At 37.2% G+C, this 72089-nt stretch overlaps 5 protein-coding genes, 1 non-coding gene and 2 pseudogenes across 6 annotated transcripts; 1 reads left to right on the forward strand and 7 right to left on the reverse strand.

Moving 5' to 3' along the window:
* Positions 1–14775: 14775 nt before the first annotated feature.
* LOC107624649 (uncharacterized) lies at positions 14776–53042 on the reverse strand. Its single transcript, XM_088489251.1, has 5 exons — positions 53014–53042; positions 52806–52872; positions 16024–16113; positions 15508–15909; positions 14776–14793 (listed from the first exon to the last, which is right to left on the reverse strand). Exons 1-5 carry the CDS (start codon positions 53040–53042, stop codon positions 14776–14778), a joined length of 606 nt encoding a protein of 201 aa, XP_088345377.1.
* LOC148555471 (uncharacterized) lies at positions 16476–18806 on the reverse strand (annotated as a pseudogene).
* LOC148555472 (uncharacterized) lies at positions 26102–26743 on the reverse strand (annotated as a pseudogene).
* Positions 30300–31088, reverse strand: LOC148555473 (uncharacterized). The gene has a single exon (XM_088490106.1). It carries the CDS (start codon positions 31086–31088, stop codon positions 30300–30302), a length of 789 nt encoding a protein of 262 aa, XP_088346232.1.
* LOC148555474 (small nucleolar RNA R71) lies at positions 38993–39096 on the reverse strand. The gene has a single exon (XR_015886465.1). It is a non-coding gene; the product is annotated as a small nucleolar RNA R71 (small nucleolar RNA).
* LOC148555475 (uncharacterized) lies at positions 48892–52601 on the reverse strand. Its single transcript, XM_088489680.1, has 5 exons — positions 51891–52601; positions 50843–51269; positions 50617–50695; positions 49469–50240; positions 48892–48912 (listed from the first exon to the last, which is right to left on the reverse strand). Exons 1-5 carry the CDS (start codon positions 52599–52601, stop codon positions 48892–48894), a joined length of 2010 nt encoding a protein of 669 aa, XP_088345806.1.
* A 5193-nt stretch (positions 53043–58235) lies between the features above and the next one.
* On the reverse strand, positions 58236–61509 carry LOC107648321 (uncharacterized). The gene is made up of 7 exons (XM_088490658.1): positions 61408–61509; positions 60913–60933; positions 60527–60577; positions 60186–60314; positions 59566–59750; positions 58857–58927; positions 58236–58540 (listed from the first exon to the last, which is right to left on the reverse strand). Exons 1-7 carry the CDS (start codon positions 61507–61509, stop codon positions 58236–58238), a joined length of 864 nt encoding a protein of 287 aa, XP_088346784.1.
* Positions 61510–64228: 2719 nt separating this feature from the next.
* On the forward strand, positions 64229–65583 carry LOC148555476 (uncharacterized). Its single transcript, XM_088490659.1, has 3 exons — positions 64229–64730; positions 64772–65014; positions 65123–65583. Exons 1-3 carry the CDS (start codon positions 64229–64231, stop codon positions 65581–65583), a joined length of 1206 nt encoding a protein of 401 aa, XP_088346785.1.
* Positions 65584–72089: the final 6506 nt, after the last annotated feature.

Raw genomic sequence — 72089 nt, forward strand, 5'->3', positions numbered from 1 at the left:
GCAGAGTAGTCTAGGGACATTTGAGCTCTTTCTGTAAGCCCATAGTAGAAGATGTCTAACTGTACCCACTCTGAAAACATTTCAGAGGGGCATTTCCTTAGCATCCCTCTGTACCTCTCCCAGGCATTATAAAGGGATTCATGATCCTCTTGTTTAAAGCCTTGGATGTCCAGCCTCAGCTGTGTCATCTTTTTTGGAGGGTAAAATTGATTCAGGAATTTGTTTGATAGCTGTCTCCATGTTTTTATGCTTGCTGTGGGTTAGTTATTTAACCACCTTTTAGCTTGATCTTTTACAGCAAATGGAAACAGTAATAATCTGTAGACATCCTGATCCACTTCTTTATCACGTACTGTGTCAATAATTTGTAGGAACTGTGCCAGAAACTCAGTAGGTTCTTCCTGTGGAAGACCGGAATACTGGCAATTTTGCTGCACCATGATAATGAGCTGAGGATTTAGCTCAAAATTGCTTGCTTTGATTGGAGGTATACAGATGCTACTCCCATATGCAGCTGTAATGGGGTTAGCATATGACTCCAGAGTCCTTCTGGACTGTTCATTTCCACTTATGTCCATGATGGAGAAAAGGGAATTGATATGGATTGCAATTAAATTATATTTTTAAATTATATTTTATTTTATTTTTTTCATTAAAAGTAACCGAAAAAATAAAACAAAATAAATGGAAGATAAAATAAAACTTTCGAAAATTAGAAGAAAATAAAAGCAAATTGAAAACTAAATTAATTAATTGATTAAAAAGATTTTGGAAATTAGCAATCAAAAAGATATGATTGAAAATTATTTTAAAAAGATATGATTGAGATGATATGATTGCAATTTATTAAAAAAAAAGATATGATTGAAAAGATATGATTGAAGAAATTAAAAAGATTTGATTTTTGAAAAAGATTTGGAAAGATCAATTTCTAAAATTAAAATTTTGACTTGACTAAAAAAAATAATATGATTTTGAAAATCTTTGACTAATTTAATGCAAAATTTCAAAATTTATGAGTAAAATAAGGAAAAGATATTTTTTAATTTTTGAATTTTAATGAGAAAAGAGGAAAACAACAAAATGACACTAAACTTAGAAATTTTAGATCAAAACAAAGAGAACAAACAAGAAAACTTTGAATGTCAAGATGAACACCAAGAACACTTTGAAGATCAAGATGAACACCAAGAACAAATTTTTGAAAAATTTTTAAGTAAAAAAAAGCACAAGGGACACCAAACTTAAAATTTTTAGAAAATCAAACACAAATTTTCGAAAATTCAAAGGAAAACACAACGAAGACACCAAACTTAGAATTTTTAAAGATCAAGAAAGAACTAAGAACATGCAAATTCGAAAAATTAAAAGAAAATAAAAGCATGCAATTGACACCAAACTTAAAATATGAGACTAACTAAAAAAAGACTCAAATTTAGTGACTCTAAACCAACAAAAATAAATTATTCCTAATCTAAGCAACAAGAAAAACCGTCAGTTGTCCAAACTCAAAAAATCCCCGGCAACGGCGCCAAAAACTTGGTGCACGAAATCACAATCACACTTTTGCAATTCTGCACAACTAACCAGCAAGTGCACTGGGTCGTCCAAGTAATACCTTACGTGAGTAAGGGTCGATCCCACGGAGATTGTCAGCTTGAAGCAAGCTATGGTTATCTTGTAACTCTTAGTCAGGATATCAATAACTCTTAGATTTAATTGTAAAAAGTAAAAGAACATGAAATAAATACTTGTTATGTAGTAACGGAGAACAGGTTGAGGTTTTGGAGATGCTCTGTCTTCTGAATTTCTGCTTTCCTACTGTCTTCTTCTTCATGCACGTAAGGTTCCTTCCATGGCAAGCTGTATGTTGGTGGATCACCGTTGTCAATGGCTACCATCCGTCCTCTCAGTGAAAATGGTCCAAATGCGCTGTCACCGCACGGCTAATCATCTGTCGGTTCTTACTCATGCTGGAATAGGATCCATTGATCCTTTTGCGTCTGTCACTACGCCCAGCACTTGTGAGTTTGAAGCTCGTCACAGTCATCCTATCCCAGATCCTACTCAGAATACCACAGACAAGGTTTAGACGTTCCATATCTCAAGAATGCTGTCAATTGATTCTAGCTTATACCACGAAGACTCTGATCTGAACCAGGAGGCTAAGAGATAAGCACTCAGTCTAAGGTAGAACGGAGGTGGCTGTCAGGCACGCGTTCATAGGTTGAGAATGGTGATGAGTATCACAGATCATCACATTCATCAAGTTGAAGTACGAGTGAATATCTTAGAATGGAAGCAAGCGTGATTGAATGGAAAATAGTAGTAATTGCATTAATTCATCAAAACACAGCAGAGCTCCTCACCCCCAACCATGGGGTTTAGAGACTCATGCCGTAGAAGATACAATATGAAACGTGTAGAGTGTCATGAGGTACAAGATGAATCACTAAAAGTAATTTTTATAATAAACTAGTGACCTAGGGTTACAGAAAATGAGTAAGCTAGAATAGTTAGTGTAGAAATCCACTTCCGGGGCCCACTTGGTGTGTGCTTGGGCTGAGCATTGAAGCTTTCACATGTAGAGACCTTTCTTGGAGTTAAACGCCAGCATTTGTGCCAGTTTGGGCGTTTAACTCCAGCTTTCATGCCAGTTCTGGCGTTTTGACGCCAGAATTTCTATGCTGACTTGGAACGCCAGTTTAGGCCATCAAATCTCGGACAAAGTATGGACTATTATATATTACTAGAAAGCCCAGGATGTCTACTTTCCAACACAATTGAGAGTGCACCAATTGGGCTTCTGTAGCTCCAGAAAATCCACTTCGAGTTCAGGGAGGTCAGAATCCAACAGCATCTGTAGTCCTTTTTCAGCCTCTGAATCAGATTTTTGCTCAGGTCCCTCAATTTCAGCCAGAAAATACCTGAAATCACAGAAAAACACACAAACTCATAGTAAAGTCCAGAAATGTGATTTTTGAATAATAACTAATAAAAATATAATAAAAACTAACTAAAATATACTAAAAACATACTAAAAATAATGCCAAAAAGCGTATAAATTATCCGCTCATCACACACATAGACTTAAGCAATGAAATCTTAAAGAAAGAATTGAAAATTCCTAAGCTACTATGGATGCATGTTCTATTTCATACATGATCTTCCTTATTTTAGGCTTGAAAGAAAGAAAAGGAAAAGAAACTCCACCACCTTTTACTCATGGGAATGCTCATGCTCTCTCTCTTGTTTGTCCTCTTTGTGTCCACTTGCACTTCCCTGTATCCGTGTCATTCTGGCTCTTTTCCAATCTTCCAGTGCCTTCCTTACTGATTTGTGACTCTTTTCTGCTCTTTCTTTTTCCTCTCGTGCTAATTCATCCTTTACTTCTTCATATCTTGTGATCCCAGGGTGCAATATAGGCAGTTGTCCGACTAAGTATCCAAGCCTGGCTTGAGTGTTCATATGATATCCAGTCTCACTCATATAAACTCTTTCTGAGAATGCTCTGTATTCATCGAAAAGATCTGCTTGTTCTCTTTGTTTCTGATGCATCTCATGAATGTGCGCACCTTGATGTGCTTGGATGTTGATTAGCTTTTGGATTGCTTCTTGTTGTTGATCTTGCTTTTGGTTCAACCTGTGGAAGGATTCACCCACTGTCTCCCTTGTTCCAGTTGTTGCTCCATCAATTGCTTTTGCCACTCTCCTTGTTGATTCATCCATCTAGAGAATGATTCTTCTTGGCGATCCATCATTTGTAGTTGAAGCTCCTTCTGTGCTCCTTGATTCTCCAAGTATTGCCTAGACAAACCATCAATGGCTTCTTGTAATTGGTGCATGTTTAAAGTGGCTGGGACTTGCTCCTCTGGGTTTTGTCCTTCTACAGCTTGATGGGCTGCCCTCTTTCTTAGTCTTCGTTGAGGTAGGGGAGATGCAACAGAATGCATCCGTCGAACAGTAAGTGGGATGCCAACTTTTATCCACTCGGGGTCTCCATCTTCGAACACCACCCCAGCCCTGTCGAACAGACGAAAAATGGTGCTTGGGTAGCCTAACCTTCCTCCAGAATCACTTTTCTCAGCTAACTTCCGAATGCCTTGAGCTATGAGTTCGTGAACCTTGATCTCTCCCCCTTTGAGTATACATTGCACCACTGTTGCTCTCTTAAGGTTCACCTCTGAGTTGTTTCCGGCAGGGAGGATGGATCTCCTTACAATTTTGAACCACCCCTTTGCTTCAGGAGTGAGATCCCCTCTCTTAATGAATTTGGGCTTCCTATGGGAATCTCGTACCCAATCCGCTCCTTGTATGCAGATATCTTTCACAATCTGGTCATAATTGGGACTGCTATCTATTCTGGATTGATAGCTCTCTTCTGCAAATAGTATGGTTCGTAGCTTTAAAACCCTCATGATGTTCATGGGATTAAAATCCACCGTTACCCCTCTTACAAAGCTTATATAGGATTCATCTGCCCTATCATACCTGACTGCGTTTGCATAAAACTCTCTCACAAGAGTTGCGTTTACTTTTGTGACCGGATCAATGAGGAGCTCCCATCTTCTCTTTTCCACCTTCTCTGTGATTTCGAGGCACTCAGTTTTCTTGACTTGAAAGCCTAGCTCATATATGATCTCTTTATTAGCCATCCACCCAAATTGTAATGCATGGTGAAAGGTTCTAAATTTCTTCTCATCAAAAGGGCGTTGCTCCATAGGCTCCTTCTCTTTTCTTCTTTTAGAGTTCGACGATGCCATGAGTGACCTTTGATTTTAAATTTGTAGAAGTATGGATGATTGCAGCTTAAAAGATGTAGCTATGAGAGTGTGTGAAAAAGCTTTTGATGGAGGAAGACGTTTTGAGGGTGTTTTTCGAAAGTAAGAAATGTGAGGAGAGGGTTCTGGAATGTGGGACGGTACGGAATGAGAAGGCCACTTTTATGGAAGGGTAATGACTAAGTGGAAGGTGTGGATCAATCTTTATGGGTTAAGGATGGACGGTTGGGGTTTGGCATGAGATGGGCACAAGGATCATCACTTTGTATGAACTGATTGGTTCGGTCTCCAAGGATATCTTTCTTCCAATGTTGCATGGCAATGCTTCCCAATGTACTCCTTTTGAAGACATGTGTATAGTCCCCCTTTTGTAAAGTGGTCGAACCCCCTTCTCAATTTGTCTCATCAATTCTGTTCAGTCCTTCCTTCATTTCCTACACAAGACAAAGGAAAGCAAAAGTTAGCATTGAATTTTTGGTGGCAAAAGTTAAAGAGTGGACTGGCTACTTTTTAGATTTTTGTTTTTAAACATCTAAATGCTATCCATGAACACAAATCAACTGACCTAATTAGTGTTCATGTATGCAACATTGGTGACACCAAACTTAGTTTGTGACTATGTAGTGTAAAAAGAGTTGATTAAGGCTCTAAGATTAACACGATATGAATTGTGTTTATGTCCTCTTAGTGTGCCTTGAACACCAAACTTGTTGTTCACTATATGTTGCATACAAGGGTTCATCTAAGTGTTTGTCAAAGTTGATTTGGAATTCATGAACCTTGCTTTACTAACTACTTTAAACATCCTAAAAAAACTGAAAGGATATAAAACATGGGTTGCCTCCCATGAAGCGCTTCTTTAGCGTCATTAACTTGACGTTTAGCCTTTGTCAAGGTGGTTGGTAATACTTCAAATCTTCCCCTCTCACAGTGAATCTATCTCCGTTGGCTTCATTAAGAATCTCCACATGTTCCAAGGAAAGAATTCTGCTGATGGTGTACACTTGAGGTAGCTGAGATGGAATGGTAGGGAGATGAGGTGGAATAGCTGGGAAATGAGCAGAGATTACTTCATCCCCTGGAGAGAAATCCTCTGTAGGGATCTTCTTGTTCTTCCATCCCCTTGGCGCCTTCTTCCTTGTTTTTTTTAATGCTATCCTGCTCCTTGTGGCCTCTTTTTCCAAGGAAATTTTGTTGCTGGTCTCATATGACTCTGGTGGGTTTAACTCCTCTTGGGCTTCCCTTAGCTGTTGTGCCTTCTGACTGTATTGTTTGTCAACCAAAGGGAATCCCAGGTGTATTGTTTGTGCTTCAGTGCTTGTTTCTTCCACTAGTACCTTACTGTGATCCTCTATTGATTCCTTATTTTCTTGATCTGCTTCTTGTGAGGGTTTGAAGACATTGAAGGTAAGTTGTTCATCATGTATCCTCAGTATTAGCTCTCCTCGCTCCACATCTATAAGTGCTCTGGCTGTGGCTAGGAATGGTCTTCCCAATATGATTGGATGGAGGTGACTCTCTTCCATCTCCAAGATAACAAAGTCTGTAGGAAGGAAGTAGTTCCTAACCTTCACCAACACGTTTTCAACTACTCCTATTGCTTGTTTTTTAGTTTTGTCAGCCAACTTGATGATTACATCCGTGGGCGTTAGCTCATTGATCTGAAGCTTCTTCATGAGGGATAAAGGCATCAAGTTGATGCTTGCTCCCAGGTCACAGAGTCCCTTATCAATCCTTGTTTCTCCTATAGCACAAGGGATGTGAAAACTCCCTGGGTCCTTCCTTTTTGTAGGCAACTCTGTTTGAATGAGAGCACTGCGCTCCTTATTCATCACTATTGTTTGCCCTCCCTTTAGTGAATTTTTCTTGGTCAGCAGCTCTTTCATACACTTAATGTATGAGGGCATTTGTTGAAGAGCCTTGATGAATGGTATGTTTACATGGAGAGATGCAAACATGTCGAGGAACTTTGAGTACACTTTCCTTTCTACACCTCCCTTGAGTCTTTGGGGAAAAGGTGCATATGGGTTCAGAATCTCCTTCTCCCTTAACTCCTCCTTCTGTGTGGGGTTGGTTTCTTGGTCACTCTCTTCTTGCTTCTTTACTGGAATATCTTGAGAATGTTCTAATGGTTTGTTTTGTTCTTCCACACTCCCCTCATCACTTATAGTGACCATCTTGCATTCTTCCCATCTTACTTTCTTTGCTTCACCTCTTGGGTTTTTCTCCGTGTCACTTGGGAAGCTATCAGTAGGCTTGGGAATCTGCTGAGAGAGATATCCACTTGAGACTCCAGCCTCTTGATGGTGTCTCCTTGGTTTTTGATATTAGCTCGCACCTCATCCTTGAACACTCTATTGTCTTGGACTTCCTTGCATATACCTTCAAGTAGAGTCTCAATTCTGGAGAGTCTATCTTCAGATGGTGATGGTGGGTTGAGGTTGGAGGGGTGAAAAGGGCCATTTTGGTTTTGATATAGGTGTTGATATGATCTCTGTGTGGAATATTGGTGAGTTGCATTGTTGTTGGGGTTGTGACATCTTTGATCTTGGCCTTGATCTTGTTGATTTCCCTACCCAAAGTTTGGGTGGTTCTTTCAATCAGGATTATAAGTTTTGGAGTATGGATCATGGGCCTGCCTAGGTGAGTTCCCAATATAGTTGGCTTGTTTCCGGTCACTCTTTTCCTCTGTATTTATTACTTCTTGAGCTACTGATGAGGTGGTGACTACTGCAACTTGGTTCTTTTCCATCTTCTTGGTAAGGTCAGCCAGCTGCTTGGTGATCATCTTGTTTTGAGCCAGCAATGCATCCATGTGGTTCAGCTCCATCACTCCTCGAGTGTTGCTCCTTTTAGAAGAATAGAAGTAGTCATTCTCAGCTACAATCTCGATGACATCTATGGCTTCTTCAATGGCCTTCTTCTTGTTTAGAGATCCCCTGGATGAGTGGTCTACTGCCTTCTTTGATTCATAAGAAAGACCCTCATAGAAGACGTGTAGTTGCACCCATTCATTGAACATGTCTGGCAGGCACCTTCTTGTTAAGTCCTTAAACCTCTCCCATGCCTCATAGAGAGTTTCACCATCTTGTTGCCTGAAGGTCTGTACCTCAGATCTCAACCTGTTGATTCTTTGAGGAGGGTAGAATCTCGCCAAGAATTTATTCACCACATCTTCCCACATTGTTAAAATCTCCTTCGGGAAAGATTCCAGCCATTTAAATGCTTTATCCCTGAGTGAAAAGGGGAACAAAAGTAGTCTATAGGTGTCAGGATGAATACCATTAGACTTCACAGTATCACATATCCTTAGGAAGGTGGTTAGATGTTGATTGGGGTCTTCTTGGGCACTTCCTCCGAATGCACAGTTGTTCTGAACGAGAGTGATGAGCTGGGGCTTTAGTTCAAAGTTATTGGCATGTATGGTTGCCTTTTGGATGCTACTTCCATAATTTCCTGGGTTTGGATTGATGTAAGAGCCTAGAACTCTTCTCTCTTGCCCAGCATGATTTACTGGGCCTTCTCTGGCATGGTTGTGAGCTTCTTCTTCTTGGTGGTTCTCCATATTCTCCTCCATGTCTGTTTCAAAATACTCTTTCTCTTTCTCAGCACCAACTCTCTTCCATCTTGCTTCCCTCCTTAATCTAAGGAAGGTCCTCTCAGGTTCAGAATCAAAGGAAGTTGAAGCCCCGCTTCTTCTACCTGTCATACAACCAACAAAGCAAAAAGCAAGAAAGGAAATGAATGAAGAAATTACTCTTGTTAGAATGGCTGTTAGTGTGAGTGGTGCAATGTATCAAACAGTTAGTGGGTTAGTGAACTAAATTGTAAACAACTAAGAAGAAAAAAAAGACACAACAAACGGGCCAGGGAAAAAGGGAAGAAAATAGCTAAAACTGAAAGTAAATCACTCAGATGGAATTAAACAAAACAAAAGAAAATTGCTCAATCTAGTTATCTTCCAACTTAATCATTGTCGATACAAAATCAATCCCCGGCAACGGCGCCATAAACTTGATGCACGAAAACTTGTCTCTCAACAAATTTTCCTTCGGCAAGTATACCGAATAGTCGTCAAGTAAAAACTCACAATAGAGTGAGGTCAAATCCCACAGGGATTGATTGGTCAAGCAACTTTAATTAGAGGAATGTTCTAGTTGAGCTGAGCAGAAATTGAGTTGAGAAATTGCAGAAAATTAAATGGCGGGAAAGCGAATAACAAAAAATGTAAGTGCTGGAAATAAATGGCGGAATGTAAATTGCAGAAAGTAAATTGCAGAATCTTAAATGGGGATTTGGGGAGATAAGCATAAAAGTAAATGGCAGAAGGTAAAGAGAATGGGTAAGATCAGAAATGGGGGATTCATTGGGCTTAGGAGATGTTGCATTCTCCGGATCAAGTTCATTCTCATCTCTTCCTCAATCAATGCATTCATTGATCTCTTTGGCAATCTTAAGTGATTGGATCCCAATTCCTTGGCAACCCAATCTCTCTAAGCTTGAACAATTGCCCAGTTCCTTGATTTAATTGCTCATGGGAAGAGATGAAGTATGGTAATTAATTATACCACATGTATTTCCAAATCAAAGTGTTGGTAGGATTATATGTCACTATATCCATCCAAACCCCAATTTGGTCCAACATGAGAAAGCAATTCTAGCATGATCTCCTCATTCCTTTTCCAAGGCTCAGAGGAGATCCAATTATGGAGAGTTTCTTTTCCAAGACAACTAACCAATTGATTTAAGATCGAAAGCTTTCTAGTAAATGAAGAGAAAAGAAAGAAGAAGAAGAATGAAAACTATAATTGATCCATCAAATTACAATAGAGCTCCCTAACCCAATGAAGAAGGGTTTAGTTGTTCATAGCTCTAGAAATGGAAGATGATAGAGAAGAGTGCATTCTGAAATTAAACTAGAAGTTACAGAGAAAGCAAAATATACAAAGAAGTTCCCCAAAATTATAATCCTCTTTTTAATTCAAAACTATCCCTATATATACTACTCTTCTGATCTTCTAGTTAGCTCTTCAAGTCTTGGATATGGGCCCTTGATCTTTAGTTGAAGCAGTTACAGTCTTCAGTGGGCTCAGCTTTGCTTGCAGAAAGAATGTGAGTTAGGCATGGTAGGACGTTAGTTAGGACGTTAGTGGCGTTAACGTTAAGTGTGAACTTGGGTTCGAAAGCGTTAGTGACGATAACTTTGTCACTAACGTTCCAAACCAGTTGATCCACGTTAACTTCAACGTTAGTGGTACTAACGTGACCACTAACGTAGCCTCTTAGCCCTTCGCAAGCGTTATTGGCACTTACTTTTACCAATAACGCTGCTCCTTGTCCCTCTTTCCCACGTTAATGATCCACGTTAGTGTAACTAACATGGCCCTTAACGTGGGCATGCCAAAACTCAAGGGCATTAGTGACACTTACCTTTGTCATAATGCTTCAAATGCCCCTTTCTTCCATGTTAGTGCTTCACGTTAATAGCATTAACGTGACCACTAACGTGGGTGTTCTTGCCATCTCCAACGTTAGTGACAAATGTTAGTGTCACTAACGTTGGCATATCATCCCATGCTCCACATTACCATTCACGTTAGTGGTCTTAATGTGACCACTAACGTAGGCAATCTTGGCCTGATCCAGCGTTAGTGACAAAGGTGAGTGTCACTAACGTTGGCGATCTCTTCTTATTCCACGTTAGAGTTCACGTTAATTAGATTAACGTGACTCTTAACGTGGCTATGTGTGGCCTTTTGGAATGTTAGTGGTGTTTACTTTTACCACTAACGTTGGAACTTTTTTTCCTTCCACGTTAGTTCCCACGTTAATGTAACTAACGTAGCAACTAACGTGGGTTATGATGGCTTTCGAAGGCGTTATTGGTGGTAACTTTACCACTAACGTTGCAAGCTTGCTCCCATTCCACGTTAGTGGTCACGTTAGTGGGACTAACGTGGCTGCTAACATGGCTCTTCTTTGCTTCCTTTGTCCTGAAATCAAACAAATAAGGTTGATGACCGGATAATTTATACGCTTTTTGGCATTGTTTTTAGTATGTTTTTAGTATATTTTAGTTAGTTTTTATTATGTTTTTATTAGTTTTTAAATAAAAATCACTCTTCTAGACTTTACTATGAGTTTGTGTATTTTTCTGTGATTTCAGGTATTTTCTGGCTGAAATTGAGGGTCCTGAGCAAAAATCTGATTCAGAGGCTGAAAAAGGACTGCAGATGCTATTGGATTCTGACCTCCCTACATTCAAAGTGGATTTTCTGGAGCTACAAAAACCCAATTGGCAAGCTCTCAATTTCGTTGAAAAGTAGACATCCTGGGCTTTTCAGCAATATATAATAGTCTATACTTTGCCTGAGATTTGATGGCCCAAACAGGGGTTCCAAGTCAGCTTAAGAATTCTGGCGTCAAAACGCCAGAACTGGCACAAAAGCTGGAGTTAAACGCCCAAACTGGTACAAAAGCTGGCGTTTAACTCCAAGAAAAGTCTCTACACATGGAAGCTTCAATGCTCAGCCCAAGCACACACCAAGTGGGCCCGAAAGAAGATTTCTGCATTAATTACTTATTTCTATAAACCCTAGGCTACTAGTTCTCCATAAATAGGACCTTTTACTATTGTATTAGAGCAATCTCTGGACGTTTAGTCCTTAGATCATGGGGCTAGCCTCACCGCCATCCCTAGACCTTGTTCTTATGTATTTTCAACGGTGGAGTTTCTACTCACCATAGATTAAGGTGTGGAGCTCTGCTGTTCTTCATGAATTAATACAAGTACTATTGTTTTTCTATTCAACTCAAGTCTATTTCTTCTCCAAGATATTCATTCGCACCCAAGAACATGATGAATGTGATGATTATGTGACACTCATCACCATTCTCACCTATGAACGCGTGCCTGACAACCACTTCCGTTCTACATGCAAACAAGCTTGAATGCGTATCTCTTGGGTTTCTAATCTGAGATTGGAACCTTCGTGGTATAGGCTAGAATTATTGGCGGCCATTCCTGAGATCCAGAACACCTAAACCTTGTCTGTGGTATTCTGAGTAGGATCTGGGAAGGGATGACTGTGACGAGATTCAAACTCGCGAGTGTTGGGCGTGTGACAGACGCAAAAGGATCAATAGATCCTATTCCAACATGATCGAGAACCGACAGATGATTAGCCGTGTGGTGACAGCGTGCGTAGAACATTTTCACTGAGAGGACGGGAAATAGCCATTGTTGATGATCACAATTTCGTGCACCAAAGGTGCATCAAAGCTTTGTTTCAAGTCATGAGTTAATGCATCATCCATTTTATCATTCAATTCATGCATAATTCTCATGAAATCATGTAAAGTTCACAATGTTAGCTTGAATCAAGATGTAAGTGTATATTCACCCAAAACTTGGTTATTTACTGAGAAAATGCATGAAACTACCCTAAAATAGTAAAGAAAAAGATTAGTGAAACTGGCCAAGATGCCCTGGCATCAGCGCACGAGTGGATGACGCGTACGCGTGACCTTGGGAATCATAGAGACAACAATTCATTCACATAATTTTAGGTTTTAGATATAGTTTTCTAGAGAGAGAGGCTCTCTCCTCTCTCTAGGTTTTAGGGTTCTTAGGTTTAATTCTTCCCAATTTCATATTTCTATCTTAGTTTAATTAGTTTCTCTTCTACTTTTATTTGTCTTAGCATTCTAGTCTATTTAATTCCACTGTTGACTACTTTATGTTGCCAATTTATTTTATGAAATCTCATGTTAGATTTGATCTTCCATTTAATGCAATTTGAGGTATTTCATATTTATTGCTCCTTCTATTATTTGTTAGTCATTGATGTGTGAAATTGGTTGTTTGGAATTAATATTCCTTGCTAGTTTTCTATGTTTTTATGTTATGCCTTACAAGTGTTTGATAAAATGCTTGATTGGATTTTAGTGTAGATTTCTCTTCTTTTGGCTTTGGTTGAGTAATTGGAGACTCTTGAGTTATCAAACTCCTTTGTTGATTGATAATTGAAATTTGCTAGTTGATTTGGATCCCTCTAAAGCTAGTCTTTCCTTAGGAATTGACTAGGACTTGAGGAATCAAATTGATTTATCCACTTGACTTTCCTTCATAGTTAGAGGTTAACTAAGTGGGAGTAATGGACAATTCTCATCAAAATTGATAAGGATAACTAGGATATGACTTCTAATTTTCATACCTTGCCAAGAGTTTTCTTAGTTATTAATTTAATTTCTTGCCATTTTATTTCCTTGTTCCTTATTTCAAAAACCCAAAAAGATACTTTTCCACAACAATAATAAACTACACTTCCCTGTAATTCCTTGAGAGACGACCCGAGGTTTAAATACTTCGGTTTATTTTATTTTGGTTGCTTTAGTGACAAACAAATTTTTGTATGAAAGGATTCTTTGTTAGTTTAGACACTATACTAGCAACGAGAATTTATTGTGAATTCTTTACCATCAAAAAATTCGTTCATCAATGCACGTCGGGGGACAGTCCAATGGTTTAGCAAACTGGACTTGTCGGGTTGGCTGTATAACCGACAGATGAGCTCATTAGCCATAAGACAGGCATGCATCATGTGCATATTACTTGAATTACTTTTTTGTGCTCTAACTGGGTTTGCCTAAGTGCATTTACTATGTTAAGTGTATATTTGCTACCTGTAGTACTTGTAACCTTCTTGTGTTTGCTTTTATCTGTTTATTTGTCTGTGAAATGCTGACGGAGATGGAGGTATAGAGGAATGGCAGTATAGGACTTAGATTTAAGATTAAGTTAAGTTAGGTTTAGATACTCTTAGAAAACCACCTTTTATGGCTTCTGTTTAATACTTTAAGCTCTATAATCTGAGTGTCGGCATTCTAGGATTGCCTCTGGTATTCTCAGGACCTTATATATTATGTGTGTGGCACCTTTATCATACTGAGAACATCTAGTTCTCACCCCATACTATGTTGTTGTTTTTCAGATGCAGGTTGAGAGGCACCTCGTTAGGCGTCTTGACTCCTAAAGCGAAGTCGTTATCAGGTTATTTTGGTTGTATAGTGATGTATATATATGTACTTAGCTTTCTCTCTGCATAACTTATTCCTTTTGATCCTCTTAGAGGCTTATAGAGACGCAAGATTTTATTTATGCACACCTGGGTTTTGGATATGTATATACACTACAAAAAAAGGCCTATGGTCACGGTAAAAAACCTTGACCATAGCTAGTAAAAGGGTGACCATAGATCTATGGTCACAGTTTTGGACCTATGGTCACGGTTTTTTACCGTGGCCTATTTTCTTGTGGCCATAGGTCTATGGTCACGGTTTCAATTTTCAAAATCTGACAGTTTAGGCCACGTTTTTTTACCATGACCATAGGTTAATCTATAGTCATGCGTAAAAATCGTGACCATAGCCTCTATGGTCACCCCTCTTTAAAACTGTGACCATAGCCTTATCTATGGTTACGGTTTTCACCGTGACCATAGCCTCTATGGTCACCCCACCTCAAAACCGTGACCATAGCCTTATCTATGGTCACCCCACCTCAAAACCGTTACCATAGCATTATCTATGGTCACGGTAAAAAACCGTGACCATAGGTTATCTATGGTCACCCCTCCTTAAAACCGTGACCATAGGTTATCTATGGTCACCTTATTTTAAAAACGGTGACTATAGCCTGTTGTTGTTTATGGGATTTATTTTTTTAAAATTATAATCACATCCCAAAATGATGATAATCACAAAATAAATCTAAAAATAAGAAACACAAGAAATCTAAATCATAAAAGTTTCATTATAAGATAGATATGTTTAATTTTTACTCTTAATAACACAAATCAAAATAGATTGTACTTTATCCAATTATATGTAATACCTCAAAAAGTACAGAACACATCAAAATATTACATTTACATAACTAAGGTCATTGTAAGATTCATCCCATGTCATATATGTATGGAACATATTTTCTTCATCACATCATGTCTTCCTGCTAGCAAAATAAATAAACATGTTAGAATAGAGCAAAAATGCTTTTCATGATGCAGTACATATGCAGCAAACTAAGGCTATAAGATAAACTATGCTTATTTAGTTTCTTGCTTTTGGATCTTTGCAAGTTATACTTGCTGCAGTAACTCATTGAGTTTCTTCATTGGTCAAAATAAATAAATAATAAAAAAGAACTCATTTCCGTTATTAATATAGGGGGAAGATAAAATAAAGGAGTTTTAAACCTTTTTCTTACTTGATTTTGCGTTCAGTTAGCAAGTAAGCTGCTGAAATAAGGTTTTCATATATGACTAATTTGTGTATTGAAACTAAGTTACTAGTAGTATAAGTGAACAAATTAAGAAACATAAGCAATATGATTTTAATTGAAGAACATAGAAATTAGAAGGTGAATGAAAATTCTTGAATGAATTTTTTCAACACTTAAACATAACATCTACACTTTCCAAGAAAAAAAATGCATGACTTGTGAGATATCCACGTACGTCACAAATTGAGAGGCCAAGCAATTGTTTTCACTATGAACGGCCTAGTCTTGTCTTGTGCATATGTTTGTTTCAGTTTTGCAGCCAGTTTCCATGTATAAATATAAATTATTCACAATCCTAAAACCTTAACTTTAACTTAAATTCATGATATATCATTTACCAAAAGCATACTATTAATTTAACTACTAATTTTGAACAGTACTTACTTCCATATCCTTTAATACATGGTTCGATCCAAGTGAAGGAGGAATGCTTCGCCGCACATCATTTGGTGCACTACTCGCGTCAGGCAGAGATTGTTGGGTGGCTTCTATCATTACTTGCACTTGTTCTGCACTCATACCAGGATTGACTTGTTGCAACACCGTTTTAATCAAGTTCGTTAAACCATCCAACTTGGAAGTTAAGCTATTTTGATTTTTCTCCATAGTTGAAACCACTTCATTATGTTGTTGTTGCATTTGTCGGATTTTCTTATCCTTTTTAAGAGAGGATTTTGTGACTGATCGACCATAAAAACGAACTCTACCATGTCTCTCCTTTCCGAAAACTGTTTGAACTACTTCATCATCATTGTATCTTGATTGTTTCAAATTTTGAAGATGATCCTATTACACACAAATAGAATCAAAATAAGTGCATGCAACCAAATGCTTTAGAATAAAAAAATAGCTAACACATTTCTTGTTTGGTGTACTTTTCTAAGAAACTAGACAACTTACAATCGTCTCTTTTGTTCCCGAATTAGTCTCTCCCTTTTTGTTTGTACGAGTTACAACAAACATCTCAGATTGTGATGGATCTTCATTGTCCTCCTTCTTTGCACGCTACAAAGAAACCACCAACATGTGACTAAGTAAACACATATAACATGAAAGATGCAAAAATACTTAAATAAAAAGCACAAAAAAAATACCAATTCAGCGCGTACTAATTCAAAACTAACTGGACCATTCGATGATTCCATTTTTGCTTGGATCTGTTTTCACGATTTTTGTCAGAAATAACCTACATTTTGTTGCAATATAAAATTACATAGAGTTAGTTAAATACACGATACCATCACTAAATCCAAGAGAGTTGTGAAAATAACTTACTTTGATGATACTGTGCCTCCAAAATTGAACTAATTTTCGAAAATGCAGTTCAGGTACAGTCATTGGACGATTTTTCATCATCTCTCTGAATGAGTTGTACGGTGTATAGTGATATTTTTTATGCGTTTCTTAAATTGCTTCCATGCCTCTCCAATGGTATCTATCACCCAAGGCTCAGCATCACTAGGAATGTTATATTTACACTACGAATAAACAACAGAATTATGTTATTTTACCATACATACTAAGCCTATTTGTAAAGAATTTAAAAAGGAGAATGATCAATTCACCTTTGCATAATCCAACATTGAAGTTTTAGTCTCACTGGACACAGCTTGCCAATTAGTATATAATAACGTGACCAAATTAGAGTTTCTTGCAAGTGTACCCAAGAACCGACTAAACAATTGAACATGTGTCTTTGTTGGGCCTATGGGTTTGCCGTTGTACCATCTTAACTCTATCTGTGTCTCCATAGCATGAATATGTGAGTTGGGTGGGACCACGAACTTTTTTCTTTTTGGTACCTATTTCCAATGTCATTACTAGAGAATATTAAGAAGAATACTAATCTAATGCATAAAAGATTAATCTACTAAATACAAGAGTTAGGTTGGCATCTTTCACTATTTGCTATTGAAAAAAGGGATAAAGGCATTACCGAGTTGACTGTCACTACTATCACCAATACTTGGATTGTGATCATGATAATCATATTCATATTCTTCATCATTTTCATCTAATGATATCCTATATTTTTCAAAGAATTCATCTAAAGTCATAGCTGGGATGAGAGACTCAATATTATGTTCTTCTTCGTTGGTATCTTCTTGATTCGATTCCTTCATCGACATCTTCTTATTGGTCGGCTTCTTGCTTTGACCATCAGCATCATTGGTATTCATCTTGGCTTTATTATCTTCCACCTTTGATTTCTTCATTGGCACCTTCTTCATAGACGGCTTCTTCCCACTTTGACCCTCATGTTCATTGGCTTTCATCTTGACTAGATGATTTTCTTCGTTGGAATTCTTTGTTGGCATCTTGATTTGATCATCACCGTCTTTGATGTTTGTTATCTTCTTGGTTGCCAATTTACTTTGACCTTCATCGTCAACTCTTGTCAACTACTTTTTTAGGATCTTGCCCTTTTTCCTTGTTTCATGTTTACTATTATCCCCACATGCAGCTAAAACATGTTCCCTTTTGATTTGAAATTGTTTTAGCAATGCATAAGCACTCGTGAATTGAATTTTTTCTGAAGTTTTTACTGGACTCTTCATCTTCAAGGGACTTCTTTGTGACTCTATTTGTGATAGGGTCCTTAATATTTTTCTTTTGGAATTTCCTTCATTGTTCATCCTGTATAAAAAAAAAAAAAAAGCCAAATAAAGCATCAACATAATTCATTTGTAGCAAACATAAAAAAAAAAAAAGAAGAAAACTGTGATGCAGCAACAGCAAATCAAATTCCCGATTTATCATTGATCCAATTCCTAGTTATCATTTTTTTTAATAAAGACATGGTCATATGCAGTGATCATACGGTAGGCACATAATAAAGTAATCATACATTAAGATTTCATGATATATATATATATATATATATATATATATATATATATATATATATATATATATATATATATATATATATATATATATCAACTATTGAGATTACCATATTAATAATAAAAATATTAAAATTAATAATAAATAGAGTATTAAAAAGTACTGTCAATATAATAATAAAATCTAATATACCAATAATGAACTAAATATTAATACTCGCTTGATGATGGAGTAATATGAACTTGTATTATAATTCAGAGGCTTGAACCAAAATAAAAAGGATGAAACTTTTAAATACAGGGATTGCAATGAAAGCTTAAAAGTGTTTATGTTTCAGAGTATGAGAGGATGTGTGTAGAATTGTGGATGATCAACAACCCCCTCCCCCACCCCTTTTATAGTAGGCTAAGCCCTTTATTATTTTACATTTTAACCCTTGGTTTTGCTAATCTGTTTGCTCTTGCTGTGGGCGAATTCAGAAGTTCTGTCTCCGAGTTAATGTCTTCTTCTAGTTTTCCGTAAATCGGTAGCTGGTTTTGTTCTTTCTGCTGTGATTCTGTTGGAATCCTGCTGATGACTTTTGTTTCTTTCTGCATGAGATGCTTTTATTATTTTATGAGATCGTCTTGACACCTTCTCTGTCAACTTTGTATAGGTGTCTGTTTTCTGATTTCGGGACTCTTTTTTTTTTACTCTTCAAATGGATCTTGGGTATCTCATATGTACAGTCCTGGGCTGGACTGGACTTCTTCATCTTCGTCTGTTGGTTCTGCTTTTATTGCTTTTAAAGAATTATGGATCTCTTCTTCTGAGGTGGCCGCTGCAAGGGCCGCCATCATTTGTTTTTTATGGGCTAGAAAGCGAGTTTCTTTTTCAAATGATATTTTTTCGAATCCTGAACTGTGGCTTGCGGGTTCTCCTCTTTTTTGGGATATAGTCATCCAATTATCAATTGCTCTTTTACTAATTAGGTTCAGGTCAAATTTATTCCACCATTTCACTTTTATGTTTCTAATTAAATACTGTACAATTAGAGTATCTTCATATCCCGCGGAATCATATTCCCAGGTCATTATCCAGCATATTTCCATAGTGGGAATGAAGGAAATCAGCTTATATCCATCCAGAAATGATGTTTTATTTTTGAAATATTCATAAGACATACTAGCTTCTTTTGGAAAAATTGCTTCCATTGGTCCAAACTCTTGAAACCATATCTGGAACCATTTGGGAAACTGTAGAGAAATCCCTTTTCGGAACCATATGAACCAAGAGTGAGATTTGGAGAAAGATATAAGGTGTTCCACCAGGCATCTATATAATCATAATAGGAGTAGTACTGTGGTTCAAATTTTCTAGTAAAACTTTTACAATGAAAGGGAGGGTTTTCCCATTCTGATAATGTCATTACTTTCATAATCTTAATTTTTGAGAATATTGTATCTTTTGTGGTCTGGTCTTTATTATGAGTTAATTCAATTGATCCTATGTCTACTAGGATAAATTCATAAAAGGTTTGGGTTTTTTGGATGTTTGTTGGAGGATAGTGAAAAGTATTTGGAAAAACTGTTTTATAAAGGATTCTTCTATCCATCTTAAAACATTCTTTCTCTAAAGCCATTATTTTTAGAGGTATGGATTATTCATGATAAGGATATTCTTCAGATAATGGTTTAGTTTTAAATAAATCTGATGGCTACAATAATGTATATCTGTTAACTGTAAAGACCTCATATAAGCTTTTAGTTGATGCTGATGATTTTTCACTTTTAACAACCTATGACATCGTCAAGGGTTTGATAGATAATTGTTTAGCTTGTATTGGAGTTGCTGGTTGGTCAAGAGGTTGACCATAATCTTCACTTCTTGTTTGTTTCTTGCTCATTTTTACCTTGCAAAAATTCTCTTGTTAGAAAATCAGGTAATGCATTTGATTCTCCTTTAATATGCTCAATAGAAAAATCAAAGCATGATAATATAGCTTGCCATCTAGCAAATATTTGTTTAGAAACTAGATTTTTAACATCATTCTTTAATACACTAGGGGCTGCTTTGCAATCAGTTCTGATTAAGAAGGTTCTATTGAATAAGTCTTCTTGAAAACATGAAACACATAAGACAATGGCTAATATTTCTTTTTTAATAGTAGCATAATTTTTCTGGGCTGAATTCCATACACCCGAATGATATTTAACTATTTGTTCTTTTGAGGAGTTTGGAAGAACTTGTTTAAGTATTCCTCCATACCCTAAATCGGAGGCATCTGTTTCTACGATTAGACTTGCCTTAGGATCTGGTATACTCAAACAAGGAATTTCTTTTACTAAATATTTAATTTTTTGAACTATTTTAGACATGTCTTCTGTCCAAGGAGGGGGCTATTTTCTTAGCCTTTTATACAAAGGTTCACATAAAGTTCTTATTCCTGGTAGAAATTCAGCCACATAATTAAGACATCCTAAAAATCTTTGTAATTGTTTTTTGTCGATAATTTCATTCAGAAATTTTTCTGCAAATTCAACAGATCTCATAATCGAAGTAATTGTTCCTTAGAAAATTTCATATCCTAGAAACCTTACTTTTGTTATAAATATGTTCATTTTCTTTTCAGATAGGACAAGACCATTTTCTTTTATAATATTAATAAATTTTTCTAGGTGTTGAATATGCTGGTTTATTCCTTTAGAATATACAAGAACATCATCTAGGTAGACTATGGTAAAATCTACATATGCATAAAAAATATTATTCATAATTTCTTGAAATTCACTTGGTGCATTTTTTAATCCTTGGGGCATTACATTCCATTCATAATGTCCAAAGGGTAATAAAAAAGTTGTTTTATATCGATCTTCTTTTTTCACTGAGGTTTGGTAGTATCTGGATTTTAAATCAAATTTATAGAATATAGTAGCCTTACTTAGTCTTTTAATTAAGTCATTTTTATTTGGTAAGGGATATCTTATCCATTTTAAGGCTTTATTTAAAGGCTTATAATTAATTACTAACCTTAGAGCTCCTCTTTCAATTTCTGAAGCTTTCATTACATAGAACCTTGTGCAACTCCAAGGAGATTTTGATGGCCTGATTAGTCCTTTATCTAAGTATTCCTGGATTTCTTTTTTATAATATGTCAATAACTCTTTGTTCATTTGTATTAGTTTAGCTTTAGTGGGGATATCTTTTTCATTAAAGTCATCTTCATAGGGTAAAGATATTTCATGTAATTTTCTATGATGAAAAGCTTTTGGATTTAGGCTACATGATGGTGGCCCAAAGCGGGTTCAGAATTTTATCTCGAATTAAGAATGGCGTTGTAAGTATAGTTCCAAATCCAACAATTGACCAATATCAAATTTAAATCTAAAGATGTCATAATTCAAACCAATTAATAATCGGGAGTTTTAAATCCCGGGTCGTCTTCCCTAGGAGTTGCAATTAAATGTTATATTATTGGCTATAAGAGAGTATGGAGGTTGGGAGATTGCAATTGGCAAGAAACTAAAGTGCAAGAAGGTAACTTAGCATGCAAAGAATTAAAAGTCAAAGCAATTAAAGAAAGCAATAAAAGGGCAATTAAATGCTAAAAAGAGCTCTTGGCAAGGATTGGGTAATTTAGGATTCCTATCCTAGTTGTGGACTACAAACATGGTAATCCTGTGTGGATTAATCCCAATTAGTCAACCCTACATCGAGGATAAGTCAACTAGGCATAACTAATCTCAATCCCTAAGTCCTAAGTCAACACTAGTGGGTCACTTAGAGTCAAGGAAAACCAAATTAATTAACAACCCTCACACAATGTTGAATGGATATCCACCACTCAAGTTCACCCAAACACCCAAATTCCCTACCAAGAGTGTGAAAAACTAAGTAAAAACCCAACCAACCATTTTGTCAAACACTTGGTGGACATGTAAAGAAAGCATGGTAAAATGACAAGAAATAAAAAATACTACAACTACTAAGCAAGAAAAATAAAGATAGCAACTCAATAAAGCAATAAATGACATGAAACATAAAATTGTATTAAACGTAAATGAAAATAACAAGAGTGTACATAAAAATAAAAGACAAATAAAATGAGAAATTAACAAGATAAACAAGGAAATTAAGATAATAAAGTAAAGAAAGGTAGAATAAACTAGATCAAAACAAGAATTAAAAGTAGCAATTACAAGGAAATTAAACTAAAAACCCTAGGTTCTAAAGAGAATGGGGAGAGAAAATGAACTACATGACTAAAATCTAACCCTAATTGCTCCCCCCTTTCACATGGAAAGAGGGCCCCTTTGATATAGTGTGAATCAGCTTCAGAAAGTCCCAAAATTGGACTCTGGAGGCCCAGAAATCGCCCCCAACGATTTTCATTAAGTGAGTCACGCGCTGGGACTTGTGCGTACGCACACTCGCTGATTTTCTTCTTGTGCATACGCACAAGAGGTTGTGCGTACGCACACATGGCTGAGTAGTTCTTGTGCGTAACAGAAGGTTGTGCGTACGCACACTCCAATGTGTGCTTCTCCTTTGATTTCTTCATGTTTTCTCCCAATTCCATGCTTTCCTTCCACTCTTACCAAGCCATTTCAACCTATTACACCTGAAATCACTCATCAAAGCCATCAAGGTATCGAATGGGATAAAAGTGGGATAAAAGTGATTAAAATATGCACAATAGTTTCAGTTATTTTTTCATAGTATTTGGAAGGTATTAATCCTTCTTGGATACAATTTACATCTGCCCTGAGTCTATCATAGCTATAAACTCAAATTTCTCTATTCTGATTATTATGACTATAGAGGTATATCATTTTTGGTTAATTAATAATGATAATTTATTAATATAATTAATTGGATTTATAATTTCTTCTTCTTCTTCTTCTTCTTCTTCTTTTATTGATTCTAATTTTTCTTTTCCTTTTTGTAATCTTACTATGTTTTTGCCTTCTAATTTTAGTATTCTATAATCAAGAGATATATTTTGTTGTTTCAATTCAGAAATTTCGGATTTTTACATTTTTATCTCTTCTTGTAAATGTTTTAAAGAAGTTTCTTCTTTAGGTGTTCTAAACCTATTATATATTTCCTTAATTTCTACTGGCCTTATTTCTTCTTTAAATTTTTCTTCTTTCCTAATCAGATCATTTAATTAAAATAAGAATTCATCTTTTAAGGGAGAATCTCCTAATTTATCTATTATAGAAATTAGAGTGTTTGTTTGTTCCCTAGTTAAGGTATTGATTGACTTTTGAGTTCTCGTAATTACATTTAAGGATTTTACACAACTATCACAGTTACATATTCCTGGTCCCAGACACGAATCTTCCTCTATTTTAGAAGTCTCTAAAGAAGATGGTATATCTAATTGTTGAATAAAATTTTCCGAATCATCAGAAGAATATTATTTTTCCGTTTCGCTCTCTGATTCACTATCAATTAATATAGCTGCTAAAGCTTTTCTTACTTCTTCATTACTGATTTTGTTTATTTTTTCTTCTGTTTTGCAGTTATTGGCATAATGACCTGGTTTTTTACACTTCCAACAAACTATTTGTTTCTTATTACTTTTCTTTTGATTAGTCCACTTTTGTTTTTTCCTGTAATTTTCTCTTGGCTTATTTCCTGTTGTATAAGATTCTTTCGATTGATACCTGTACCTATTCCCAAAAGTTTTTGTATTTCTTTTCTTAATGACTCTATTTTGATTGTTAGGTTCTTTTTCAGTTGTAATGCCATATTGTTGACAAAAGTTTCCTAATTCTCGTTTATTGCTCATATTCTCTCTTCGCATTTTCTCTTGTAATCTAGTGTCAGTGCATATTTCTACTCTGGTTTGTACTACTATATTATGTATTTGGCCAAAAGTTAGGCCTTCATATGGTATTTGAGTACCAAATAAAGATTGTAGTTTTTGTAAAACCTTTTCTGAAAAGAGTTTGGGTAGGGCAACTATGAATCTTTCTTTCCAAAAAGGGGCTGCTACATCATCTCTCATCATAAATTTAGAAATAAAAACATCTTTATACCATCGATAGTTAGACATTGTCGGGCATCATAAGTTCATTAGTTGGGTTCATATTCTATCTTTAAAAATATTTGGGTCTCCTAGAAAGTTTCTTATAATTGTAAAAATTAAGGTTGTTTTGGCATCTTGTGATTGGTCTTCTGGTTTTATACTACTTAGGATTAATTCTCTTTATGGTATAGTTAAAAAGTTATCCCACCATCCTTTTAATTGTCCCATGAACCCTTGTGTGATCATGACTGCTGCTTTTCTATCAGTAGCTCGTTTTGCCTTATAAGCAGTTGCTGCCATAGTCATACTACACATTAGATCTAAAATAGCTTGTTCACTTAACCCATCTAAATTCCATTCTACTAATTCAGATCCGGTAAAACTATTTTGTACTAACTGTGTTCTTTCTTCAAGGCTTACATCAGCCAGGGTTGGTCTTGGATAATAATTTCTTAGTTTTGGATAATATTGATTCTTGTGTGTCATTTTGGATACTGATTTTGTATTTTCTTCAAGGCTTACATCATGAACACATTCACAATTGAGTTGAGTTAATCAAAAGGGTTCACAAACTTGCAAGACAAGCAATGATCAAATATGGACATATGGAAATGAGCCATTGAACCCTCATGGGATTTGTATATGCACTCTAGTCACTCAAGTGTTTGGGGTTAAACCACTCAAACCTCCTCTAATCATGCTTTCTAAAACTTTGTTCTTCATCTAACCAATCAACAATTATCAAGTGTACAAATGCAAACATCATGAGGTCTTTTCAAGGTTGTAATGGGGCTAAGGTAAGGGTGAGGATATATGTATAGTTAAGTGGGCTATAATATGAATCTTTGACTAACCAAAGCCTTCACCTAATATACACACACTCTATATATATGAAATTATTCCTAGCTACCCACAGTCTCACTTTTGTATATTTCACATACTCATGTATCAAATTTTCTTTAATTTCACCACATATGCATTGATCTTTTATTAAGCTTAACATTGGAGTAATTTTGTCCCCTATTTATTTATTTATTTATTTATTTATGCTGTGAAAAATTAATTTTTTTTCATTTTTTTTATGAACATGAAAGCAAACATAACATTTCAATGCATATGGTTTTTCTGGTTTCACATGAGTAGGCACCCAAATTCCCAATATTTAAATAAAGTGGAAATACAACACATTCCTATTAACCCAGGTTTCCCACAATTCCCCGCACTTAGTTAATGCACTATCTTAAGCTAACCAAAGATTCAAATCAGGTAACTAATTGTTTTTTCACTTAAGGCTAGTGATGTGGTAATATAAAGAACAAATGGGATTAAAAGGCTCAAAGTGGCAGACAAGGGTAATTAAAATGGTAGGCTATTTGGGGTAAGTGAGCTAATAGCAATTAATAGCCTCAATCATATGTATGCATGTAAATACACTAAACAATGGATATATAGAATGGAGAAAAGCAAATATTGTAATCATAGAGAAGAAAACACACAAGAATAAAATATTATGGTTAAATAATGTAACTATATAATTAAGCTCAAAAACTCACAGGTTGTGTGTTCTTAGCTCAAAACCATATTCCAATTATGTATATATATCGTGCAAGTTACAAAAAGTTTCAACTCAAATCAATGTGACTCTTAAATGCCTTTTCTAAGAAAAAGATACATTCCCTGAAAATTTCATCAATTGACCAACACTTATTATTATATGTATATATATACTAAATGAGATGTTGTGATTATGAAAAGCTAAAAGTTGTTAGTTTACTCCCTATTTTCAATCAAAACAAATTCTCATATGCAAAAGGGTAAACTAAGCTCAATAATCTATGTTTTTTCACATCACAACTAATAAACTAAAAGTGCAATTCAAGCTAAATATCTAAGATATATACATGCCCAAAGTGCAAAATGCAACAAAGTAAAGATAAACAGAAGTACAATAAAGCAAAAATGTGCAAGTACTAAAAGAAAAATAAAATAAAATAAAGCAAAATACAAAATAAAGCAAAATAGGATAAAAGTCTGAAATGGTTCACCAAAATATAATCTGCCAGAGACGGTGACCTCCCCACACTTAAAGCATAGCATCGTTCTCGATGCTCTCAGTCAAGCTGGGTGAGAAGGATCATTGCCTGCTGAAGGGTGTGCTGCTGGCTCTGTCGGTGGTGGCTGTATAGGTGCCGGTGGCTCTGTAGGCTGCTCAGGCTGAGTCTCCGCGTGCTGTGCTTGCTGCTGGCTCTCCTCCTGCTCATCCTTCTCCTCCTCAGAATGCTCCGAGGGTATGTCAGGCTCAGAGGGGATGTCAGTACGCCCCGACGTCACAATCAGCTTCAGATGTGAATAGCGTCGCTTGTTGCAACGCTCCAACTACTCATAATGCCGCTGATTGCGGTGCTCCATCTGATCAAGGTGCTCAAAAAGGCGGTGTACAAGATGGTAGACTGGCTGAGAGGCAGATGACGGTGCTGCAGAAGCAGGTGGTGCTGCAGGTGCTGCTGAGGATGTGGCTGCATCAGTAGAGGTAGTGATAGTAGGTGGTTTGTGGCCTAGAGGTCCAAACCGCTTGTCGTGCGGAATAATCTTCTTGCAGTCGGCAATCGGTGGTCTCTCATCCTCTGGCTCCCAAGGCACCTCAGCTCGACGAGCCATCTGGGTGATCAAATAAGGAAAAGGCAGGGTGCCTCTGACATGAACTCTAGACATGTACTTTTTGATGAACCGTGGAAGGTATAGGTCTTTTCCTTCCATGACGCACCAAATAAGGATGATCATGGTAGCTGGCACTTCTGACTCATGAGTACTAGGCATCACATAATTACTCAGTATCTGTTGCCACAGTCTAGCCTTATCATTGAGATAGATAATCTTGATACCTTGTGGAGTGATCTTTAACTTTCTCAAAGCCCATGGAACATTAGGATCAATGGCTACGGTATGCCTGACAGCATCCAAGTCAAAACTCATGAATCGAATAGACTCATCGGCCTTCTGATAACCATCTGTATCATCTATTTTAGGCTGGAAGTGGATGATATCCTCTATCGCCTCCTCAGTGACTAAAATCTGCTTTCCTCTAAGCTGCACTGCATCAAGGGTCATCCAAAAATAGTTAGAATAGAACTCACGGACCCAGGATGCATTTACTTCTGCCAGATCTCTTTCTAGAAATACCCACTTTCTCTGTTTGATCTGCTCTTCAGTGTACTTCTTTAATTCGGTTGGTATTTTGAGCGTCCTTTCCAAATAGAGGTGCCATGTGTCTCGAAAGACTAGAAACTTGAGTTCACAGTAAAGGTTGGAAAATTTGACTGGGTCATTCGCAGGCGCCAGTTGATCAGCTTTTTCTTTATTAGTAAAGTTCTTTTCGCGCCAAGATTCATCCAAGAGGATATCCGCTAGAGCAACAGATGACTGTCCTCGCTTCTTCTTACTGGAACTGGCCTTAGCCAGCCATTTCTTTTCGGATTAGACATCCTGAAAAATAGAAATCCTAGGATACAGATTAACAAATAAAGTAGAGGAAGGAAAAGCATGTAAGAAGCAAGCAGACAGGAAGCCAGAAACAAAAGGAGATTGAGACACACTCATGAGTTGACTTTAAGAAATGAACTCTTGGCATGCAAGAAAACATAATTCAGACAACAATCAGAACAAAAACCAAGAATTTCTGCAATAGTAGTGAGAAGCTTGTTTGTTAAGCAACAATAATTATCATGCCTTAAAAGGAACCTAAAAGGGTTAGTTTAAAACTAAAAGAAAAGTTAGAAAGTCAATGAAGTCAAGAGTTATAAAAATGGGTTAGAATTAGTGGCATGGTAATGTAGTTCCTAACTAAAAGAAGTTCAAAAGATGGAAGAACAAGCAAGCTCACCTTCAAGCATACAATGCAAATCCTTGATGATAAAACATGTAATGAAAGAAGCATCAAGAAGAATAAAATCATCAACAATGCATTTCAAGGTAAATAAGCAACAGCAAAGCAACAATTCAAGTCAAACTCATATGAAGTTCAATATTTGTCAAGTAGTATGAAGAACAAGAAAATTCATATGACTCAGGCACCATTAAGCAAAACAAAACAGCTGGCTATTTCCTAAAGTCAAGTAATCAATTTGGATATCCTATGAATTTATTAACAATTAAAAGCACCAAAACCATATATAAATTCACAAAGAATAAGCAATGAACAAATTAATGGCTGAACCATGGCACTAATGCAGCAAAAATTGGTCAACAAGGTTCTAATTGACACAGAATTTCGTCAATTAGTTCTTTGATTCCATCAATGACAAATGCACATGAGGGGGAGCCAAAATAAAGCCGGAGATGCTGACCGAATGAATTATGAATTGAACTCGGCCAAAATAAAGTGTACCAAGGTAAAAATAGTACCAAATTCAATGCACAATTTCGGCAGCATCCCGACAATAAATTGGGCATTTCCGAATTAAAACAAGCAGCAAAAACTCAGTTCATATGGATCCAAAGCAGTTCAGAAAAGAGCAGCACTCGTCATGTCATATGAACTCAGACAAGAACAATAATTTCAATCAGTAGTAACAGTTGCAGCTCGTGTGAAATTATAGCATTAAGTAAAACAACATCAAACAGCAATCAAACAGCATACCAGTAACATCAACAGCAAAGCTATTTTAAAATCATACAATTCAGACAACAGGAATAGAGCACTTATCAAACCTAAATCCACTAACCACATCCTAGCTACCTAACCACCTAGAATCAACTAATAACATGCATTTCGAATCTAATTAAACCAAGCAAAAATTAAACAAAGCTAACAAATGATCTAAACAGAATGATAAAGCAAGCAGGGGATGACAGGGGGGCCTGGATGGTGCAGTAACAGTGGAAGAAGTGAATTGAGGTGTGGAGCAAAGTAATGCTAGCTCGGAGGTGGCGGCCGCACGGCGGCACAGTGGTGTCTGTGGTAGTGCTTGGTGAAGGCAGGAAGGAAGAGAAGAGAAGAAGAAAGAAGAAGAAGAAAAAGAAAGGAGGGAGAGGGAGGGGGTAAACGGCGGCTCAGGGTTGCCGGAATGGAGCGGTGGTGCAACGTTGATGGTGGTGAGTGGGAAGGAAGCAATGGAGGGAAGAGGAGCAATTGGAACGTTGATGGAGAAGGGGTTGGGCAACGCGAATGGGTTAGGGTTCTCACGTCAGGGGTTAATGAAATCAAAACCACGCATACACGTGGGTCACGCCTGAGCGTGGATGAGGCAAAAATGCATCGATGCATACGCGTCATAGACGCAAACGCGTGAAGGGGGATAAATGAAGATGACGCGTACACGTGAAGCATGCGTACGCGTCAGCCAAAATTGTGCTAAACGCACAATTTCAATGTCATTTTTACGCAACCCTCTGTTTAGATTAAAGGGGGCAAGGTTTTCATGCGACGCGTGCGCGTCGCGCACGCCTACGCGTGGTATGCCAAAAAATAAAATTGACGCGTACACGTGGCTCGAGTTGTTCCTCTAGCACACTAGCCGCACGATTCCATCACAACTTTCTGTTCGTTGGATGGGAGAACCAAATTTGTATCGATGCCCACGCGTGGCCTACACGCACGCGTGGGTTACCCCTTTTTTTTATATATATGCAGAATGCAGGTGATGATGCAGAAATTATGAATGAACACTGATAGAAATAAAATAAAATAGAACAAAGAATAAAAATGAAAGATCATACCATGGTGGGTTGTCTCCCACCTAGCACTTTTAGTTAAAGTCCTTAAGTTGGACATTTGGTGAGCTCTTTGTCATGGTGGCTTGTGCTTGAACTCATCTTGAAACTTCGACCAACTCTTGGACTTCCAATAATCTTCATCATTCTCAAGTGAATTTACCAAGCCTTGGGGGAGTTCTTCACAAGCTTTGAGCTCCGAAAATTGATCCTCATATAGTCCCGGATCCCAAATCTTATTTCTACACCCGTCTTGAAGTGGATCACCATTGTCCCAAATGGGTGGCAAGCAGTCTGAATTCTCAATACAATACCAAACTCTTCTCTTAGATCCAACCAAATGTTCACTGGTATCACCCTTGCATCTAACTCTTGAAATATTAACCTTGATGGGCCTTGACTTGCAACTCCAACCGCTAAACATTCTTCTCTTACGCTTAATACCACAAAGCTTCCTAAGTTGACCATCGGTTTCAAGAATACCATACTCAAGTGGAACGGTAAAACGAATAGAGATGAGCCTTACCCACTCAAATGAAGGAGTAGATGGCCACCTAGGTAGAGAAGTCTCCAACGTTCTTGACAAAGCGTACTCAACTCCCGTCTAACCCTTGCGAAAGACTTCCACTTCCATATCATTTTCAGATTCAATCGATGAAGGATCTTCAGATTTAATGAGTTCATTTGGGGATGTGGGTTCATCACTAGGAAGACTTGGTTCATGATCATCTCCACCAAGGGAACTCGCTTCTTGATCTATTCCATCCAATTCTTCATAGGGAAGATGCCATGGAGGTTGTGCACTAGCCTCCTTGACATCAATTTCAATCTTCTTGGGGGAATACTCAACAATTCTAGATTCCCATGGAAGTTCAGCATCTCCTAAGTCTTCAACCACTTCTTCCTCTTCAACTATTATGGCTTCCTCCACTTTTTCCAATACAAAATCACGTTCCTCATTGTCCACTGGAGTTTCTAGTGTCTCTTTCATGTTACGCTCTTCTATTGATTCTCCGTATGTAGCCATAGGAGTTTCTTGAGTGCCCAAATGTTGGGAAGCTAATCGATTTACTACTTCATTCAAGGCAGCCGTGAATTCTAGTACTTCCCTTTTCATCTCTCTTTGCCCTTGAAGAAGAACACCAAGAGTGTCATGCATTGAAGATTGGGGTGGATACGAGGGCTCATTACTTGGAAGGAAAGGTTCATGATAAGAGGGTGGTTCATCATAATAAGGATACGGTGGTTCATCACTCTCCATCTTTTCCACTTGTTGCACAACACACTTCAATCCCTTATTTTCAAGTTGAGATTCCTTAGCCATGAGAGCTTTGCATGCTTTCCGGTTTTTCTCTCGCTCCATTTGATCAATAGTTGCTTGAAGTCGATCCATTACTTCTTTGAAATGATCCCGGGGCTCTTGTTCCGCTCAGATTGCATGGTTAGGATTATATGGCTCTAGGGTTGATGGATATGAACACGGTGTATATGAAGGTAGTGGTTCTTGGGAGTAACTGTGTTGGAATTGGGGTGGTTCTATATATGGTTCATATGGCTCATAAGGTGGTTGATATGGTGGATATGGGTTAGGATTATATGAGGATGTTTGGTAGTAGGGGGCTTGTGAGTGTGGTGGTTCAAAGCTATATTGAGGAGGGGGTTCATAGGCATATGGTGGTGGTTGTCGACAAGTACAGGAAGGACTACCACATCCATTAGATTGATATGGTGGAGCTTGTTGGTAACTACAAGGAGGTCCACCGTATCCATCATCTTGGTATGCACCCTGGAATGGCTCTTGACCATAGTAGTTTGGTGGAGGTTGGTTGTCACGAAATGGTCCACCATAACCATTGTCTTGGGATACATCGTAGAATGGTCGTTGCCCATGGCACATTGGAGGGGGTTGTTGCCAAGAGGGTTGATCAAATCCTTGTGCCTCCTCCCATCTTTGATTGTCCCGACCTCGATGCATGTTCTCATTATAGCTTCCATTCCCTACAACATAATTTGAACCAAACTCATAGCGAAAGGGGTGAGAATTCATGATAACAAATAAAAGCAAAAACTAATAAAAATAAGCAACTAAGTCCTGAAACTAACAAAAACTAACAAACAAGCAAAAAGCAAATATTTACAATAACCAATAATAAGGCACACGTTTGCAATTCTCCGGCAACGGCGCCATTTTGATGAATGGATTTTTGCTAGTAAAGAATTCATAATAAATTCTCGTTGCTAGTATACTTTCTAAACCAACAAAGAATCCTTTCATACAAAAATTTGTTTGTCACTAAAGCAAACCCAATAAAATTAAACCGAAGTATTTAAACCTCAGGTCATCTCTCAAGGAATTGCAGGGAGGTATGTTACTATTGGTTAAGGAAAAGTATCCTTTTAGATTTTTAAAATAAGTAACAAGAAAAGTAAATGGCAAGAAAATAAACTAATGGCTAAGAAAGGCTTTTGGCAAGGTATGAGAATTAGAAGTCCTATCCTAGTTATCCTTATCAATTGTGACATCAATTGTCCATTGCTCCCACTTAGTTAACCTCTAACTATGAAGAAAAGTCAAGTGGATAAATTAATTTGATTCCTCATGTCCTAGTCAACTCCTAAGGAAAGACTAGCTTTAGAGGGATCCAAATCAACTAGCAACTTTCAACTATCAATCAACAAAGGAGTTTGATAATTCAAGAGTCTCCAATTACTCAACCAAAGCCAAGAGGAGAAAAATCTAACTTAAAACCCTCCCAAGCATTTTATCAAATATTTGGAAGGCACAAAACAAAAGCATAGAAAAACAATAGAGAATGTAAAATCTAAAACCAACAATTGCAAAATCAATGATAACAAATAATAGAAGAAGCAATAAACATAAAATACCTCAAATTGCATAAAAAGGGAAATCAAATCTAACATGAGAATTCATAAACTAAAATAGCAACATAAAGAGATCAACAAGAGAAATAGATAAATTAAAATCCTAGAACAATTAAAAGTAGAAGAGAAACTAAATTAAAATAAGATAGAATTTAGAAATTTAAAAGGAATAAACTAAGAATCCTAAAACCTAGAGAGATGAGAGAGCCTCTCTCCCTAGAAAACTACATCTAAACCTCAATTATGTGAATGAGAAGTTGTGTCTGAATGAATGAATGATTTCTGGTGCGGAAATTCTAACCACAAACTAACCGGCAAGTGCACCGGGTCGTACCAAGTAATACCTCAGGTGAGTGAGGGTCGATCCCACGAGGATTGATGGACTAAGCAACAATGGTTAAGTGATTTACTTAGTTAGACAAACAGAAAATAGTGTTTGAGAGTTCAAAAGCATTAAACAGTAGATTCAGAAGATCAGAAGGCAGGCAAGTAAATAAGTTGAAAATAATATATGGAGAAATAGTTAAGGCTTCAGAGTTATCTATTTTCCAGATTGACTTTTCTTATTAATTTATTCTAATCATGCAAGATTTAATTCATGGCAAACTATATGTAACTAGACCCTAATTCCTTAGACCTTTCTAGTCTCCTCTAATTCTCATCAACTGCCAATTCCTTGGTCAATTAATTCCAATTAGATGGTGAAGTTTAATTCTAGTTACTATGCCAAAAAAACTCAAATTATCCAAATATAAAAGGATTATATGTCGCATATCCCGTTAAGTCCAGATAATTAGAAGTTTAGGAGAAATTGTTTTCAAGTTATACAAGAACTCAATTAGAAAGAGGGTCATACTTCCATTCCACCCAAATTCATAAGATAAATAACGAAAATAATTCTTAAATTATAAATCAATACATGAATTAAAATAAAGAAAACAATAGAATCAATCCAAACAAATAGACAGAGCTCCTAACATTAACAGTGGAGGTTTAGTTGCTCATGGTTCACAGTGGAAAACTAGGATTGTAAATTGGGCTGAGGTAGAATGAAAAGTTAACTAATTGGAATCCCCAGAAGGGAAGTTTCTTTTCCCTTTTATATCTAATCCTAATTAATTTAAAATCTATTTTCTAAAACTAAATAATATCTTTTCCGATTTTAAAATAAAAAAATTAAAGTTTAAATCAGAATTAATAGGAATCAGCGTTCTCTGCACTTCGCGCTTGTCACGCGTACGCGTCAGTCACGCGTACGTGTCAGTCACGCGTACGCGTCGATGGTCTTCTTCGCGTGTCACGCATACGCGTAAGGTACGCACACGCGTCACTGAGCAACTTTCCAAATTACGCGCACGCGTCAGGTACGCGCACACGTTGCATTGCAAATCTTCAAATCACGCGCACGTGTCAGGTACGCGCATGCGTCGCTCCTCGCTGTCATCTCCTTTAATTCTTTTGTTGCAGAAACTCCATCAAATCCAGCCGAATGCTACCTAAAATAAACAGAATTACACAAGACTCAAAGTAGCATCCATAGTGGCTAAAAGATAATTAATTCCTAATTAAACTCAACAATTTAAATGCAAATTCACTAGGAAAAGATAGAAAAGATGCTCACGCATCAATTCCCCCATTCTGCAGCCTCTATTCTGTGTTCTCGGGCTTGGAATTGGGCCAAAAAGGAGCCCAGAAATCGCTCCCAGCGCTTTTTGTAATTTCTGCACGTGGCACATGTCACGCGTATGCGTAGGTCACACGTACGCGTCGCTTGGCGAAAATCCTTGTCACGCGTACACGTACGCGTCGTCCACGCGTACGCATCGCTGCCAGCTTCTCGAAACTTCATTTTCTCGTGTTCCTTCCACTTTGTATGTTTCCTTTCCATTCTCTAAGCTATTCCTGCCCTATAAAGCCTGAAAACACTTAACACACAGATCACGGCATCGAATGGTAATAAAGGATAATTAAAATTGATAGTTTAAAGGCCTGGGAAACATGTTTTCAACTATATAACAGAATTAGGAAGGATTTGTAAAACCATACAGATTATATGAATAAGTGTGCAAAGAATTGGTAAAAACCACTCAATTTAGCACAACATAAACCATAAAATAGTGGTTTATCTGACTTCTAAAGCAAAAATTTGTAAAGGAAATGTATGCTTTTCAACCACCTTTTTCTTAGCAAAAAGAATATCTCAACAAGTTATATTAGGAAACCCCTTCACTCTACTATTATACCCTTTTACGGTAGATGTAGATGGTGTAACCACCTATTGTATACCAAATCAACCTATTCTATTCGAATTTATACAAAAACTAAAAAGGAAAGAATTAAATTTACTACAACAGATGGCTACTTCACAAATCAATATAAGAGAAAGAAAAAAGAAACAAGTTAGTTTCCTGAACCAAAAAATTGTATATAAGAAAATAGAACAACAATTAGAAAGTCAAAAAATTCAAACTCTAATAAAAGGGATAGAAGACAGGATAAAAAAGGACTTGTGTAGCCTAAATCCAAAAGCTTTTCATCATAGAAAATTACATGAAATATCTTTACCCTATGAAGATGACTTTAATGAAAAAGATATCCCCACTAAAGCCAAACCGATACAAATGAACAAAGAATTATTGACATATTGTAAAAAAGAAATCCAGGAATACTTAGATAAAGGACTAATCAGGCCATCAAAATCTCCTTGGAGTTGCACAAGGTTCTATGTAATGAAAGCTTCAGAAATCGAAAGAGGAGCTCCAAGGTTAGTAATTAACTATAAGCCTCTAAATAAAGCCTTAAAATGGATAAGATATCCCTTACCAAATAAAAATGACTTAATTAAAAGACTAAGTAAGGCTACTATATTCTCTAAATTTGATTTAAAATCCGGATACTACCAAATCTCAATGAAAGAAGAAGACCGATATAAAACAGCTTTTATATTACCCTTTGGACATTATGAATGGAATGTAATGCCCCAAGGATTAAAAAATGCACCAAGTGCATTTCAAAAAATTATGAATAATATTTTTTATGCATATGTAGATTTTACCATAGTCTACTGATGCCAAGGCATCATAGGCTAGTTTCACTAGCATTTTTCTGTTAGTTTTAGTTGTTTTATGCATTTTCTTGAGCTTAAAGTGACCAAAAATGGTAAATGTAGAACAAAGTAATGAACCATCCCAAACAATATGATTTTGATGCAAATTCCATGAGTTTTAGTTATATTACTTAAATGCTATGAATGAAAGATTTCTCATGGAATTTTGCAAGACTTTGATGCAATTGTTTGGATGATTTCAGGGAAGAAGAGGCTAAGCAAGGAAGCAACAAAATCAATAAAGGAAGCTTGAATATCACATGTGGAGTTTAAGTTCCAGTTTAAGCCTAAACTGGAGCTTAAACGCCAAAATCATGAAGGATAAGTAATGCTGGGATTGAAGTTTAACCTCCAGTTTGACCTCAAACTGGAGGTTAAACGCCAGAATGAAAAGCCTCACTTAAGGAGCACTCCACGTTTAACCTCCAGTTTGACCTCAAACTGGAGGTTAAATGCCAGAATGAGTATGCCACCCAGGGAGGAGTTCCACGTTTAACCTCCAGTTTGACCTCAAACTGGAGGTTAAACGCCAGAACCAGGAAGAGTACCAGGGGCCATTCCACGTTTAAGCTCCAGTTTGACTCAAACTGGAGCTTAAACGTGTTCGATAGTTTCTCCACTCCAGGGTTGCTCTCTCCAAGCTTCCACGTTTAAGCTCCAGTTTGACTCAAACTGGAGCTTAAACGTGTTCGACGTTTTCTTTCACTCCAGGGTTGCTCTCTCCACCTCCACGTTTAACCTCCAGTTTGACCCCAAACTGGAGGTTAAACGTGTTCGACACCTCCAGGGCCACCATTCCAAGCTTCCACGTTTAACCTCCAGTTTGACCTCAAACTGGAGGTTAAACGTGTTCGACCTCCAGTATGCCTCCACCCCTTTCCACGTTTAACCTCCAGTTTGACCTCAAACTGGAGGTTAAACGTGTTCGACCTCCAGGATGCCTCATTCCCTTTCCACGTTTAACCTCCAGTTTAACCTTAAACTGGAGGTTAAACGTGTTCGACTACATTACTCTCCAGGGCTACCTTCTTCCATTTCCACGTTTAAGCTTCAGTTTAACCTTAACTAAAGCTTAAACGTGCCTCTACAAATGGCCTCACTGGAAGTGTCTGGCGTTTAAGTTGCAGTTTAAGCTTAAACTACAACTTAAACGCCACTCTTGAAAAGGGTTTCTGGGCCAAAAATATTGTGATTTAAGTTAGTCTTTGAGCACAATTATTAACTTAAACTTACTTTGGTATGAAACCCAATTGAATATCATGGTTTATGGGATTGGGCCTGAAGGATTGATGAGTTTGAAATCTCAATTTATTGAGTCATGTGTCATTATTTGATTATCACTAAGTTGGCTCAATAAATGTTACAGGACTTGGATCAACAACCTCATCAAGATTATGGATCATAAACCCAAGGCAAAAGAAAAGCAAGGAGAGGCCTCAAAGCCCAAGAAGCACAACTGAAGCTCAATATAGAAAGTGTATAAATAGGATAGAAGTTAAGTTAGAGGGGACTTTTACTTTCACTTTTAGCTAGTTTCCTTTTCTTTGTAATTGAATTCAGAGCTATGATTCACTAAACCCCCTTTCATTGGGTTAGGGAGCTCTATTGTAATTCAATGAATCAATAATAGTTTATCTTCTTCTTCAATCTTTTCTCTTGAAATTTGTTAGAAAGCTTCTCGATCTAATTCCATTGAGTAGTTGTCTTGGGAAAGAGACTACTCATATTTGGAATCCTTCGGAGCCTTGGGAAAGGAATGGAGGATTCATGCTAGAGAAGCTTTCTCACAGTGGATTGGATTGGGGTTTGGATGGATATTGTGACATGTAATCCTACCAAATTGTGGTTCATGAAATTGTGTGGTATAATCAGTGATCAAGCATCATCTCTTCTTATGAACATTTAAACCAAGGGATTGGGAATTTGTTTGTTTTTAGAGAGCATTGGTGAGCCAAGGAATTGGGATCCAATCATATAAGATTGCCAAGCAAAATTTAATGAATACATTGGTTGAGGAAGAGATTTACATGTTTTGATTCGGAGATTTCAATATCTCCTAAACCCAATGAATTCCCCATTTCTGATTTCCACTTTCTCTTTACATTCTGCAATTTAATTCTTGCAATCATCCCCATTCCCTTTTAATTTCAGCAATTTACATTCTGCTCTTTAATTCATGCAATTTAAGATTCAGCCATTTAATTTTCTTGTCATTTACTTTTCCCGCCAATTTTACATTCCGCAATTATCATCTCAATTCTTGATTCCGCTCAACTAGAACACACTTCTAATCCGAATTGCTCACTCAACCAATCCTTGTGGGATTCGACCTCACTCTATTGTGAGTTTTTACTTGACGACGATAACCGGTGCACTTGCCGGAAGGAATTTTGCCGATCGTGCAATTTCCTAAATCGTAGCATAACTAGTTTATGTGCATCAAGTTTATGGCGCCGTTGCCGGGGATTGGTTTTCGATTGACAATTCTCAAATTGGAAGCTAACTAGATTGAGCAATTTTCTCTTGCTTTGTTAATTCTGTTCTAGATACTTGTTGAATTTTAATTTCTGCACTTTTACATGCTTTCCTTCTTTATGCCTTTAAATCCATGCAACTAACTCACTGACTCACTAACTGTTTGATTTAATTCCTCAATTGATCTAACCATACTCTTCCATTAACCAAGAGTATTTCACTTGTTTGTGTTTGAGCTGTGTTCTTGTATGACAGGTAGGAGAGGAGGGACATCAACTCCTCCATATACCGAACCGGAAAGAACCCTTCATAAACTTAGAAGGGAAGCAAGAGGGAAGAGAGTAGTGGGAGAAGAGGAATCTGAAGGAGAATCTGAGGACAACTTTGAGGAAGCTCTAGATCTCAACATGGATAGAGAAGTTCACAACCATGAGAGAGCTGATGGAAACAATGCCATTCCTGAGAGGAGGGTTCTTAGTTCATACATAAACCCAACCTCTGGGAATTGTGGTAGTAGCATCCAGAAACCACCCATTCAGGCCAACAATTTTGAGCTCAAGCCACAGCTAATATCATTGGTGGAAAATCATTGTTCCTTTGGAGGAAGTGCTAATGAAGACCCAAACCAACATCTCACAAAGTTCCTGAGAATTTGTGACACTGTGAAGTCCAATGGAGTCCAGGAAGATGCCTATAAACTGCTCTTGTTCCCATTTTCACTTAGGGACAAGGCAGCTAAGTGGCTGGAATCATTCCCAAGGGGGAGTCTAACCACATGGGATGAGGTGGAAGGCAAGTTTCTGGCACGTTTCTACCCTCCACAAAAGGTCAATAGGCTTCGATCTGAGGTCCAAACTTTTAGACAACAAGATGGTGAAACTCTCTACGAGGCATGGGAGAGATTCAAGGACTTGACAAGGAAATGCCCACCAAACATGTTCCATGATTGGGTGCAATTGCACATCTTCTATGATGGGCTCTCTTATGAATCAAGGAAGGCTGTAGACCATTCATCAGGAGGTTCATTGAACAAGAAAAAGACCGTGGAAGAAGCCATTGAAGTGATCGAGACAGTGGCTGAGAATGAGTACTACTATGCATCAGAAAGGCACAACACTAAGGGAGTCATGGAGCTGAACCATGTGGATACAATTCTAGCCCAAAACAAGGTGTTTGCCAAGCAACTAGCAGAGCTTACCAGGCAATTAGAAACAAAGCAAGTGGCTGCAATACACACACAAGATCAAGAGGAAGAAGGCATTGAAGGAGGTGATTGGGAAGAGGCCAATTATGTGGGAAACCAACAAAGGCAATCATATGATCCACACTCCAACACTTACAACCCAGGCTGGAGAAACCACCCAAACTTTGGGTGGGGAAACCAACAAACCCAACCACAAAACCACAAACCTTACAACCACAACCAACAAAACAATTCCTCATACCAAAACTCCAACCAAAGATCATACCAAGCCACACAAAACACTTACCCCCAATCATCATATCACGGCCAAAATAATCAACATACCCAACCTAATTCGAACCAACAATTTCAAGATCAATTAAACCGGATGGAAGGAATGCTTGCAACCATGAGCCAAGACATAATTGAATTGAAGGCTTTTAAGGAAGAAGTAAATTCTAACTTGCAAAACCAAGGAGCTGCCATCCAGAAGCTAGAAAATCAAATTTTGTATTTGACTAAGCAAGCCCCTGGGACAAGCAGTTCTCATGCTGCCAAGGCTATTGCAAGGGAGGAATGTAAGGCCATAACACTCAGAAGTGGAAAGAATCTAAAGGATATTTCAAGGGAAACCACAGAGGATGAAGCAAAGGAAAATGTGAAAGACAAAGAACAAGGACAATCTGTTACACCGTTTGCAACAAAAGAAAAAGAAAAAGAGGTCTTGAAGCCTTATACACCAAAAGCACCTTATCCTCAACGTTTGATGAAAAGTGAAAAGGATGGCCAATTCTCCAGGTTCTTGGAGATTTTCAAGAAGCTTCAAATCAACATTCCCTTTGCTGAGGCAATAGAGCAAATGCCACTCTATGCAAAATTCTTAAAAGAATTAATGACCAAGAAGAGAAGCTGGAGAAATGAGGAAACTGTGTTGTTAACTGAAGAATGCAGTGCCATCATTCAGCACAAATTGCCTCAGAAATTGAAGGACCCAGGCAGTTTCCAAATCCCCTGTATTATAGGAGAAGTCATGGTGGAGAAGGCCTTGTGTGATTTAGGGGCCAGCATCAATTTGATGTCGCTAACAATGATGAGAAGAATGAAGATTGAAGAAGCCAAACCAACAAGAATGGCCCTCCAATTGGCAGATCGAACTTTTAAATTCCCTCATGGGATAGTTGAGGATTTGTTGGTGAAAGTGGGAGAATTTATATTTCCTGCTGATTTTGTGGTGTTAGATATGGAGGAAGAAGCCAAAGCTTCAATAATTCTGGGAAGACCCTTCCTAGCTACTGCTGGAGCCATCATAGATGTACAAAAGGGTGAACTCACCCTTAGACTCCATGATGAGAAATTGGTGTTTAATGTATTCAAGGCAATGAGCTATCCATCAGAATCACTAAGGAAATGCATGAGGGTTGATGTAGTGGACATTGCAGTACAAGAAACTTTTGAGGAAACAATAAAGGAAGTGGCAGAGGAGGAGTTCACCAAGGATATTGAAGTTAGTGATATCAAGGATGATGACACAACTATGCTAAGCAGGCCAGAGAAAGTGAAAGAAGAAAAGGAAGCACCAAAACCTGAGCTCAAAGCATTGCCCCCTAATCTCAAGTATGCATACTTGGGTAGTGATGAGAGTCACCCTGTTATCATTAGCTCGGCCTTGAGCCAAGAACAAGAAGAAGAATTGATCAAGGTGCTGCAAACTCATCAAGATGCCATTGGATGGACCCTAGCTGATTTGAAGGGGATAAGTTCATCCATATGCATGCATAAAATCTTGTTAGAAGAAGATGCTAGACCCTCCATTCAAGCTCAAAGAAGATTGAATCCCGTCATGAAAGAAGTGGTACAAAAGGAAGTGAGGAAGTTATGGCAGGCAGGGGTAATCTACCCCATTTCTGATAGCCCATGGGTTAGTCCCATCCATGTAGTGCCCAAGAAAGGTGGCATAATTGTGGTTCCAAATGAGAAGAACGAACTCATACCCACAAGAACCGTTACTGGATGGAGGATGTGCATAGACTACAGGAAACTTAATGAAGCCACCAGAAAAGATCATTTCCCACTCCCATTCATGGATCAGATGCTTGAAAGGCTTGCCGGACATGCTTACTATTGCTTCTTGGATGGATATTCGGGCTACAACCAAATAGTAGTTGATCCTAGTGATCAAGAGAAAACATCATTTGTTTGTCCATATGGAGTTTTTGCTTATAGACGCATGCCCTTTGGGTTGTGCAATGCACCTGCCACTTTCCAAAGATGCATGCTGTCCATCTTTTCGGACATGATTGAAAAATTTATTGAGGTCTTCATGGACGATTTTTCTGTGTTTGGGGATTCTTTTCCCAGCTGCCTACACCACCTTGCCTTGGTGCTTAAGAGGTGCCAAGAGACTAACCTAGTATTAAACTGGGAAAAGTGTCATTTCATGGTCACAGAAGGAATAGTCCTTGGCCACAAAATCTCTAATAGAGGCATGGAGGTGGACAGAGCTAAGGTGGAAATCATTGAAAAACTACCTCCACCTAGTAATGTCAAGGCAGTTAGAAGCTTTTTGGGACACGCTGGTTTTTACAGAAGGTTTATTAGAGACTTTTCTAAAATAGCAAAACCTTTGAGTAACTTGCTCGTCTCTGATACACCCTTTGTATTTGATAAAAATTGCATGCTAGCCTATGATCTTTTGAAGCAAAAACTTTCCTCTGCACCTATCATTGCCCCACCTGATTGGAACTTACCTTTTGAACTGATGTGTGATGCATCAGACCTTGCTATTGGGGCCGTGTTAGGACAAAGGAAAAACAATTTGGTGCATGTGATTTATTATGCCAGTAAAGTCTTGAATGCTAACCAAAAGAATTACACAACCACTGAAAAAGAACTCTTGGCAATAGTCTTTGCATTTGACAAATTTAGATCTTATCTCATTGGATCTAAAGTCATTGTCTTCACTGATCATTCAGCTTTAAAATATTTACTTGCTAAACAAGAATCTAAACCAAGACTTATTAGATGGGTTCTTTTGTTGCAGGAATTTGACATTGAAATCAAAGACAAGAAGGGTGTAGAAAACAAGGTGGCAGATCATTTATCAAGGATACCATGTGAAGAAGGAAGCACACAAAGCACACATGTAAATGAGTGCTTTCCTGATGAACAACTCATGGTAATTCACAAAGCACCCTGGTTTGCAGACATAGCAAATTTCAAGGCCACTGGGAGTTTACCTTTGGAATTTAACAAACATCAAAGGAAGAAATTGGTAAATGATGCCAAATACTTCATCTGGGACGAACCATACTTGTTCAAAAAATGTTCCGATGGCATACTCAGAAGATGCATATCCAAGGAAGAAGGAAGGGAAGTTTTATGGGACTGCCATGGCTCCACTTATGGAGGGCACTTTGCAGGAGAAAGAACAGCAGCTAAGGTGTTGCAGTGTGGTTTTTATTGGCCCACTATCTTCAAAGATGCAAAAGAATTAGTGAAGCACTGCCATGAATGCCAGAAAGCTGGGAACTTGCCAAGAAGAAATGAAATGCCACAACAATTCATTCTGGAACTTGAATTGTTTGATGTGTGGGGGATAGATTTCATGGGACCATTTCCCTCCTCATACTCAAACAATTACATTCTTGTGGCAGTAGACTATGTCTCCAAATGGGTTGAAGCAACAGCAACTCCAACCAATGATAATAAGGTAGTCATGAACTTCCTCAGAAAACACATTTTTTGCCGTTTTAGGGTTCCAAGAGCAATCATCAGTGATGGAGGAAGCCACTTCTGCAACAAACCATTAGAGGCATTGCTTCTAAAATATGGAGTCAAACACAGGGTAGCCACACCATACCATCCACAGACAAGTGGGCAAGCCGAAATATCTAACAGAGAACTCAAAAGAATCCTGGAAAAGACTGTGGGAACTTCAAGGAAGGACTGGTCGATTAAGCTAGATGATGCTCTTTGGGCATATAGGACAGCTTTCAAAACACCAATTGGAATGTCGCCTTACCAACTAGTATATGGAAAAGCTTGTCATCTGCCACTGGAGTTGGAGCACAAGGCATACTGGGCCTTGAAACTTCTGAACTTGGATAACAAAGCCGCTGGAGAAAGAAGGATGTTGCAAATTCAAGAGTTGGAAGAATTCAGAGCGGAAGCTTATGAGAATGCCAAAATTTACAAAGAAAGAGCAAAGAAGAAGCATGACAGCAACATAGCCCCAAGGAAATTTGAAGAAGGGCAAAAAGTATTGCTCTACAATTCTAGGCTGAAGCTATTTCCAGGGAAGCTAAAATCAAGGTGGTCTGGACCATTCCTTGTCACCAAGGTCTCCAATTATGGACAAGTAGAAATCATGGAAGAAAAGTCACAACGAACCTTCATTGTTAACGGTCAAAGACTCAAACATTACTTGGGAGATGTGGAGGAGAAGGACAAAGTTAAATATCACCTCAACTGAGGAAGCTGACCGTCAAGCTAATGACGTTAAAGAAGCGCTTGTTGGGAGGCAACCCAACCTGAGGTAATACCTTGTTGCTGTTTCTTTTATTTGTTTCAATAAAAAGGGTAAAGTAGTTTCTGTGCATTGCAAAGAATTAAGTTTGGTGTTTCACACCAAACAATGAATTCATGGATCCATAAGTCAAAGGGGAATGTGTGACTCTAAGTTTGGTGTTCCACCATAAAGATCAACTGAACACAACAACCTTTGAATTATGTGAAAGGAACAACTATTCTAAGCAGTCACAGAAATGCTTAAAACCCTTAGTAGCAACATCATTCCAAGATAACTCAAGGATTCAAAGAACACAGAGAAGTAAGTGGGAGACTAAGTTTGGTGTTCACACACCAACTTAAGAATCCGATGCTTACCCACACATAGTTGAGCTAACCACTTAAGTGCTTGAGGAGCAAGCAACTTCATTACTCTTTGCAGGAAAGGATACAAGAACCTTAAAGCATGAAGCAACATTTAGGAAGAAGAAGGAGAAATCAAAGTGTTTCCTGTCAACAAAGAGAAAACAAGGAATTTCACAAGGTGGTATTATTCCTTGATAATTCTTTAAAAAGGCCAAACAAAAGCATGCGTGTTCTGGTTTAAACTGTAAATGTTGAATCTTTTTGGAATGTGTAGTTTGTTTTAGTATGTCTGTTTGTTAATTGCTTTGAATAAAGTGAATGCCTAGATGTTTGGATATAACTTCACCTTCTTAAACAAGTGCGTGCCATGCTTGTTCTGTTTCAAAAATAAAAGAAAAGTTTGAACAAAAGTAACTTGGCTAAATTAGTGACAAATCAAGTAGAATTAAGTGGTGGTATGCATGCTTGATTGTTTAGTCACATCACAAAAATTAGAGTGTAGAATTATCATTTTTTATGTAGAAGTAAAAATTGTCTATGGATCTTGATGAATAAATGTCTTTGGCCATGAAAAAGAAAGAAAAAGGAGAAGAAAAAGCCACGGAAAAAGGCAACCAAAAAGCAAAAAAAATTGAGAAAATAAGCTAGGCACCAATGGTTTGAACTTCTGAGACAAATGCCTGTGGTGTTTTTGTATTAAGGATATGCTTGGATGAATAGGTTCTGAGGAGTGTTTCAACACTTGGTAACTTGGGTTAACTAACCCGGGATTATCAACCAAAAGTCCATTATCAAGAGCAACCTAAACACAAAACATTTAGTCACACAAAGAGGTGCTGGGCACCAATGTCTCAAGAAGAAATGTGAACTAAAATGCCTAAGGTGGATATGTGTAGTGCACTGATAAGAAAAAGAAAATGCCAAAGGCTTGTGCAACACATGACACTAAGCAAACAAGGAGCAAAAGAAGCTCCAAGAAAAAGAAAAGAAAAACAAAAGAAAAGTGCCAAAGACATAAGAATAACAGGAGGCCATAGCAATTTTTGATGGATGCAATGAAAAAGTGATAATCCTACCTGATAAGTATGAAAAAGTGATGCTGCAACTTTCTGCATAGAACCCTTCTGATGAACTTCAAATGCTTGCTAATATAGCCAATGTAATTACTTTCTGTTCATACTTTCTTCTCAAATAACTCAGGACTTGCTTAGGGACAAGCAAGTATTAAGTTTGGTGTTGTGATGCCAAGGCATCATAGGCTAGTTTCACTAGCATTTTTCTGTTAGTTTTAGTTGTTTTATGCATTTTCTTGAGCTTAAAGTGACCAAAAATGGTAAATGTAGAACAAAGTAATGAACCATCCCAAACAATATGATTTTGATGCAAATTCCATGAGTTTTAGTTATATTACTTAAATGCTATGAATGAAAGATTTCTCATGGAATTTTGCAAGACTTTGATGCAATTGTTTGGATGATTTCAGGGAAGAAGAGGCTAAGCAAGGAAGCAACAAAATCAATAAAGGAAGCTTGAATATCACATGTGGAGTTTAAGTTCCAGTTTAAGCCTAAACTGGAGCTTAAACGCCAAAATCATGAAGGATAAGTAATGCTGGGATTGAAGTTTAACCTCCAGTTTGACCTCAAACTGGAGGTTAAACGCCAGAATGAAAAGCCTCACTTAAGGAGCACTCCACGTTTAACCTCCAGTTTGACCTCAAACTGGAGGTTAAACGCCAGAATGAGTATGCCACCCAGGGAGGAGTTCCACGTTTAACCTCCAGTTTGACCTCAAACTGGAGGTTAAACGCCAGAACCAGGAAGAGTACCAGGGGCCATTCCACGTTTAAGCTCCAGTTTGACTCAAACTGGAGCTTAAACGTGTTCGATAGTTTCTCCACTCCAGGGTTGCTCTCTCCAAGCTTCCACGTTTAAGCTCCAGTTTGACTCAAACTGGAGCTTAAACGTGTTCGACGTTTTCTTTCACTCCAGGGTTGCTCTCTCCACCTCCACGTTTAACCTCCAGTTTGACCCCAAACTGGAGGTTAAACGTGTTCGACACCTCCAGGGCCACCATTCCAAGCTTCCACGTTTAACCTCCAGTTTGACCTCAAACTGGAGGTTAAACGTGTTCGACCTCCAGTATGCCTCCACCCCTTTCCACGTTTAACCTCCAGTTTGACCTCAAACTGGAGGTTAAACGTGTTCGACCTCCAGGATGCCTCATTCCCTTTCCACGTTTAACCTCCAGTTTAACCTTAAACTGGAGGTTAAACGTGTTCGACTACATTACTCTCCAGGGCTACCTTCTTCCATTTCCACGTTTAAGCTTCAGTTTAACCTTAACTAAAGCTTAAACGTGCCTCTACAAATGGCCTCACTGGAAGTGTCTGGCGTTTAAGTTGCAGTTTAAGCTTAAACTACAACTTAAACGCCACTCTTGAAAAGGGTTTCTGGGCCAAAAATATTGTGATTTAAGTTAGTCTTTGAGCACAATTATTAACTTAAACTTACTTTGGTATGAAACCCAATTGAATATCATGGTTTATGGGATTGGGCCTGAAGGATTGATGAGTTTGAAATCTCAATTTATTGAGTCATGTGTCATTATTTGATTATCACTAAGTTGGCTCAATAAATGTTACAGGACTTGGATCAACAACCTCATCAAGATTATGGATCATAAACCCAAGGCAAAAGAAAAGCAAGGAGAGGCCTCAAAGCCCAAGAAGCACAACTGAAGCTCAATATAGAAAGTGTATAAATAGGATAGAAGTTAAGTTAGAGGGGACTTTTACTTTCACTTTTAGCTAGTTTCCTTTTCTTTGTAATTGAATTCAGAGCTATGATTCACTAAACCCCCTTTCATTGGGTTAGGGAGCTCTATTGTAATTCAATGAATCAATAATAGTTTATCTTCTTCTTCAATCTTTTCTCTTGAAATTTGTTAGAAAGCTTCTCGATCTAATTCCATTGAGTAGTTGTCTTGGGAAAGAGACTACTCATATTTGGAATCCTTCGGAGCCTTGGGAAAGGAATGGAGGATTCATGCTAGAGAAGCTTTCTCACAGTGGATTGGATTGGGGTTTGGATGGATATTGTGACATGTAATCCTACCAAATTGTGGTTCATGAAATTGTGTGGTATAATCAGTGATCAAGCATCATCTCTTCTTATGAACATTTAAACCAAGGGATTGGGAATTTGTTTGTTTTTAGAGAGCATTGGTGAGCCAAGGAATTGGGATCCAATCATATAAGATTGCCAAGCAAAATTTAATGAATGCATTGGTTGAGGAAGAGATTTACATGTTTTGATTCGGAGATTTCAATATCTCCTAAACCCAATGAATTCCCCATTTCTGATTTCCACTTTCTCTTTACATTCTGCAATTCAATTCTTGCAATCATCCCCATTCCCTTTTAATTTCAGCAATTTACATTCTGCTCTTTAATTCATGCAATTTAAGATTCAGCCATTTAATTTTCTTGTCATTTACTTTTCCCGCCAATTTTACATTCCGCAATTATCATCTCAATTCTTGATTCCGCTCAACTAGAACACACTTCTAATCCGAATTGCTCACTCAACCAATCCTTGTGGGATTCGACCTCACTCTATTGTGAGTTTTTACTTGACGACGATAACCGGTGCACTTGCCGGAAGGAATTTTGCCGATCGTGCAATTTCCTAAATCGTAGCATAACTAGTTTATGTGCATCATCTACCTAGATGATGTTCTTGTATATTCTAAAGGAATAAACCAGCATATTCAACACCTAGAAAATTTTATTAATATTATAAAAAAAATGGTCTTGTCCTATCTGAAAAGAAAATGAACATATTTATAACAAAAGTAAGGTTTCTAGGATATGAAATTTTCCAAGGAACAATTACTCCGATTAAGAGATCTGTTGAATTTGCAGAAAAATTTCCGAATGAAATTATCGACAAAAAACAATTACAAAGATTTTTAGGATGTCTTAATTATGTAGCTGAATTTCTACTAGGAATACGAACTTTATGTGAACCTTTGTATAAAAGGCTAAGAAAACAGCCCCCTCCTTGGACAAAAGACATGTCTAAAATAGTTCAAAAAATTAAATATTTAGTAAAAAAAATTCCTTGTTTGAGTATACCAGACCCTAAGGCAAGTCTAATCGTAGAAACAGATGCCTCCGAATTAGGGTATGGAGGAATACTTAAACAAGTTCTTCCAAACTCCTCAAAAGAACAAATAGTTAAATATCATTCGGGTGTATGGAATTCAGCCCAGAAAAATTATGCTACTATTAAAAAAGAAATATTAGCCATTGTCTTATGTGTTTCACATTTTCAAGAAGACTTATTCAATAGAACCTTCTTAATCAGAACTAATTGCAAAGCAGCCCCTAGTGTATTAAAAAATGATGTTAAAAATCTAGTTTCTAAACAAATATTTGCTAGATAGCAAGCTATATTATCATGCTTTGATTTTTCTATTGAGCATATTAAAGGAGAATCAAATGCATTACCTGATTTTCTAAAAAGAGAATTTTTGCAAGGTATAAATGAGTAAGAAACATGCAAGCAGTGAAGATTATGGACCAACTAGCAACTCCACTACAAGATAAACAATTATCTATCAAACCCTTGACTATGTCATAGGTTGTTAAAAGTGAAAAATCATCAGCATCAACTAAAAGCTTATATGAGGTCCCTACAGTTAACAGATATATATTATTGCAGCCATCAGATTTGTTTGAAACTAAACCATTATCTGAAGAACATCCTTATCATGACAAATGCATACCTCTAAAAATAATGGCTTTAGAGAAAGAATGGTTTAAGATGGATAGAAGAATCCTTTATAAAACAGTTTTTCCAAATACTTTTCACTATCCTCCAACAAACATCCAAAAAACCCGAACCTTTTATGAATTTATCCTAGTAGACACAGGATCAATTGAATTAACTCATAATAAAGACTAAACCGCAAAAGATACAATATTCTCAAAAATTAAGATTATGAAAGTAATGACATTATCAGAATGGGAAAACCCTCCCTTTCATTGTAAAAGTTTTACTAGAAAATTTGAACCACAGTACTACTCTTATTATGATTATATAGATGCCTGGTGGAACACCTTATATCTTTCTCCAAATTTTCACTCTTGGTTCATATTAAGCACCAGGCTTTTTTTGGGTAGAGGGCTATGGTAATGCATTTGAAAATAAGTTAAAAAATAAAGCATCATGGACAATTTGTGTACTACCTCAATTTCAGCATCGCTGTCAAAATCATCAGACCCTATTTCTTTGTCTTTGGGTTTGATCTTGTTCGGTGTCACATCAACAATAGTAGGTTGCACACCCTGTCTAACCAAGTCTACCTCACCAATATCACTTAAGGGTATCGGACTATTCGCCGATTCATGTGGCTCTCTTATGTTAGGGTCAAACTGTAATTGGACACCAATGTTAAACAAGTCTCTTGGAACCATTTTCATCACATAATGCTTTTGGAGAATATATGGATCTTTCACATAAAAGCACTGGTGTGCTTGGCTTGCCAACGCAAATGGTTCGTCTTGGTAACATCTTTTGTTGAAATGAACATATGTCAAACCATAATCATCTTCCTCACCCATAAACCACTCACACTTAAATAACACAACTTTAAATTGGCTATAATAGTCTAACTCAATAATATCCATGATTCTACCATAATATCTTATATTGGCCTTGATTGGTTTTTTGTCCTTAACACTCGCAAAGCTTGTAGTTTTAGCCACCACAGTGACACCACTATTTTGCGTTTTTCGCATCACTTCTCGCCGCTTAGTATAAAATCTGTACCCATTGACGACATAAGCAAAAAATGATTTTGCAACTTTATTTGGACCCTTAGCCAACTGTCGTATCCAACTGGGAACATCATCCTTCATGGCACGTCCTGTAAACCATTCTATAAAGTCTTCATTCTGATCTTTAACGACGTTCCACTTCCGCTTCCTCTTGTCTTGCTTTTGTTGCTCACCATGTTCTCTACAAGGGATGTATATTATTACGTAATACTACCAAAATTAGTCTAAAGAATAGAACTAATGTGAAGTGCAAATTTACCTCACGTAAGGCTCCACGTTAACACAATTGTTCAATATATATGCATTAGCTTGAAGGAGTGACTTCTCGTCCAAAATAATTAGTTGCCCTTTTTTTTCCACCCAATGGACTTTCCTTGTTTGTGAACAAATTTGAATCAGGATCTTTAGTTGAAGTGCCTTCATCATTATTCTGAGATACTCTATTGAATTTTGTTTTCACTCCCTCATGCAAATATCTTGAACAAAAAGTTAAACACTCTTCAGCCAAATAACCCTCCGCAATTGATCCTTCTGGACGACTTCTATTACGTACATACCCTTTTAGTGTGCACATGTATCTCTTAATCGGATACATCCATCGAAACTGGACAAGACCACCTAACCTTAATTCATTAGCTAAATGAATAGGCAAATGAACCATTATATCAAAAAAGGTAGGGAAAAATCCTCTCCAACTGACACAAAGTCTCTACAATCTCTGACTCCAAACCATTAATCTCTTCTAAAGAGATTTCCTTTTGACATAGCCGACAAAAAAGGAACAAAAGCGAACTAGAGGAACAGCAACATGATCTAGAAGAATGCTCTTGATTGGTATTTGCAACAGGTAATGCAACATGAAGTGAGCATCATGAGTCTTGTAACCGTAAAGCTTTCTCTCTTCTTGTTGTACACAACGAGAAATGTTTGAAGCACTTCCATCAGGCAATTTTGTTTTCTTCAAAACCTCACAAAAAATGGATTTCTCCCCTTTGGTCATGGAGAAGCATGCTCTAGCAAGTTTAGTTCTTTTGCCATCCTTCGTATTTATTGGGTGAAGATTCTTTCGAATGCCCATCTCCTTAAGATCATAACAAGCTTTCGCATGATCCTTTATCTTTCCAGGAATATCCAATAAGGTACCAATTATACTGCCGACTATGTTTTTTTCGATATGCATTACATCAAGGTTGTGCCTGATCATATAATGCTACCAATATGGTAACTCAAAAAAGATTAATCTTTTTTTTCCATTGGCCTTTACTTTTGCTTTGTGTCTTCCCAGAGGCATTATCTACTGACTTTAGCATATCTAGAACCTCTTCACCTGTTAACATTCGTGGTGGACCCTGAATTCTGTTTTTCCATTAAAAGATTTCTTGTTAGACCTCCATGCATGATCAACTGGCAAAAATCTCCTATGGTCCATGTAAACTGTCTTTTAGCTATTTTTGAAGTAACAAAAAGAAGTATCATGGTTACAACAAGGGCAAGCTAACTTCCCTTTCGTACTCCAACCGGACAACATCACATACGCTGGAAAATCATTGATTGTCCAAAGAAGTGCATCATGCATTTAAAAAGTTTCATTCTTAAAAGAATCATATGTATCTATCCCTGACACCCATAGCTCCTTCTGCTCTTCGATCAATGGTTGCAAAAAAATATCAATATTATTTTCTGGTGAACAAGGTCCAGGTATGAGTAAAGAGAGCATGCAATATTCTGACTTCATGGACATCCAAGGGAAAAGGTTGTACACCATTAAGACAACTGGCCATGTGCTATGTGACACGTTCATAGTTCGAAAAGGATTAAAACCGTCACTTGCCAAACCAAGCCTCAAGTTGCGAAGTTCTTTTGAAAAGTTTGGGTAGCGACTATCCAAGTTCTTCCATGCTTGGCCGTCAGCAGCGTGCCTTATGCAACCGTCTTTCAAACGCTGCTCATCATGCCACCTCAACGCCTCTGCTGTGTTTGGGCACATAAAAATCCTTTTAAGCCTTAGTATCAAAGGAAAGTATCTTAAGGTTTTCGCAGCAACCTTATGAACTTTATTCGGAAGCGCAAAGTCATCTTTGTTGCCGTCCGTAGTCGGAGTCTGATTATATCGAGACTCTCCACAGATATGGCAAACTGAGTCATTTATGTACTCATTTCGATACAGCATGCTGTCATTAGGACATGCATCAATCTTTTCATAGTCAAGACCCAAGTCTTTAACCATATTCTTAGCTTTATTAAAAGAAGTGGGAATGTTCAAATCAGGTATAGCTTCTTTCAATAACTCCAAGAGGAAGGTAAAAGATGTGTTACTCCAACCATGCAAACACTTCAAGTGATAAAGATGAATGATAAATGATAATCTCGAAAATCCAGTAGTACAATTCGGGTATAATTCTAGACCTGCTTCGTCTACTAGCTTATAAAATCTCTTCACATCTTCATTCAACCTACTGTTCCCTTCTTCAAGATTTGCTGTATTTTCGAATGCATCATGCATCAACCCGTCAATATCATCAAGGCCACCTCGATCATCCATGTCACTATCTACAACTATTGGGATTACTGATTCCCCATTATTAATCCATCGTTTATAACCTTCGACAAACCCATAGCAAATAAGATGCTCATATACGTCGTCTCGTTCATGCCAATAAGTGTTTTCACACTTTGCACACGGACATTGGATTTCTTTTCCAACTGGTTTTCCAATTACGAAGGCAAACTCTAAAAAACTATTTACACTGTCTATGTACTCGTTCTCAAATCTTGGTGAATCCATCCAATCTTTTGACAAAACATGATTAAATCTAATAATACAAATATCTAAACTTACTAAATATGATCTAATAAGTCAATTATAGTGACAATTTAGCTACCATATACACACTTACTACCTAAATAAATAGAAGATCAAATTATTTTATATGACAAGAATGATATAAACTTACTGCTTAGTTCCTTTATTTTGAGATGCCATTTGAAGTTGTTATGCACTGTGCCACAACAACTAGTAAACTCCTTTTGTCTTTACCAGTCCAAAAAAATAATCCTGTATACAAAACAAAACAAAAAAATCAAAGGAAGGTAAAGAACATTCAATAGTAGGTAAACAAAATAATCACTTAATAAATATTAATCCTGAATTAATATAAAATACAAGATAATTTCTATTTTAAACTTCTTGAAAATAATCAGTCTTAAAATGAGACATAATCAAACATGTTCTGGAAAATATATGCAATTTAACAATTGAAGATTTTACATATCAATAATTAGAAAATATCTTGGGAAACACAGACCTATTTGAAAAATAAAAAAAATAGATACAAAAATCCTTAAATAATCTGAAATTATTATGTTAACGAAATCGAAGTATATAAACAATCTTACTATAATAATTGATAGCTAATATCTTGAGATATCCTTGCTCCTTAGCTTATATTAGCTTATATATGAGCAGGATAAAAAAGGTCTATACCCCAAACATTATATATGAATATATTTCTTCTTTGAACAAATTATGTATATCATCATTATAGAATAAACCATATAATTGATTTTCATGACTAGGAAAAGTTTTCTCAATGTTAGTTCTGCAGTTTATATATACTTACTTAAGATGGAAGGTAGTAATAATGCATGAAAAGTAAAATGACAGAAGCTATCTGTTTTAAAACATATTTATATATGAAAAGACAATTTTATTAGAGTATTTAAGATCCTATAATAAGGGATATAGCTAGTTCTTTTAACCCCCATTTTTTTCATTCTCAAAAGTCAAATTTAAGACTATTGACTAAAAAAAATAAGTATCTGATGAATACTAGTTAATTAAGATACTAGATCTCTTCTCTCTGCAGCTATGTCTTCGGATGAACACAGAATAGGGCTTAGCTTTATTAAGCTTATAAAGCTTGTTATAAGTTGTTAATTAGAAATGTAACAAGGCTATCGATATATAAGATTTCGGTCATGCATAATCATCAATAATATTATTATGATAAATCATGTACTAATTATCAGCTTAATAAGACTATATATATAATAATAAGCACATACAAATCAAATATATATATATATATATATATATAAGGTTATTAATTAAGATGGAAATGAATTAGATGAAGTATGGTTGAAAGTTGAAATCTTGTGTTTGCATATTCATAAAGTTTTGCAGTGCTGGAGAATATAACAAGACCAACTTCTGCATCGCAGAAGATAGCAAGCTCCTTAGTTTTATTCTATTTTATAACTCAAAACATTCAAATAGATACTTCCTATAGATGATAAAAAATACATGATCCACAAACTGATGCAAATTATTTAACTCTCACAATGTCCAAATTCCCTCAGATTAACCAGTAACTTTTTCAATCACTCCCACCTAAAGCATCCTAAACTAGAAGACATGCCCTGATTGTAAAGGAAATTAAACTTTTCCAATATTTCTCAAAAGCTTTTTCACCAAACATCTGCAGCATAGCATTCATTTGAAGCAGTAAGAATAGGGTAGCATAGCATTCATTTGAAGCACTAAGAATAGAGTAGATGATACCAAGACACACATTTCACATGGAAAACATTAAACAATTACATGATCCTAAATAGAATAAAGTACTAAATTAGGAAATTAGAAAACTTATATACTAAAACTATAAAAAAAACAGCCGCATTTAAAAGGAGAATGTAATGAGAGACAAGCATAAATGCATCATACATAATATTCCTCTAAAATAACTAGACATATTAATAGAAGCAGCAACAGCAGTAGTGCTACAATAGATTACAAGCATATGCCCCTAGCTAATAAATGAACAAATTACAAGCCTTAAAAGTTGAAAGTTAAAAGTCAAACTTGCATTCCATTTATTATGCTTCGGTTACAGGGTATCCCTATATGTATTAGTACACTTTCAATTAGAATCATAGGATATGATATATAGCTAAAAAGCAACCCTAAAGGGACTCTCTGAATGTAGATCAATGCTCATTAGAATTGAAATTATGAGATCAATTGAAAAAACTTAGCTAATTGCAAAAACTAAACTAATTAAATTCTTGTGGTTTCTTTGCAGACATAGGGATAAAAAGCCTATCAGACAATTCTCTTATAAGTATTTATTCATATAATAATGAAAAATATATAAAAATGCATAGCTTGATTAAAAAAATGTGTTGGAAAATCATTCATGAAGAGTCTAGCAAAAATTGCGGTCAACAAACAAGACTATGGAACGTCGAAGAAGTCTGCAATATATTCCAACATGAAAGAGTAAGAAAATCATGCTTTAGTGGTTTTGTCTTCAAGATAAGTGTATGTATGTATGTATCAAAATATTGCTTTATGTATCAAAATATTTCTTACAGAGTACTAACATTGTATTGCAATGCTAATCAATTTTGCAGGATAAAATTCATAGATTTGAAAGCATGATTGTAGATATAATTCAAATTACAATAGATCCACGTATAATCATTATTGCATTAAGAAAGATGCCAAAGTTAAGGTTGCATGCTTTAAGAGAAAATATCAACACAGATCTTAAACGCAACAGAGTGTTTGTAGAAAAGAAAAGAAAGAAACTTACTTGGAATACTCAATGGAGTGAGTAGGTGCTAACACGAAGAGCTTTGAGGGCTTTGTAAACCAGGCCCATGAAGCTGGCGATTCGTAGATTTGGGGAGAGCTTTGAGGCTTCCACAACAATGACACTTGTACACCAAGCCCGTGAAGCTGGCGATTCGCAGATTTGGGGAGAGCTTTGAGGTTTCCACAACGATGACACAAATGGCGACGGGTTTGAGGCTTCGAGACAAGCTTCAGGATGACCCAACGGACGCCAATGACGGACGGTGTGCAAAGCGGAGCTGATGCCCAGCTTCACGGGTTGGAACAAGACGACAACGGACAGTGGGCTTCGAAGCTGGTGACCGGCGACTGGGTTTTGCACGACGAGAGAGGGGAGGAGGGTGCGTGGCTGGGCAGGAAAGAAGGCTTGGCCAGTTCTCATTTTTTTTTAACCCTAACTTAGGAACTTACGAGCTGAAGGATTGGGGAAATTTGGGGGGAACTTACAAGGGAATGGGGAAAGTTAGGGGGATGAGGGATTTTGGTTGGGGGGAGGGAGGGTGTTTACACGACGTCGTCTGGGTAAAAAAATGTGAATTTTTAAAAGGAAGAGAAATGACGCCGTTTTGGACAAGGTACTCTATGGTCACCCTTTTTTAAAAAACCGTGACCATAGACCTTTTTTGGTCACCGTAAAAAACCGTGACCATAGACCCTTTTAAGCTACCCCCAAAATCGTGACGATAAACCACTTTAGGCCACCTCCTAAAACCGTGACCATAGACCCTTTTAGGTCACCATTTTTTGAAAAACCGTGACCATAGACCCTTTTTGGTCACTGTAAAAAACCGTGACCATAGACACCTTTAGGTCACCCCAAAACCATGACCATAGGCCCTTTTAGGCCACCCCCCAAAATCGTGACCATAGACCACTTTAGGCCACCCTCCAAAACCGTGACCATAGACCCTTTTAGGTCACCCTTTTTTGAAAAACCGTGACCATAAACCCTTTTTGGTCACTGTAAAAAACCGTGACCATAGACCCCTTTAGGTCACCCCGCAAAACCGTGACCATAGACCCTTTTAGGCCACCCTTTTTTAAAAAAACCGTGACCATAGGTACTCTATGGTCACCCTTTTTCTAAAAACCGTGACCATAGCTTTTTTTTTTTCGGTCACGGTTTTTTACCATGACCAAAAAAACCGTAGCCATAGACCCAAAATGTTGTAGTGATATATGGGTGTAAATATTCTCCGGCCAGTCTTGACTTCGCAGGTTGAGTTAGGAGCTTGATATTCTGTATATTTGGCCCTCTATTCCTACTTTTGTTATCTTATGCTTATTAATTATAGTTTCCTTAGCACGCAAGTTAACTCGTTTCTTGAGCGTTGCGCTTTTATTTCACGATTTTTATTTCATCTATTCTTCAAGGCTCCTAGTATATTATAATCTTTCTGCTATTATATGTATACATATTATTGTAGAGGTCGTAATACCACACCACCTTTGATTTACGGCTTAAGCGTAAAGCTCAGTGTGGTAGGGTGTTACAGTTGTTCTGCTGGTTGATGGTAGAAATTGAAAGCCACCTGGTAGCCGGAAGCTACCGTATATTGTCCTTTTGAGTCACGGCTCCAGGTAACGTAGTATTCCTCAGATTCTTCTATTTGTGTTTGCATGATTGCTAAGGCTATGTCTGCTCTAAAATTGCTTCTAATGAGTTCTGCATTCCATTACCTATTGTTGTTGAGTAATTGATTTACCCATCTTAAATCTGATTGAGAGTTGATTTGTTGATGGATTGAGATTGGGTTGAATAGTTCGAGCCATGAGTTCTCATAAATGTTGATTAATATCCCTCTGCCCACTTTCCACCTTACTCATTTCTCAAGTACTTTTCTACCTTCCAATAGGCTTCTCCAGGCCCATGATAGGTTCTGTCCCGGTTCTGCTTTTAGAAAAGATGAAAATCTATAGTACTTGCTTTTGTATATCTTGCTCACTAGAGAATTAGGCTTTGTTAACAATCTCCAACCTTCACTACATAATTTTTGTTTATTTGTGGAGGTTTTTTTTCCTACTTGTGGAGGTTTCAAACCCCCACAAAAAGAATTGTGGCAGTTTCAAAAATCTCCAAAATTTGAGGTGCCACGAGCTCCTTTGTGGCGGTTTTTCACAACCCCCACAATGTCATTTAGTGACGGTTTTCTATCCCTTTTGTGGGGGTTCTGTGCTAGCATTTTGTGGCAGTTCTTGGTTAATGTTTGTGGCGGTTCAAAACCCCCCACAAAAAAAATTTATATTTTAAAAAAAAAAACAGCTATTCTATGGGGTTTCAAACCTCCACAAACATGTCAATATTATTTTTAAAATATTAATCTAGATGTTAGAATTACATTATTATACTACTCATCATTTACTATTTAAAAGAAATACTTAAACAAGACATTAAAAATGTAGAAGAAAATTAAAATATTATATATTTAAACAAAAGAAATACTTTAAAACAAAATCAATATAGTACATTACCATCATTTTTCAATCACAAAAGGCTAAAAATAATTAACATTAAAATTGAAAAGGGTACAAGTACAAACCTTAGAGAGTAGAAGGGAGTAGAAGAGCATCATCCCATATACTCAGAAAATACCCATGGATTAAACCTTCTTCATCTACTGCTACTACTTCTTCCTCGACTTCTTTTTCTTCATCTTTGATAATTTCGTCATCATCTTGCTCCCACGCCATGTTCATCTTAGTCATCTTCGTTCTGCTGCTACGACTCTGGATTTTGTTCGTCTTCTTTCTGTTGCTGTCGCTAATATTTTCTTCCATGTTATTATCAAAATCTCCTCTTCTTTTCTTTAGCGGAATTGCCTTCTCTACCTCGCGCCATCTCAAATCTAATATAGACATACAGTGCGTGATAATGCTTCATGATTTAATTTGAAATAACAAAGTATTAAACTCTAAACCTTTCGATCCGATAAATCCTAGATAAATTAAAAGAAAAAAAAAAGAAAGAAAAGAGAATTACTATGCTGCATAATGCAAATTCAGCATGCATTGCAACAATAATATTATTACTCCAGTTGTGTACTGCAGTAAATTTTAAAACAAATGAACATATACATAGATGAAGTGTTCAACGTAGTGACCACAAATTTCATGCATTCAAAAGTTACTTCGATGAAAATAAATTATTATTATTATTATTACCTTGTTTACAAGTGGTGCTTGAGGGTGAGAGGGCATCAGGTGGTGTTTCGGAACCCATATTGCATGCTTTCCTACGAACAAAAGAAGACCGAGAATGGCCCACAACTACTTATAATATATACACACAACACAAAACATGAATGAGTGTAGTATCTTGCTTTTGCTGCTTCTATTGTCATCTAACTTCATTCATGCATTGGTTATCACCTCTTTATGCCTTCTTTATTGTTGGTTAATAAAAAAGAACATAAAGTAAATCTAAAAACAGATGTGGAATTGAAAATTCCTAAAAGCCAAAATAATAATAATAATAATAATAATAGTAATCAGAATTATAAATTTGTTAGTTATATATTCAGTTCCATGAAAGTTCAAGAGCTTGGAATATAATCTGGACAAAACAATTCGTGAAGTCTCAGGCAGAGCAAGTTGGATGATCAAATAATCATATATGAGAAGTAAAGAACCAAAAAAAATTTGATGCTGTGATGAAATGGTTTAAGGCAATTACTTATATACTATAAGATGTACCGATGTATGAGTCAAAATAGACAATGATTATTGAAGATTGGAGAAGAGCAACAACAACAGTCTTATCGAGTGAATTATTCCTTACTACAACATCCACCAGCCCATGTTTCATTGCAGAGAAAAACCTGAACTCAAAAGTCAAAACGATATAAGAAATCAAGCAATGGTGGCAGATTACCTGCAAGTGAGGTAATTTTCTGATGGCAAGTATGGATGGTAGTTGGATGCAGTCCATTCCCCAGCTTCTTTTCCAATCTTGAATCTGCCAACTGGTTTTCCTGCTTGCAGAGCACCTTGAGTAACTGCATTCATTAATCCTGGTCCAGCCCCTGACCATGAAGTGCAATCCAAAAGATTTGCTATCTGTGCAGCACATGTATAAAACAGTAAATAATTTAAAAAGAAGATTTTATCAGAAAGAGATACAGAAGAGGATGAGACATCCTCATATAAAAACAAAAAGATATGATTAACACCTAAAGTGATAAGCCATGTAACAATGCTAGATTATCCCTTTGCATAAGTTAGGAAAAAACCAAAAAAAAACCCTTAAGCAGGGCAGGAGCTTTTCGTCATAGGGAAGCCAAAATGGTAATCCTATCCCAAATAAAATCAATATTTGAAAGGAATCATTAAAAGTCCTAGGGCTCATTTCCACTCATTAAAACCCTTTGCCAATATAACATATTCACAATTGTCTATGCCAGAAAGTAATGATGTTTTTCGGAATGCCAACTTACAGTATTCACAAAAAGCAAGCAAGAAGCAGGCAGGAAGTTACAGTATGAATTCACTTGCCTCTTTAGACAGCTCCTGTGCTTGCACATAATGGGAATGGCCAGGCCCCATCCTTGAAGATCCCAAATACACAACTCCTCTACCCAATCTGTTTATGAGTTCGTAACATCGATTGATCTCTTCTCTAACCTGTAATATAACCGAGCCAAAATTAAAGAGTCAGTTTATTGGCCACGGAGAAATTCCAAACATGTTTCTTGAGATATACACATATGAGAGGGGGGGACCATGCACATTGCCATTAACTTCTTTTCAAGGGAACCTATATATGTAGAATAGAGAACCTGTTATTACACATTTACACAAAGAGGTTGATCTATTATTTTGTTATTGTTTCTTACTTCATAGAGCTGCATCAAGCACCAAAGGATTGCGCTAGGATCTTTATGTTCCTGCTCCGAGAAAATAACCAAGAGGTGACGAGTGTATAATCAAAATGTGATGGAAATGTATGACTGTGTTGCTGCTAAATACTTGCAATCATGAACATATATAAAGACAAAAGAATATGCTATGAACATAATTCCACTTGAATGATTGGTGGAGAAAGCATATGAGATGGTAGCCATGGACTTATTAGGAGACAAGGTCATAAAAGAGATCACATGGTGTTGTTTTAGAAACCTAATTCACTAAAAACCTCACCACACAACTAAATTAGAAAACTTTCTAAACAACTGAACATAAACAAACCTCATAATCGAAAATACAAAAGAACAAATCATACCTTAATTTCGAGTCTGAGAGGCTGCGAATGCGAGCAGAACAACAAACAAGCAAAAAAACAAGTCAATTGACAATTCAATATTAGATTCAATTCGAAGCCAAAATCGCAGGAACTAATGGTGAAAAAACAAAGCAAAACCAAGAGCGTCACCTTTTTTAGGTTTACATATACATACATCGATAGATAACAGAAACGATTGATAATCTCAAAATCAGAGAGGCGTAATAGGAATAAGGAAATCAAAATGAAAGTGAATGTTGATTCCATATCTAAGAAGCGTTTGTGCAAAGAAACAGATCGAAGAGGAAGAAGACGCTAACCATTTTGGTTTTGGAGATTGAAGGAAGAAGGTGGAATCGAGTTAGAACACTCTCCGGATATCAGAATCGAAGTTCTTGAAGAGGTAGAACCAGCGGCAGAACCCGCCGCGGAAGACGAAGCAGTAGCGACGCCGCGCGGATTTGATGCACTCTAGTGACAGGGACCTGGCCTTACGCTTCCAGCACGGTGGTGCGTGGATGTAGGCTCAGATGCGGTTGAGTCAGCGGTGGCGAAACGAGTAGCTGGAGGTGCAGCATCGCGGCGTTTCTCTTCCATTAAAATCGAGAAATTCTGTTTATGGTTTGATTTGGGGGTTTCCCTATTCTATTTGTTTAGGTGTGTTTGCGGGAATGGAAATTTTAATCCTGTAAAAATAGTGAGAGTTCTATGTAGGGGAGTTTAATAAATTGTCAAAATGAACTATTATGGAGGTTGTCAGAAACCTCCTCTAAAAAACTCCCACAAATAAGTAAAATTGTTGTAGTGCTTGCTTAGCCAGCATAGCTAAGTTGAAGGCTTTTAAATTCTTAAAGCCTATTCCTCCTATCTTCTTGTCCCGACAAACTATGTCCCATTTTATCCACTTCTGTTTTCTTCCTTCACCATGCTGCCCCCACCAAAAATTTATGATTTTTTTCTGCAGCTCTTCAACCATTATGTCAGGGAGTTTGAAACAGCTTAATGTGTAAATTGAGATAGCTGTGGCCATTGCCTTTATTAACACCTCCCTTTTGCTTACTGACAGTAAATATTTTTTTTAACATTGCAGCCTCTTCTATACTTTATCCTTAATGTATACAAACGTCTATTTTTTGGACCTATATACCGCTGTTGATAGTCTTAAATACCTGTTTTGATTGCCCACATAAAAAATTTATAAAGTATGTGCTAGTGAATCTCGAGTCTAAACTGGAGTGTTTGAACTAAAGAACACAGAAAATTTATTTAAATTCACATAGTATTAATATTTTATTAATTAGTATGATTCTCTTCTATAAATTTTTATATAAATACAACCAAACAATATATCATGGGACATATATATTCATCAATATATTCAATTAATTTGTACTGTTATTTTTACTTGTCGATATATATTCATCAATATTTATATTAGGTATTGATGGGACGTGATAATATCCCATGGGCATTTTTGCCAATAAATTTATGAATTAATAAACAACATTTGAAAACATCAACGGCTAGGGAAGAGAGACACAAAGAAAAGGGAGGCGGAAGAAAAATTTAAGAAAAGGTAAAATATATTTTTTGTTTTTGAAATTTATTAAAAATTTTACAAAATTTATTTTATTTTGATTTTATTTTAAAATGTTTTAATTTGTATCAAATTTTAAAAATTATTATGATTAATTTAAGAATAATTTTACAAAAATAATTTTTAATATAAATAAATAAAATATATTTATCATATATTATTGTTGGATTAGTCTAAATTTTTTTTAAAATTTAGTTGTTAGAAATATATTTGATGTAAATAAAAAATTTTAAGAATAAAATTAAAATAAAATAAAATTTAAGAATATTTTTAAAATTTTTAATAATTTTAAAGATAAAAAATATATTTTACTCTTTTGATAAAAAAATATCGCTTTTTATTACATGCTTTAATGATGTTCATTTCTATACCTTTTAACTTTTATTGATTCCTTTTTTCTTTTGGTTAAATGCTTTTTCATTTGATGCTCTGAAAGTTTAATATATCCTTAAATTTTACATTTATTATTATACTAGTACTATTGCATTTTAAGAACAAATTATTTAATTCACTGTGTTGATCGTGGTCTTTAATACGATTATAGTATCATAAATTATTGAATTTACTTCCTGCCTAAGCTCGATCACGTGCTAGGGTTAGGTATTTCGAAATGTATCTGTTTCTTGAGTTCATTCGAGTTTTACAAGTAGCACAAGATTCCTGAATTACTTTGTCCTTTACAATTTGACTACACTGGCCTTAATTAATTTAAAACACAGAAGAAATACTTAAAATTAGGTCCCCACGCCACAGCATACAGGCGCCGAACTTTGTCATGCATTCCTATATACCTTCAAGATTCTTTTACAGGTCAAGATTCTACTACTCTCGGTGACAGGATCGAAAAAATTTTTTATAGTAAAATATATATATATATATATATAAAATAATAATTTGGATAAAGTATTAAATTGATTTTTTATGATTGGATCTAATCTGTTTTTAGATTTTATGTTTTAAAGTGCTTTATTTAAATTTAAAAAAATTCATTTAAATTATTTAATCTGATTAAAATAATAAAATAATAATAAATAATTTAATATTTTTTTAAATTTTAAATTTTAAAAAATTAAATAATTTTTTTATTATCGATACAATCAAATATTTCTGTTTAAAATTTAATTTAATTTAATAAACAAACTAAAAACGAATATAAATGATATTCCTTTCTGATGTGTACCCTTAAGAACTCGGCAACTATCCTATCATCCTAACCGACCAAATATTTCGGAACTCATATCAAAACCTAAAACGGAACTCAAACACAAATTACACACGTGACTAATATCATCTTCAGCCCGTTATTAACAACGGCACTCACCATAGATATCGGAACAGACACAAGGGAGAACTACCCCTCCACTCATCTATAAAACACAAGCCAAGCAACCCCTAAAGCACAGGTTACAGAGTTCCCTCTAATTCATTATTTTCATCTCTTATAATTCACACACTTACTTGAGCGTCGGAGTGCTTTTTGCAGGTGCTCCCGCCGCCGTGTTTCACCGCGCCGAGGTTATTCTTGGAGACAGCCTCCCAAACGACGTATAACTCCACCTAGAGCTGAGCAGCCTCGTCGGGAGAAACATACCTCGGCTGGACTCGAACGGAACATTTGGCGCCCACCGTGGGGCCGAAGCAGTTGATCTAACCCCACTATTCCTTATATATTGCCCTTTATTTTTTTCTCTTTTACACAGGTTTCTCCAACCTCTTAACATGGCCGACAACGGAGTCTACCAGCTCACTCAGGCCGAACTACAAGCAGAAGTCAAACGGCTCGCTGAGTTGTCCACCCAGAACAGCGTCAACAAGCATGATGGAAAGGGCCCAACCAAATGCAGTACAGACCTACTAAGTGTCAACCCACCAAAAGAGAAGCTTACCATAGACAACCCTTTCTCGGAGGAAATCACCAACTACCAGATGCCAAAGAATTTCACGCTACCTTCTTTGCTTGAGCCATATAAGGGGATTGGTGACCCCCGGGCTCATATTAAAAAATTTCAATCTATGATGTTTTTCAATGGCCCTAACAGTGAACCTGTTCTTTGTAGAGCTTTCCCTACCTTCCTCGACGACGCTGCGTTACTGTGGTTTTCAAAACTACCTGCAGGGTCGATCTCTTCCTTTGAAGAACTGGCGAAGTCCTTCATAGACTACTTCGCCGCAGCATGGATATACGTACATGGATCAGATTACCTCGGCACCATCCGCCAAGGTCCCAGGAAAGCCTGAAAGACTATCTGACCAGATTTGCAGAAGCAACAATAGAAATACCTGATCTAGACCCCGCTGTCCACCTACATGCCCTCAAGGCCGGCCTCCTACCCGGAAAGTTCAGAGAGACGATCGCAATCACCAAGCCGAAGACATTAGAGGAGTTCCGGGAGAGAGCAGCTGGACAAATGGAGATTGAAGAACTCCGTGAGGCCAACAGAACGGAAAGAAAACCTAGAAGGGAGGAAGACAGAATGCCAAGGTCGGCGAACAACAAAGAGCTCGGCAAACCGTTCAAGCTCACCCCAAAATTCGACAACTACACCAGATTCAAGACAAGGAGGGAAAAGATAATCAAATAAATACTCAACGCTAAAATCATAAAACCACCAGCAAGAGCTGGGAGCTATCAAGACCAGAGATTTGTGGACAAAAGCAAGCATTGTGCCTTCCACCAGAAGTACAGACACACAACCGATGAGTGTGTAATAGCCAAAGACCTATTGAAAAGATTAGCTCAGCAAGGCCTCCTAGATAAGTACATCGAAGGAAGGAAACATAAAGAGGGCGACAGGGACAAAGAAGAGTGCCAACAAACCTCGGGAAACAAGGAAGCCAACAAATGGTCAAACAACACCCCACATAAAGGGGTTATAAACCGCATATCCGGAGGATTCGCCGGGGGAGGCGAAACAACTTCGGCGAGAAAACGTAGCTACCGCGCAATGCTGAAAATCGAAGGAACAACACCACATAACAACAAAAATGTACCGGACCTAGAAATCACTTTCAATCAGGAGGACATATGCTCGGCCGCACCACACTCAGACGACCCCGTGGTAATTTCTATCTAAACAGGCAAACTCATGGTAAGAAAAGTCCTTCTGGACCCAGGTAGTAGTGCCGATGTTCTTTTTTATACTACTTTTCTAAAAATGAAAATATCTGAAAGACTCATACAACCTTCATCCGGAGAATTAGTCAGATTCTCTAGAGAAAGAGTACCAATTAAGGGTTACATATGGTTAAAAACGATGATGGGAAACCACTCATTGTCACGGATCATTGACATACAATATTTTATAGTTGATTGCCCTAGTCCTTATAATATTATCCTCGGAAGACATGCCCTGAACATGTTCAGGGCAGTAGTTTCAACTTTTCATCTATGTGTCAAATTTCAGGCACAGGACGGAAAGATAGCAACACTCCATTCAGATCGCCAGTGGTGCACGAATTGTGAATCACACTTTTCACAACTCGTACCACTAACGAGCAAGTGCACTGGATCGTCCAAGTAATACCTTACGTGAGTAAGGGTCGAATCCCACGGAGATTGTTGGCTTGAAGCAATCTGTGGTTACCTTGTAGCTCTTAGTCAGGAAAACAATTCACTTATCAAATTGAATTGCGAGGAATAAAAGAGCATGAAATAAATACTTGTTATACAGTAATAGAGAATATGTTGGAGTTTTGGAGATGCTTTGTCTTTTGAATCTCTGCTTTCTCCCTGTCTTCTTCTTCACGCACGCACGTCCCTCCTATGGCAAGCTGTGTGTTGGTGGATCACCGTTGTCAATGGCTACCATCCTTCCTCTCAGTGAAAATGGTCCAGGTGCGCTATCACCGCACGGCTAATCATCTGTAGGTTCTCGGTCATACTGGAATAGGATTTACTATCCTTTTGCGTCTGTCACTACGCCCAGCACTCACGAGTTTGAAGCTCGTCACAGTCATCCAATCCCAGAATCCTACTCGGAATACCACAAACAAGGTTTAGACTTTTCGGATTCTCAAGGATGCCGCCAATAGATTCTAGCTTGTACCACGGAGATTCTGATTGAGGAATCTAAGAGATACTCATTCAATCTAATGTAGAATGGAAGTGGTTGTCAGGCACACGTTCATAGGTTGAGAATGGTGATGAGTGTCATGGATCATCACCTTCTCTATAATTAAGCGCAAATGAATATCTTAGATAGGAACACGCATGTTTGAATGGAAAACAGAAATAGTTGCATTAATTCATCGAAACACAGCAGAGCTCCTTACCCCTAACAATGGAGTTTAGAGACTCATGCCATCAGAGATTACAAAGTTCAGATCTAAAATTTCATAAGATACAAAATAAATCTCTAAAAGTTGTTTAAATACTAAACTAGTAACCTAGGTTTACAGAAAATGAGTAAACTATGATAGATAGTGCAGAAATCCACTTCTGGGGCCTATTTGGTGTGTGCTGGGGCTGAGACTAAAGCTTCTCACGTGTCTGGGCTGTTTTGGGCGTTCAACGCCAGGTTGTAACCTGTTTCTGGCGTTGAACTCCAACTTGTAACCTGTTTCTGGCGCTGGACGCCAGACAGCAACATGGAACTGTCGTTGAATGCCAGTATGGACTATTATATATTGCTGGAAAGCCCTGGATGTCTACTTTCCAACGCAATTGGAAGCGCACCAATTGGACTTCTGTAGCTCCAGAAAATTCATTCCGAGTGCAGAGAGGTCAGAATCCAACAGCATCAGCAATCCTTTTTCAGCCCGAATCAGATTTTTGCTCAGCTCCCTCAATTTCAGCCAGGAAATACCTGAAATTATAGAAAAGTAGACAAACTCATAGTAAAGTCCAGAAATATGAATTTTTCCTAGAAACTAATGAAAATATACTAAAAACTTAACTAAAACATCCTAAAAACTATATGAAATTAACCCCAAAAAGCGTATAAAATATCCGCTCATCACAACACCAAACTTAAACTGTTGCTTGTCCCCAAGCAACTAGACAAATAAAATAGAATACAAATAAGTCACGAAGCAATAATATCTCAGAGTTTTTTGAGTGAAGCTCAGATTCTAATTAAATGAGCGGGACTAGTAGCTTTTTGCTTCCGAACAGTTTTGGCATCTCGCTTTATCCATTGAAGCTCAGAATGATTGGCATCTATAGGAACTTAGAATTCAGATAGTGTTATTGATTCTCTTAGTTCAGTATGTTGATTCTTGAACACAGCTACTTTTATGAGTCTTGGCCGTGGCCCTAAGCACTTTGTTTTCCAGTATTACCACCGGATACATAAATGCCACAGACACATAATTGGGTGAACCTTTTCAGATTGTGACTCAGCTTTGCTAAAGTCCCCAATTAGAGGTGTCCAGGTTTCTTAAGCACACTCTTCTTTTTGCTTTGGACCTTGACTTTAACCGCTCAGTCTCAAATTTTCACTTGACACCTTCACGCCACAAGCACATGGTTAGGGACAGCTTGGTTTAGCCGCTTAGACCAGGATTTGATTCCCTTAGGCCCTCCTATCCACTGATGCTCAAAGCCTTGGATCCTTTTTACTACCCTTGCCTTTTGGTTCTAAGGGCTATTGGCTTTTTCTGCTTGCTTTTTTTTTTTTGCAAGCTTTGTATTCACTGCTTTTTCTTGCTTCAAGAATAATTTTTATGATTTTTCAGATTATCAATAACATGTCTCATGTTCGTTATTCTTTCAAGAGCCAACATATTTAACATTCAAGAACATCAAATTCCAAAGACATATGCTCTGTTCAGGCATTCATTCAGAAGGCAGAAAGCATTGCCACCACATGTAAACAATTAGAATTTGTTTTATTAAAAATTCGAAAAATATTGCCTCCTTATTCGAAAGAAAATCTTCTATTTTATTCATGTTTAATGATGATGAGAAAAATAAATTATAGCTTAATTGGAGATAAAATAACTACTAATTACTACTATAACTTCTAAGGTAAAACTCAAATAAGAACAATTATCACAGAGTTAAGGTTAAGATTAGAGCTCAACAACCTTGAGTTTGGGATGTGGATGTTCCTCTAGTCTGTGGAGTGCTTGGTCCTTCAAGAGATAACTTTTGACGCTTCAGTTCCTTTAAGTCACGCCCTTGCTCTTCTTGTTCCCTGAGCAGTTTGCAAAGCATACTGTTTTGATTTTGCTGTTCTTCCTTTATTTGGTCCATAGATTCTTGCAACTTGGTGACAGATGCTTCAAGCTGTTCCCAATATTCAAATTGAGGGACTTCCGGGAGGAATTCTTGCGCCCTCCTCTTGATGGGGTCATCCTGCATTTGTTGTTTTCCCATTGTGGTTTTAGTGACTGGTTGCTCCACTGAGATGTACTCCGTTATTCCCATCCTTACTCCAGCATCTTTGCAGAGCATAGAGATTAGGCTTGGATAAGCCAACCTGGCATCTTTGGAGTTCTTGTTTGCAAGTATGTAAAATTCAGATGAAATCAGTTGATGAACTTCCACTTCTTTTCCCAACATAATGCAATGGATCATCACTGCTCTTTTGACGGTGACTTCAGAACGGTTGCTAGTGGGTAATATAGAACGCCTAATGAAGTCCAGCCATCCTCTGGCGACTGGTTTGAGATCTTCTCTCTTGAGTTGATTTAGGACACCCTAGCTGCTGGTGGTCCACCTGGCTCCAGGGATGCATATATCCTCTAGAATCTTATCCAGGCCCTTGTTTGTTCTCATCATTCTTCTATTGAAGGAGTCTGGGTCATCTTTCAGCTGAGGTAGCTTAAAGATCTCCCTGATTTTGTCAGGGTGAATGTGAACAATCTTTCCCCTGACCATAGTTCGATAGTCATAGAGGGCAGTTCCAGATATTCTCTGCCTGTCTGTTTGCCACAGATTAGCGTAGAACTCCTGAACCATATTTCTTCCCACTTTTGTTTCAGGATTAGCTAGGACTTCCCAGTTCCTGTTTCGAATCTGCTCTTGGATCTCCGGATATTCATCTTCCTTCAGATCGAACTTGACTTTCGGGATCACTGATCTTAGACCCATTATTTTGTAGTAATGGTCTGAATGTTCTTTGGTTAAGAACTTCCCTTGATTCCAAAGTGGTTTTGGAATACTCTCTTTCTTGCCTCTTGGAGTGGTTTATTTTCCTTTAGGAGCCATGATCTTAGTGGGTGTAATTTAGTGATCACGGATAAACACACCAAACTTAGAGGTTTGCTTGTCCTCAAGCAAAAGAAAAGAAAGGAGATGGATAGAAGGAGAGCTAGTGTCGAATGGTGGATGAGAGGAGGGAGGCCGAATGTGGATTTAAAAGGGAGGTGGTGGGTTTTTGAAAATTTAAAAAAAGATAAGATAGAAGATATGATTTATTAAAAAAAATAAGTATGATATGAAAAGATGTGATTTAAAATTGAAAAGATATGAAAGATATTTGAAAAAGATAAATTTGGATTTTGAAAAAGATAATGTGGAGATTTGAAAAAGATATTGATGAGTTGAAAGGATTTTAGAAGGAAAAGAGATAGATTTGTTTTGGAAATTATGAAAAAGAGTTGGATTGGATTGAAAAAGAATTTGTGTTTATGGATTAAGATACATTTGATATTTTTAAAGTAGGGTTTTTAGAAATTAGGGATTTTAGAAATCAGGGTTTGTAACATGTTTATGCAAGAAATCATGAATTGAAACATGAAAATTAAAATTAAAATGAAAAATATGAAGTAAAAACGAATTTACCTCCTCCCCACCATCCTGGCGTTAAACGCCTAAACGCTGCATGTTTTGGGCGTTTAACGCCCAATTGCTACTTCTCCTGGGCGTTCAATGCCCAGCTGTTGCTTCTTTCTGGCGTTGAACGCCAGGAACTCCTTTGTCACTGGGCGTTTTTTCTGAATGCCCAGGACGCTATAAATCTGGCGTTAAACGCTCAGAAGGAGCTTCTTTCTGGCGTTCAACGCCCAGAAGATGCTTCTATCTGGCGTTTAACGCCCAGATAGCTATCCTTACTGGCGTTCAACGCCCAGTGGATGCTTCTTTTGGGCGTTGAACGCCCAAAACAGACTTTTACTGGCGTTTTCTTGCCAGTGAGCTCTCTTTCTCTGTTTTGTGTGCTGAATCCTTCTGTAACCTTGTGAACTTATACAATTGACTCTTTACCTTAGTAGCAATGAACTTTATATAAACAAATAAAATCAAAAATAGGGCAAAATAACAGAAAAAGTCTTCCCAATGGCTGGGTTGCCTCCCAGCAAGCGCTTCTTTATTGTCTTTAGCTGGACCTTGCTGAGCTTTTAATCTAGCTTCAACCTTGAGCACTCTTGCTCAACATTGCCTTCAAGATAGTGCTTGATTCTCTGTCCATTAACAATGAACTTCTTATCAGAATCAATGTCTTGAAGCTCCACATAACCATATGGTGATACACTAGTAATCATATATGGTCCCCCTCCACCGGGATTTCAGTTTCCCTAGGAATAGCCTGAGCCTAGAGTTAAACAACAGAACCTTTTGTCCTGGTTCAAAGATTCTAGATGACAGCTTTCTGTCATGCCACCTTTTAGATTTCTCATTATAAAGCTTGGCATTTTCGAAAGCAGTGAATCTAAATTCCTCTAGCTCATTCAGCTGGAGAAATCTTTTTTCTCCAGCTAATTTGGCATCAAAGTTTAGGAATCTGGTTGCCCAGTAGGCCTTATGTTCCAGTTCCATGGGCAGGTGACAAGCCTTACCATACACAAGTTGGTACGGAGTGGTCCCTATAAGAGTCTTGAATGCTGTTCTGTAAGCCCACAGAGCATCATCCAAGCTTCGTGCCCAATCCTTCTACGGGTACTTACAGTCCGTTCCAGGATTCTTTTCAGTTCTCTGTTAGAAACTTCAGCTTGCCCATTTGTCTGTGGATGATATGGAGTTGTCACCTTGTGGCGAATCCCATACCGAACCATGGCAGAGTAAAGTTGTTTGTTGCAGAAGTGAGTGCCCCCATCACTGATTAGTACCCTAGGGACACCAAACCTGCTGAATATATGTTTCTGGAGGAACTTCATCACTGTTTTAGTATCATTGGTGGGTGTGGTAATAGCCTCTACCTATTTTGATATATAGTCAACTGCCACCAGAATATAAGTGTTTGAGTATGATGGTGGGAAAGGCCCCATGAAATCAATTCTCCATACATCAAATAACTCAATCTCCAAGATTACTTGTTGAGGTATGGCGTAACTATGAGGCAAATTACCAACTCTCTGGCAACTGTCACAGTTACGTACAAACTCTCGGGAGTCTCTATAGAGTGTAGGCCAGTAGAAACCACATTGGAGGACCTTGGTGGCTGTTCGCTCACCTCCGAAATGACCTCTATATTGTGACCCATGGCAATGCCATAAGATGCTCTGTGCTTCTTCTCTAGGCACACACCTACAGATTATTCCGTCTGCACATCTCTTAAAGAGATAGGATTCATCCCACAAGTAGTACTTTGCATCAAAAATTAATTTTTTCTTTTGTTGCCTGCTGTACGCCTTGGGTATGAACCTTGCAGCTTTATAGTTTGCAATGTCTGCAAACCATGGTGTTTCCTGAATGGCG

This window comes from Arachis ipaensis, chromosome B6 (assembly GCF_059453495.1).
Source record: "Arachis ipaensis isolate K30076 ecotype BB chromosome B6, ASM5945349v1, whole genome shotgun sequence".
Taxonomy (NCBI): domain Eukaryota; kingdom Viridiplantae; phylum Streptophyta; class Magnoliopsida; order Fabales; family Fabaceae; genus Arachis; species Arachis ipaensis.

Coding starts and splice junctions, on each gene's coding strand:
- LOC148555473 (XM_088490106.1), bottom strand. CDS start 31,088: ATGGATCGACTTCAAGCAACTATTGATCAAATGGAGCGAGAGAAAAAC.
- LOC148555475 (XM_088489680.1), bottom strand. CDS start 52,601: ATGGATGATCGAGGTGGCCTTGATGATATTGACGGGTTGATGCATGAT. Junction 50,696..50,842: donor TGTTCCTCTAGTTCGCTTTT/GTTCCTTTTTTG, acceptor CTATTCATTTAG/CTAATGAATTAAGGTTAGGT. Junction 48,913..49,468: donor ACAGCGATGCTGAAATTGAG/GTAGTACACAAA, acceptor TGTTAACTGTAG/GGACCTCATATAAGCTTTTA.
- LOC107624649 (XM_088489251.1), bottom strand. CDS start 53,042: ATGGCATCTCAAAATAAAGGAACTAAGCA. Junction 52,873..53,013: donor CAAAATAAAGGAACTAAGCA/GTAAGTTTATAT, acceptor TTGTATTATTAG/ATTTAATCATGTTTTGTCAA. Junction 15,910..16,023: donor CGGGAACAAAAGAGACGATT/GTAAGTTGTCTA, acceptor TGTGTGTAATAG/GATCATCTTCAAAATTTGAA.
- LOC107648321 (XM_088490658.1), bottom strand. CDS start 61,509: ATGGAAGAGAAACGCCGCGATGCTGCACCTCCAGCTACTCGTTTCGCC. Junction 60,578..60,912: donor CTCTCAGACTCGAAATTAAG/GTATGATTTGTT, acceptor TTCTCGGAGCAG/GAACATAAAGATCCTAGCGC. Junction 58,928..59,565: donor GAAAATTACCTCACTTGCAG/GTAATCTGCCAC, acceptor TTTTGTTCGTAG/GAAAGCATGCAATATGGGTT.
- LOC148555476 (XM_088490659.1), top strand. CDS start 64,229: ATGGCCGACAACGGAGTCTACCAGCTCACTCAGGCCGAACTACAAGCA. Junction 64,731..64,771: donor CCTCGGCACCATCCGCCAAG/GTCCCAGGAAAG, acceptor CCAGATTTGCAG/AAGCAACAATAGAAATACCT. Junction 65,015..65,122: donor GGCGAACAACAAAGAGCTCG/GCAAACCGTTCA, acceptor TAAAACCACCAG/CAAGAGCTGGGAGCTATCAA.